This window comes from Electrophorus electricus, chromosome 21, assembly GCF_013358815.1.
Source record: "Electrophorus electricus isolate fEleEle1 chromosome 21, fEleEle1.pri, whole genome shotgun sequence".
Lineage (NCBI taxonomy): Eukaryota > Metazoa > Chordata > Actinopteri > Gymnotiformes > Gymnotidae > Electrophorus > Electrophorus electricus.
The window spans coordinates 13,708,886-13,780,974 of NC_049555.1; the positions used below are offsets into that span (position 1 = coordinate 13,708,886).

The following is a 72,089-nucleotide window of genomic DNA, read 5'->3' on the forward strand; positions in this document are numbered from 1 at the left end:
CACATCCTTTCAGAAGTGGAAAGAAAGCAACTACAAAGAGACAAAGCAACCTGCACAGTAGTCTGTTAAAAGAACTCTTAGCAGTCCTTGAGAACTCACTGTCAGCTGGGGCAATACTGGTATACCCATGTATCCGGACGACACACACGACACTCATGCTAGATTGGATACACTTAAAGCAGACCTTTTTGAAGAGGCTAATATACTGACATGAGGGAAACAGTGTTATCCAGATCCTTCATGCACGAACAACTTCCCTCACACTAGAACTGAAAGCGGCCAGCATGGAGTGTCATCTCACAGTGCCAATGAGAGGGGCAGTATTCTGTTGAGCTGCAGGCTGTGAGGTGAGTGAGCAGACCCGTCTCAGGCTTCATGTACTTGAGAGATCCACAGAGCAGAGCTGATCTTCAGGTTCTTACATTTACAGCTTCTAGCTGACCTTTTACCAAAGTGACTTACAGTTATGACTGAATACAATTCAAGCAATTGAGGGTTAAGGGTCTTTTTCAGGGGCCCAACAGTGGCACTTGGTTGGTGGTGGCGCCTGAACTGGCAACCTTCTGATTACAAGTCAAGTACCTTCACCACTGAGACACCACTGCCCTCAGTAGAAAAAAAATCACTTTTTAATCACTTGTTCAAATGAACATTTAAAATACTTTTAGCGAATTCACTGCTGTGAATTCACTGTAGGTCTTGATAGGAAAACTGAAGGTAAAGCATTGGCGTATATTTCACAGAGATTTTTTTATTATGGATCCTGCCAGGGAGATCTCACAACCAATCCTGATGAAGTCTGAAGAGTTTTAAAAGCAGGGTTATAAATAATGAGGTGGGAAAATGAGGAGGATGCGCTGCCCATTATTAGAAACAAGCTATAAACATGGATAACCCAACATAGAATGTCTTAAATATATAAAACACACACAAACATCAGATAGCTATTACATTACATTTACCTGACACTTTTATCCAAAGTAATTATGACTGAGTACAACTTGAGTAATTGAGCGTTAAGGGTCTTACTCAGAGGCCCAACAGTGGCAATTTGGCAGCTGTGGGACTTAAACCAGCAACCTCCCAATTATCTTAAAGTCAAGTACGTTAACCACTGAGCTAGTACTGATCCACTTACCCCCCTGAGCTAGTACTGATCCACTTACCCCACTGCCTCTGTACCCTCTTACCCTAAAGGCAAAGTCTTCAAGTCTAGAACTCAAACCCAAAACTGGTTCCCGGAGCTTTTAATCAGTATAATATTTTTACCAGTACCAGAAATGACATAATCCAGGGCAAGAGTCTGGATTTAAAGGCCTGGAATTGGAAACCTCAGCTCTAACGTCCAGCACTCTTGATCCTACAAAGCACAGCCCTTCCTAAACACCTCCCACTGTGTCCAACAGGGGGTGACGCCGAGTCAGCCCGAGCAGATGGCCGCCACCTCTGCTGAGAGACACAGGAAGATGACCCACATGATTTCGGCCGAAGCCTAAAGACCATTCAGTCTCTTGTCCACGTCTCCACTGAGGTATCGATGCGTCAGTAAATGACAATAATAAGGCACATGATAAGAGCTGCACGTGCCCCTGAGGTAGATGGGCAGAACGAAGCGGACCTGTTTGGTGAATACATGGCTGTAGGAAAACAAAAAGAAAAACTGAAGATTGTTTTGGTTTTTTTTAAACCTCGCTTTTTTTTTTTTACGTTGCTGTATAGAACTAGTAAATATTGTTCCCCCTTTTTTTTTCGCTTTAACAGTCCTGGAAACATTCTTTCTCTATGCATGTTTGATCATCTATTCCTAATAGTGGAAATGAAATAACAGGAAGCTTAATGTAATTTGGGAGATAGTATAAGTAGCTTTGTGAATCAAAGTGAATATAAAATCAAATCACATTTATGGGTTGAGGATTACTTTCCCAATTACTTGTGGGAAGGTTAACCTCATTAAAAGAGCTTCATTGCAAGGCATGTTTGTTTGTGTGGGTGGTAGAAAGACAGCGAGAGAGAGAGAGAGAGAGAGAGAGAGAGAGAGAGAGAGAGAGAGAGAGAGAGATTAAAAGTGGCTGTTAAATTATCTCCCTTCCACATAGGAATACATACAATTCACACACACACACACACACACACACACACACACACACACACACACACACACACACACACACACACACACACACACACACACACACACACACAGAGTGAGAGAGCAGAGGCCAGAGTTAATGACACAGCTCAAAACCCCACCGTGTCCTTGATTGGACTGGACCTGCCCTGCTGAGGACTGATGTAGGATGGACACCAGGATGACTGGGCATGGACAACACAAAGAGCTGTTCAGCGCATTAATTATGGAACGGATATGATGGACAAATGCAGACCACAGAACCTTTACACTGAACCTTTACATTCTTTTTCCTGACATGAATTATTTCTGTCTGATTTCTGACTGTAAAGTGTCCTTGATTTTGAGATCAGCACTATATAAATTTGACTAATAATAATAATAATAATAATAATAATAATATCACTTTTATAAGGATCTGTCAGGGGAAATGCTTGACGTTACACCAGAATATGTATTCTGAGAAGTTTGGTAAACATGGAAAAATGTTTACTAAAAAACCCTTACCATTGAGCTCAGACCTCTCTGCACAGGCTTTGTGTGGGAGATAAGATGAGCTTTCATTCTCCCGTGATTAGGAAGCGTGTTTAAGGGGAGCATGTCAGAATAAAATAAGATAGTGGTGGCCATCTGGTTATGTGTACAGCACACACCTCACTCTCTGGTGTTTTGGCTTCAATACACGTGGAGAATTAACCTGTTTTGCATGTAATATTAATGTTAATGTTAAGGTTAAACAGTAAAGCTGGGCACATGTGCAGGCATCGCTGTGCATATCACAAAAGTGTTTACAATCATATACCATTAGCCTTACAGCAGTATCTCACTTTAGTCAGAGTTCTACAGTAGGTCTATCTGACATTGGTCATTTCAAAAACCCACTACGCTGAATACAAACACAGATAACCTTTTACATTTATCAAATGATTTTATCCAAAGCAACTAACAATTATGAGTGAGTACAACTTGAGCAACTAAGACTTAAGGGCCTTGCTCAGGGGCCCAACAATGGGAACTTGGCTTGAACCAATAACCTTCTAATTACAAGTCAAGTACCTTAACCACTGAGCTATCACTGCTGTTATTGTAAAAACTAATATTACATCATATTTGCCCCACTCCTGGCTGCTACTATGTAAACTATTCCTGGACGAGGTAAACTACTTTCTCATGTTTAAAAAACTAGTGAAGCATAATGCAATATTAGTTTCCAGCAGTTACTATATTTGTTCATGATTTGTCCTTGTATAGCTACTAGTTAACTACTGAAGGAGCAAGTCATTTCTTCTCATGTCTCTTCATTAGTAGTGAGTTTCCAGTAGTTTCCAGTAGTTAATGTATTTGTTTATGATTTGTTATTGTATAGTTACTGGTTGCCAAACAACCATAGAGTAAGGTGTAGCACCACTTTGAATATTGCATCAGAAACACTTAATTAATTAATTCCTAATATTTAATTAATGATCATTTATTGGAATCAGGTCAAGAGATAGCTTAACAACAACAAAAATATATACAACAAATATATATATATTAGCCATTTCCCCTTTTTGTGTTAGTTTTGTTTTTGATTTTGTACAACTTTTACATTAAAATTACATTAGACTTACCTTACTTAATTAATGTGGGCATTTAAAAATAAAACTTGCAATAATGCTTTATATTATTGTTTTTGTTTTGTAGAATGTGGAAAACCAGTACTTGGAGATGTATGGTTTTTCATTGCAAGGGCTGATTTAGCGCACACACACACACACACACACACTGCCATGGTGAGAGAGAGGGAAAGAAAGTAACTCTGAGTTAACGTTCTGTTGCTTTCTGCATTACATTCTACCAATCTGGCGACTACTGCACGCTCACACTGTTGACGCCAAATGCAATCCAAAACCATTAGCATAACCCTCCAGTCACTAAAAATACATTCTCAATACAACAAGGGAATTCATTAACTTGTACGTGAGCCCTGAATGCTTGCTGTCCCTCCTCCTCTCTCTCTGAACCTCTCCCATGCTTCATCACTCATGCTTTCCTAGTTTTGGTGACATTGCATTGCACAGGTCGAATGTCAAAACTGTTTCAGTAGCTCTGCAAACCAAACTCGGAAACCAAGAGCAGACTTTACAAGGCAAGTGAGAATTCTCCGATGAAAACGCATCTCTTTTAAATACAGGATTTGACTTAATCTGGCACAACCAGATCTAAACACTATCTAAGCAAAACAAATACAGCTAAGTGTACACTTTAGCAATCAACCTCTCATGTTGTCATGTGTGACTCTGTCTTTGAGCCACTAACAAGCAAACTAATTCTTTCCTTCACACATCATCTTACTTTACATCATTATCATGTAATGATTCCTTTTTTTTGATACCTGAATGCATCTTGCTTTAAAATGAGTTTAAAATTAGTTTTGAACTAGTTTTAAATTAGCCTCTTTTCACTCCAATAGACACTATAGATTTCTCCAAAGGTCAAACAAGAAAAGAGGATTGCTGATGGAATAGCAACATCTTATGTAGCTCTCTGAGCCGGACGGGATTACATTCAGGGGACACTGATCTAGAATTGATCTTATTTTCATATTGCAGATGGGGGTTAGGGGTTCTAACAGACTAATTGCTCATGTGCACACCAGATTTTTAAAATGATTATTTTAGCTACCTAGCCAGTGGGTGATTAAGCTAATTACCATCCACACAAGCATTAATAGAGCTTGAGAGTGCATTGTTTTGCCTAAACCATTAGGCAGCTTGATTTAAAGGAAAGCTTGATTTCCTGATTTAAAGTAAAAGCTGCTTTGTTCCAGTAATGTTCTTCCAGGGTATTGTATCACTATACATGTACAAATCAGCTGACACATCTCTTCCACAGAAATCTAGATGTATCATATGACATGTTTAGTTTATAGAGCATGTCAATCTGTGCCTAAAGGGGAGAGGTAGATTTGGATATAATTTTTTTTTAAATGTACTATAATATCTGACTGATTCTGGTAAATTTTCATAATCTGAGCAGCAGTTTCTGCTCACTCCATGTCCATCTCTCAAAGTTGTATGGTCTCTGGTAATTTTATTTGTTTCGTTTTATTTGTCTCTGATGATAACAATTTCAGCAGAGGTGAAGACAATTCAGAGCATCAGACATAGGTACTTGGTAGTGCTTAAGTACCAAGTGCTTGGCCCCCTAATAAGGTCTTGTAGAGTGCTGTGAAATTTATTTATATTTTTTAACCATGAGGGCATATAAAACATGTGCAGAGTGCAGCACAGGTTGCTGTGTGTCAGAAATTTAGTGAGATGTCAGTGATTTTCTGTTCATTTTCATTTTTACAGTTTTCTTTTATCCTATTATCAGGGCTTCATCTTTTCACAAAAGCCAACATGTGTATGGTGTGTGGAAAACAGAATGACGCTTTGAACCTTCAGAGTCTCCCCTCTCTGTCATTGTCAATATGGATAAGGAAAATTTAACATGAAAGGAAATTTACACTGGAACAGAGTGCTGGTAAGAGCAAATAGGAAAAAAAAAAAAAAAAAAAAAAAAAAAAAAAAAAAAAAAATATATATATATATATATATATATATATATATATATATATATATATATATATATATATGAGTCCTTTCTCTACAAAAGGAGCTTTTAAATTAAACAAAGAAAGCTCACCCACTGCATTTACAAAGCATTCTTTTTAACATAGTACATTTATATAGCAACCTGTAACAGCAAACAATATTAAGACCATCCATTCTTAATTTCACTTTCAGAATCACATGTGGTCATTCTGGCATAGTTAAGTAAGACCTAAATACACAATTAAGGCTATCAGTTCCATGGCTCCGCCTCCAATCTGCCATCCATCTTACAGGCCTACTAATCTACGTCTCGCCTTTGACTGCATCGTATCCCATTCAATGTTATTTACTTTGGCCATTTTACGATGCTTCTGAGAAACGCAGTCTATTAGTGCTGTAACAGTAAGCCATGAAACATGAAATATGTTGTACTGTAGGGCAGTGTTTTCTGAGCTCTGTACTCTGCTGCTGCGACTGTCAGGAGACTCCTCACTTCAGATCCCTTCTCAACAGCCATTCTCAACACAACACAAGCTCCAACTGTCTGCCCCCGGCCTTAACGGATTGAGAGCCCCTCACAGTGGGAAGGAGGAACTCTTATTTACAGTGGATGTCTTCATTTTAATTGCGTGTGCTCTTTTAATATGTCTGTTGCATGGCCCTCAATTACCCATCCTTCACTTAGAGCTGGAATGACACATGCCAGTACGGAAACAAAGCACACATGGTAAACACTATGTGGTTCTCGCCTGTGTGTTTTGGTTGCTGTTTTTTGTTTTTTTTTCCAAGTCCATGTTATTTGTGGGAGTCAACAACAGAGCATATAACATATGTGTTTTCGTGCAGCACACGCAGACACATTCTCCTCTGGCATTAGGGCCACGTGACTAGATTATCTAAAGGGTCAGGGGCAGGACACACACACACACGCCCCTCTTTTAGAGAACATAAATGGCTGTCTGGTGATAGGCAGAAATACACAGCTGCTTTCCAGCAGAGACCTTCCCGGGGTGGCAATTATCAGGCAAATCTCCCTCTCGTCAACACAGAGGAGAAGTCTTTGTATGGTAATCCTCCCACCATCAAAACAGAGACTCTGGAGAAGCTCGGCTGCTGCACAAATAGACAGGATCTATGGCATTTCTGTCAACAAGCATGTTAGATCCTCTGTGTTCGGTTATCCAATAAAGGAAATGCTGGCTGACATGGAGCTTGGGAATAGCCTCCTACAGCACAGCTTAGGAGCTCAAGCTAAAGTCAGTTCAATGAGTGCTGAGTCATAGCATTACCACTCAGACAAACTTTCCGAAAGGTGTAGTCCTGTCATGTGTCTTTTGCAAACACAAGTGTAGTCCTGTCATATGCCAGTCCTCCTCAGGAAAACAGTGAAATGCTTAGAAATAGATTTGAAGTGTTTGTTTGCCCCTTTTAGGTCTAGCAGCTGAAACAAACACTTCAAACTCAAACGCTTTTGTGTTGAGCAGAGTGGGGCTATTTTGTGGATTTGCACCAGCTCAGCCACAGTTAAGGCAGCAGCTGCAGTGCGCTTCATGAACACCTCACCCTGGTAAGAATGGCTTGGGCTAAACTCAGACCTCTTCCTAATACATCTTTAATTTTAAATAAGTCTTTAATTTTAAATGAGATCTTAATTTTAGATGAGTTCTTTTAGGTTTTGACAGAAACTTGCCTAAGTTCATCTAAACTCAGTCCTTCTGAGTGTATGTGTTGGGGTTTTTGTAGTGGTTTTTAAAGATGATTTTAAATACTGGATGTCAAACATAGGTACTCAAGTTTGACAGTTCAACCAATTATGAGTCTTGTAACTGGATTGACATTGGTATTTAAGATTAGATACAATTGTTAAATTGAAATAAGTCAGGCCTAAATCAATATTTCAGCACTGGTTTAAAGATCAGACTGCAGAAGTCTGAGTATAAATGACGAGACACTGTGTAATGGCCCCGCTAGGTAAGTGCTCTATGCTGTAACAGAGTCCTTGAGCAAAACTCCTTAGAAAAGACTCCATTTGCCTACCTATATAACAACCTTTGCTTGAAATTGAGAGTTGGTCTGGATAAAAGTGAAAAAAATATCCACCAAATGTGTAAAATCTCTTTTGTGTCTGAAAGATTTAGTTTTCCACATGAAACCTGTGTCTAATGCCCTTGACATCTTCCCTGCTGGACCTAGTAATGACTACATTAGTATACGGCTGATCTGGCTTCTTATGCCAAACCGCAGGTTAAAAAAAATAAAATAAATAAATAAATAAATAGAAAGTCCCATACCCAAACAAATGTTTTCAGAATGCATCCACCCATAGCTTTTTTTGTTCCAGTACATTGTATATCAGTATTATGGAATATATTATGGAAAAGCAGTACCAAGTAAATTGGAACTCCTCCACGTAGTCTCTCCTCCAAGACTACTGCTGGTCACTGAAGAGGGATGTTCCTGAGCCAGAATATAGGCAAGACTATATGCCTGTACATTTTAAAGGTACATTTGAATAAGGTTTATGAATAATAAAAACCTTATTTATGAATAAGTAATAAATAATTATGGTAAAATATAATTCATCTGTCATTTAAAAAAAAAACATGCCTAAAGACAGCTTAAAATTCAGCATGAAAATTACTAGAAAGGTCCTGCAACGCTGCGGGCCAGAGTGCCGCAGGACAGAACGCACGGACCTCCTCGTTCATATGAGACGTTTATTAACATAAAACACACTACACAACAGGCACTCCCAAACGTCAACAGTGAACATGATTATACGTTTTAACATTTAACAAAGTACACATTAACAAAGGTGATCGCAAATAGTTACGGGTGTTAACATTAAACGACTTACGTAGCGACAAAGACCAGCAAAGGGAGCATGCACGCACAGGGGTTTAAATAGACACGGCAGCACTTGACACAACCTGCGTGGTTACAAAACAGATAAGCAATACACCTGTGGATCCCGCGCACGCGGCGGGCGTAGCACGTGACTTATGGGCACTGCGCAGTCCGTGACAGATCATCTATTTTATTATGTGTAACAAAATGTGTAAGAATATTTCGACTCTGATGATAAAATTAAACAATTCTTTAAAAAAAATTAACAATTATTGATTGTCAGTGACCTGAAAAGGTGATTTATGTGATCTCATCTGTACCTATAGTCAGTGCTCCTTGGTGTCAGTCAATCTTTGTTACCATGACTAGTCAGTTTAATGCAGTTTAACTACACACTGGCCCAAAAGAGCACAATCCTACTACATCAGGCCTAAATGTGCTGGCTCTGATTTATATATTTCAATTGTTTCACCTTTATATGCCACCAACCGTGCTGAGATATTCTGATCAGGTTCTCCTCCTTACCATTCTTCTCGCAAGCAAGCATATGTGTCTAGACGCAGTTAATCCATTAAATGCCACAGGCTTCGCTTTGGCATTTATGACCTGCGCACTGGGACTGTGATACACTGTTATTTTATTCAAATGTGCTGAATAAAAACCCATGAGACCCGAGAGCAGTGAGCAGCAGTGGTATAGCTCAGTGCTTAGGGTGCTCAACTTGTAATGGGAAGGTTGCCAGTTCAAGCCGCATCACTGCGAAGTTGCCACTGTTAGCCCCCAATTGCTCAAGTTGTATTCAGTCATAATTGTAAGTCGCTTTGGATAAAAGTGACATGTAAGAGGAAACCAGGAGAGGGGAAGGGAGAGGAGACCCATCATGTCATGTTCCACACAATGAGTGGTAAACTACAAAAATCTTTAACCAAAACATTAAATATATTTTCTTATCTTCTTATTTTTTTATCTTCTATTATTATTTATCATCTTACATAGCACTACATATTGCACCTGGGCCAGTAAAGCTGCCACATACCTCTGGGAGTTCATTTTGCTTCATTCTTCTCTTATTCTCTTAAATGTCATACTATTCTTTGTCATTCTCTACCACATTCTGCAGTGCTGTTCTGTCCTGCAACCCCAAAGAAAGAGTTTTCAGTTGCAGAGTGCTTTGCCAATGTGCCTTGATGAGGTGAACTGAAGTAATATCTGTTGATTTACACTTCCTGCCAAACAGAATCTTATTCTGCTTCCCCCATAAACACAGCCTCCAAATAATCTCGAGCATCTAGGTCATGTGAAGTAAAAAAAATTCTGAGATGTACATAGAGTAGTATTTTCTTCCTCTGTAACATCAGAGTGTCCTCATCACTACAGTAAAATACACCAGAAATGCATTAAAGAATACTTATTCACAGTATAATCAACCGCCAAAAAAGTAGATTATACGCCAGCAGACTCCACCATCACTGTGCAGACTGGTTACGTAGGGGGCAAAAGATATTGCTATATAAAAACGAGAAACGCTATCACAGCAAATCACACCCATCCATCTTCTAAACCTGCTTAGTCCAATTCAGGGTTAAAAGTGCCAGAGCCTATTCTGGCAGTACCGGGGAGCCAATCCCAGACAAGCACTAAGTCATCGCAGGGCACACGTGCACGCATACCCCCACAGCAGGACGATTTAGAGACGGCAATCAACATAACGTACGTGGGAGTGCAGGCTACACCCAGGCAGTGGAATCAGGCTGGGAGTCAAACACAGATCACTGGAGCTGTAAGGCAACAGTGCTAACCAGGACTAGCACAACACCCTGCAGGCCACTGTACTAAATCATAATATACAGCACTGTTTACACTGCTAACCAATCCTGATTATTCAAAGTTAACTATTTGTTAGGTTGGACTGGACAGAGATAGTAAGTTGTTTTCAGTTGTCTGAATCATTGTGGCTGTCTATCTGAGATCCTGAAGGAGACTTGTTCTTCTTTCTTCATCCACTAGTCATTCTCCTTCAACAGTATCAAGGACCGCTGAAGTAGACAGAGAGACACTTGAGTCGTGAGAAGGCGAATGGCCAGTGTATTCTCCACCTGAGGGATGTCTCTAAGAACTGGTCAGATGCCTCTTACCATACAGAATCTGTTCCCACACATGTTGATTCAAACTGGTGTTGACATTTTCTGATCAATTCTTCTGGGAAATCTGAGACAGAATCTAATAAGATTAAATCAGGGTACACTGTATAATGTTCAAGTACTGGGTTCCATTCTAAAATTGAGAAAATATTAATTGTCAGATAAAGTATTATCTTCGCATCAGGGAATTTTAAACCTCATGCAACAATGGCATTGCAGATTGATTTTCTTTGTTAAATTGGACTGTTATTGATGCTTTAATGCATATGAAAGTGATTTCAACTATAATGACAAATCCTGGCACTAATTATTTGAGTACTTTTAATTGCTTAACTGCCTCTTTGCATAATTTGCTTAACCAGATCCCAAAAAGATAACAGCACAGTGCTGCTCAATGACAAACCACGACAAAGCCCAGGAAACGGAGCGCCCAGCATATCCTGCATATTCTTTCTCTCTCCCTCTCTCCCTCCCCACTGTCTGCCTCACACAAATCCCCTTTCGCTGAAACCCTAAACGCAAGCCTATTTTTCTTTATAAAGAGACATCTAAGAGCTTGTGGCAATCTCCAGGAACGTCCTTACCTAGACAGAGACAGACAGACAGACAGACAGACAGACACAAACACACACACACACACACACACACAGGTCATTGTCCTTTTTAGCACAGTGCCTTTCATTCATTCATCTGTGCTGCATCTGGAAAGAGCCTAGTCTGTTTGGACAATACTGCAATTACTGAAACGTCAGTGTCAACATACTGGCAGGTCACACTAATGATTTCTGATTAGTCAGAAATGTTCATTTTCAATGTTCCACAATGATTTTTTTTTTCTCTCCTGAAAAAATATATATATATTTTTTGTTACTGAAATAGTCTAGCATTCTTTTGACATCAGTGATCAGCAGGACATATGCAGATATATACAGCAGTGACAACCACATTCAAGACATCATATTCAAGACATGTTAGATAAAAAAGATTTAAAAAAAGATCTGTAAGTTCTATGTTTGCCAGAACCATCTGACAGCAACAATTTCATTACTACCACAGAGCGGTAGGGGAGTAGAAATTCTGTGGCTGTGTTTGTGCCCAAAGGGTGGTCTAGAAATAATTATAACATGTAACTATGAAGCAGATTCAGAGGAACTACAGGAGGCACAGCATTCTCTGGGGTCCAAAGGTCATAACGCTGCACTCATCTGATGAAAATCCTTTCTTCTGGCCTCAGTGTGTGGGACACGTTAATTATGCTGCCAATGGCAGAACATGCAATAAAAAGCAATACGGTGATGACAAAATACCCCATGACTTCCACTTTGAGTTTTAAACTGTACAAGGACATGTCAATTGTGTTCCTTTCCCTACCTACCTGTAGCTGCTCGAGTCAGATTTAAAACCCTACAAAGCCAAAAATGGACCTGCTCCTTCTTACTTGATGGCAATGATCCAGCTTTGATCCTTACCTCAAGCAGTTCAAGCTTAAAGAGCGGCCTGGCTTGAACCACCATCCTTAAAGATTAATGGAAGACAAGCATCAAGTTGGTGGAATGAACCTCCATTGGCTGTCCAAATAGCAAAGCTCCTCCCTGTCTTCAAAGGGCAACTGAAGACTCACCTGTTTTGAAAAGTACTTGAATGTAACCTAACCATGCACTTAAAGGAAAATTATATCTTGTTTTTACACTAAACATCTGTTGATTGCACTTAGTAGCTCACATTTTATAATGTTTTGCATTGTATCTTTCAGTCTAGGTTTCAGCACTGAGTCTTGTTCTGGCAGTATATCAGATTAAGGGAACGTTGGTGTGTAACCTATTTGTACCAAGTAAGGATACTTTCAGTAGCACATCACAAATAAAATAAGAAATACAGTCAACATTCACTTTCCATGTCAGGACAATAAACATTGTACTTCAAATAATATTTAGAACAGTGCTGAGAGTGAACAGCACTCGAGGGCTGCAAAGGGATATAAAACACTGAATGAAAAGGAACTGTGAAGGTTGAAAATGACACGCTGGCTGTAGAACGGCCCACTTCAAACATTCATTCATCGGGGACCAATATAGCCCAGCCTTTGTGGAGGCAGCACCATCAACCTCCTGCTTTCTCTCTACACGAACACTGAGCTCTGTGTGCTAATAAACAGGCTGGCCGTATTCAGTTACATCGGGTGTAAACTGGATGTACAGACTATGTCCAACCTTTACGGTGTAATTTCTTACTTGCTATTATTTCTATTTTTGTATCACAGACACCAGGCTAGGCTTAATGTGGGGATATTACACATATGAAACATCCCACCCAACATAACAGCCAAGATGCGCTTCCTCGCAGTGGTAATGAAGGACCAATGTGCATTAAAATAAAACCATCTAGTGTTTTATTATTGCCATGCGCTTCCTGTGTCGCGCACTGATCGCGTCATCGAGCAGCGCCGCAGAGACACACGTGAAAACATCCTGGTCGGGGTTAGTTAGCACTCTGGCTAGCTAGGTAGAGTTGAAAATATAAAACTGTGCTTGTCGGTGATCGCTTTCGAGTGAAATTTGAACTGTAACCAATTAATTCGAAATCTAGATTATAAAAAAATAAAAATAATTTTCGTCGCTATTAGCTAGTTAGCATATGCCGTTAAGCAGGTCCGTTATTAAAATGCGTCTCGCGCAGGCCGCGTGCTTGGACGGTTCCGTTTCTAAGCACCTGGTAAGACAGGTGTTCAGCTGCGCGGCGTCCAGGTGTTCAGCAGCTGTCGCTCGTGGTCTGGATGCGCCGCCGCAGCCCGTGGTGATCCGTGTCCCGAGACGCGCGCAGGAGCGCGTGGAGGACGTCAAACGCGTGAGACGGAAAAACCTCGCGCGCGTGCCAACCGCGCAGGCGGGCAAGCTACTGATCAAGAGCAAAAACCCAGTGTTCAACCAGGCCGTGGGCTACACGCTGGGGAGGTTTGAGGAGCCCATGCTCACGTCAAAGGGGTGGAAAAACAACAAATCATTTGGAGACTACTTTAGCATAAACAGCACCCAGAGTGTTCCTCTTTTCATCACAGAGGGCAAGGATGGGACCAAAGAGGACAGACATGACCAAACTGGTCGCAGAGGAACGTTCGGTGCTCTCCATCTTTGCACTGAACTGGTGGAGACTTTGCAGAGTCACAATATAAGTCATCCCACAACTGTGCAGAAGCAAACGATTCCCAAACTGTTACGGGGACATAACGTCTTGTGCGCAGCAGAGACGGGCAGTGGAAAAACACTTGCATACCTCCTTCCTATTATCCACAAGTTACGTCAGGAGATGCCACCTGAAGAAATTATGGACTCTGAAAGGAAGACTCGAGCAGTGGTCCTGGTGCCGTCACGAGAGCTGGCGCAGCAGATCACTTTGGTTGCCAGGGCGATGAGCCAGCCGTTCCGCTTCGTGACAAAGGTGGTCGGAGGAGGGAGGGGGGTTGGCAGCATCAAAGCAGCGTTCTGCCACGGTCAGCCCCACATTCTGGTTGCCACCCCTGGTGCCCTTCTGAAAGCACTGTGGAGGAGTTACCTGGACCTACACGAAGTGCACTACATGGTGGTTGACGAAGCCGACACGATGTTTGACCCCAGCTTTGTGGGCATGCTGGAGGAAATCCTCCTCCAGACCCAGGTCGCAGCTAGCCTCTCGGAGACAGAGGGTCTGATCCGCAAGGCCCAACTGGTGGTGGTGGGAGCCACTTTCCCTGGAGGGGTCGGGGAGCTCCTCAGCAAAGTGACCGACCTGGGCAGCATGCTGACGGTGAAGAGCAGGATGCTTCATTACCTCATGCCGCACGTCAAGCAGACTTTCCTGAAAGTGAGGAGTGCGGAGAAGGTGCTGGAACTTCATCAGGCTCTGAAGGAGGTGGCGCCCCAGCAGAAAGGTGTGTTGGTGTTCTGCAACAAGGCGCCTACCGTCAACTGGTTGGGCTACGCCCTGGAGGAGATGGGCCTGCGTCACGTGAGACTCCAGGGGCAAATGCCTGCAGCCATGAGGGAAGGAATATTCCGGAACTTTCAGAAGGGCCTCGTGGATGTCCTCATTTGTACTGACATTGCTTCCCGAGGGCTTGACACGCAGAGGGTGGGACTGGTGGTCAACTATGACTTCCCTGAGTCCTACACGGACTATATCCACAGAGCGGGGCGTGTGGGCAGGGCAGGAGGCTCAGGTGCAGGACACGTCCTGAGTTTCGTCACCTACCGATGGGACGTGGACCTGGTGTGGAAGATCGAGACAGCAGCCAGAAGGAGAATGGCTTTACCGGGGATGGAGACACAGATCCACAAACCCAGTACAAAATCCTGCTCTTAGGAGAGCAAGTGACACTTCCACAAATCCATTACCAGCGTGACACATTATCATGCCACAGCTCTTGTTAAGGAATGCCTAATATATTAATGATAACCTCTTTGACTGAGGAGAAAAGTGATGATGTAACACAAGTTTTTAAGTTAAATAAAGAGAGTAATTGCAGTAATACAGTACAAGGTTTTGGTTTCTAATATTCATGATTTCTGATTCACATTTATGCCTTTAAAACAAAACAATCTTTGTTAATTGTCTGGTTAAATGTTTTGAAGCATTACCAGGTCAATTTGGCCTCAGGCTTATATTTAAGGTTCAGCAAGTAATGCTTTTAGATTTTGTGAATATCCCAACCTAAGTCTTGTTTCTTATGTGTTACTAAAGAACAATATGCAGAATGCAAGAACTTTCCTTACAAAAAACCTTGCTCATATTTGTCTTTTCCTTACCTGTCAGCATTTTACTGCCTAATGGCGATGCACATGAATGCCATTTGTGATCTACAGAAAAGAATGACATTTTTCTTGCTTGCATACTATTATGAACCCTCATTTCCTGTCAAACTCTATATCTGTAAGCTTTAGCCTTTCATTATTCTTAATATTTGGGTAGCAGGGTGGTAGTATTGTTCACTTATTGAATGTTTAAATCCCTGCGGTTTTAATTTAAAATGTTAAGGGGTTCAGTTCAGTAGCCAACATCTGACCAGATTTGAGGAGCAGGTTGCCGTGGTAATATGTTAATAAGCTTGCTTCTGTAGCATTATCTGTTCACTGTATTATCTGACCAGATACATGTGCATGAATCATTCCCAAGTTTTTAACCAAGATTTTAACATTCTGCTGAAGCTACACTAATATTACGTGAACAGGGCCTGTGTGTGTGTACAAGAGCAGGGGAGTGGCGAGTGTTTGGTCTGTTAATTATCAGCACTGCAGCACTATGTCAGGATAAGGGACAGTTTGAAGTGGCTGCGTGTTGTCAGGGACGAGAGCTTTATAAACAACACGAACAGATGAAGTCCGTGTAGCACTGAAGCACATGACAAAAACTGTTAAGTTAAACACCAAAGAATGTTTATGCAGATTTCATGTAGAGGCGCAGTAAGGCTCAGTGGGCTAAGATGACAGAATAATTCTCTTTTATGCATTTTCTTTTAAAGGAGCTTAAGGTGTTAGGTTTCATTTTGCTTTTATCAGGTTACACTTGATTATGCCACTTCTAATGTTTTTGGTTGGTTTTTTTTTTGGATGGCATGCCGTCATTTTTTTGTCAAGGATGGGTGGCTTTATCTTAGAAATAGATGGCAGTGTGTTGTGTGAGAAGAGGCAGGAGAAAGCCAACCTACCAGCTCTGGGGGGACGAGTTCTTCCTGTCTTTTGCACATCAGAGGGAGAAACACCCAGGCTTGGTAATGTGTCCTACAGCTTGAGCGTGGAAGAGGACAGATAAGATATGCACGAGACATCGTCTTCGCTGTCTCGCTGGAACATCTCCAAGCTGTTCTCTGACTCAGGCAAATCTCAGTGGACAATATAATATTTATGAATAATAAAAAATTGACAGTTTATCGTAAGTATTTATTTCAGGATTAGATACAGTATAGCCATCCATAAACTTGGACCTCTTTCATTTTTTTAAATAAAGGTCTAGTCCAAGAAGGTTAAAGTGCATTCTTAAAGGGGCTGTGTGTCTGTTCATGGGCATGCTTTTATTGTGATGATGCCTAAAAGACCACAGATATATAGATAATGCACATTTAACCATGGCAACAAATTAATTGGCAAATACACCACAGCCACATGGACTAGTGTAGTGTCGAAATCATTACCAAAAAAAGGCTCAAACACTGGACAGTCACGAAACATCTCACATTTACATTTACGGCATTTGGCAGTATAAAAGTGCTTTGTCATTTACATGTAGAATGTATATGAGATTACACATTCACAAACAGTTGTGAACTTGATTAAGTCATTTTCTCAAAGACGTTCAAAAAACTTTGATTTCTGATGATATTTTACATTTTTCCAGGTTGAAATCTTCAAAACCTTCTAAGTTTTGTAGCGCTTTGAAACCGTTTTTCTGTCACAAAGAGGACTACTGCAGCTCTTCTAAATTGCTTTAAATGCTTTTGAGAGTGCAGTACTCTCAGAATGCTCATTTAGATAACACATGCTGATCCATGCAGTTCTTTCAGTCTACACTTTGGGGTTTTTCTTTTCTCTCTCTGGACCCTTGCTGGCTGCACTGTTGCAGTCACTGTGCAGCCGCTGGAAACCCACAGCTCCACTCCCTATAGATTGCAAATAAATACAAAGCAATTTGAGACTTTTTGCAAGCATAAATGTTTCTTAGAGCTGCTGTAATCTCGATCTCCCTACAGCCAGTGGCACTGCTGAGCTTGCACGCCTGTGTGCCTGGTGTAGCATTTTCACTGTGTCTATAATGTGAAGAGCATGAGTAATGGAGCCAGTCATTGAGGCTGGGTGTGAATTTAAGGCTACGTTCAGACGGCTGCTCACTTTCAACTTGCCAGAGCTTGTTTCTCTGGCTTGGGCCCTCACACGTTGGTGGTGGAGGGCGTGGTGGAGAAGTTCTCCATCCTGATGCGTGCAATCTTTTTCACGGGTGGGGGGGAGTAGAAGAGGCGGCAGGTAAAGGCCTGCCGGCAGGCTTTACGGAAGTTCTCAGAGAGGAAGGCATAGAGAATGGGGTTGACGCAGGAGTTCCCATAGGCCAGGCAGTGCGACGTGATGCGGAACGCGAAGGAGGCATCGCTCAGGGGGAACACGCCAAACTCCACCCACATGGCGATGATGTGGTGGGGCATCCAGCAGAAGAGGAACGCTGCTACGACCAGAAGCACTGTCTGGGCTGTCTGTGAGATGAGAGAGATAGAGAGAGAGAAAGACAGAGACCTGCAAGAATATACAGACAATGTCTCCACTGCAAAAGAAAGACACTATGTAAACACTGTCTGAGCCAATGGATATGGAGAGTAACAGTTCCATGTTAAAGCCTAGAATAGGAATATCAAGACACAAACAAAATCACAACCAAATTGTGAACAAGAAGATTTTTGTCTAACGATGACTTTGAGCAGGTGAAACACCACAGAACCAAAAATCAATACCAGGTTGTTCTGTTTTCTTCCCCAGTGTGTTTAGGGTACAAATAGGCGTTAGACAGCTTGTGTACGTGCCCATCTTCAATCTAACAGGCTTTCCCAGGGTTTATTCCTTTATTATGATAGTATTGCGAAGGACTAATACATATATATATATATATATATATATATATATATATATATATATATATATATATATATAGAGAGAGAGAGAGAGAGAGAGAGAGAGAGAGAGAGTGAGAGAGAGTGAGAGAGGTGGTAAGGCAATACTACCTGTCTGAAATGTTTGATATTACCAGTTTCTCTAGAAATATGTTACAATGAATTCTAGTGTAATTCTTTCTGATCCTATCAAAGTCTAAACAAGTCATCAGCTTGACAAACCAAAAGAATGAGCAGTATTCACAAATTTTAAGAACTAAGTCAACAGCTGAATTTAACCAAGGTTATGGCTAACTGACAGAAAAATAAAGTCTGCTCGTGTTTGACCATTCTCAGTACCAGCAGGTGCTGGTTATCTCAGTACTGTGGATTATCACAAAAATGGGATGAACACTGGGACAACAACAGGTGCCTGTGTTCAGATATTTAGAACGATCTGATGACATAGCAAAAAGCAACCTAAAGAGGCTTAAAAAGGGATGACCATGAAAGCAAAGCAGGTGAATGCACTATGAGGAACTCATACAAGTCTAGAATGGGTCCAATTGCTGATACCATGCAGTGGATGGAAAAGAAGAACCCCACAGGATTGTACCCCACGAGGTGGTTCTAAAGCATCCCTGCCAGTTGCATGGGTATTAGAGACAGGGCAGGGTGATGCATTCATGCAATCACGCACTACCTTTCCTCTTCAAAATCAGTTGGCACTGAAACATCTGTAAATCATAATGAAGCAATTTTAAAAGTACTTTCAGATCTACACATGTGAATAGGCAAATGAAGCAATAATTTCATCTCTACCTGTGAATAAATAAAGTGCTAACATCTTCCCAATGTCAGTAATAAATTAAATCCTGTGTGCACATGTGTATTCTACAAGACTTTCTTGTATCTCTAATCTGAATAGAAATGATGTGTTTAGTTGTTTTGGTTGGGCATAAATCTATTTCAACATCTCCAGTGCTCTGTCACGTCACAGACCGGAGCGTTCCCCGTTTCCCGGGCAACCTAGTCACGTCCGGGTTTACGTCAGTCTTTGTGGTTACCTGTCTCGTCCCCTTAATCTCCAGCTGTTTTGAGTTTGTCCCTAATTGTAGTGTTATAAAAAAAACCCGTCCCTACGTATATTGTTTGTTGGTTATTGTCTTTATCTTACAGTGTTTCTATGATTGTGGTTCTGGTTCGATCTCGGTGTTTAGCCCGTTCTCGTTTGTTCTCCGTGTTTGGTTACCATTGCTGCATGTTGCTTTCCTTGTTTAGTTCTGTATCTTCGTCGTCAGTATTGTTTGTTTTATGTAGCTTGGTTCTGTGTTGTTCCCGTTTGTCTGTCTTTATGCTCACCGTTATGTTTTATTATTTATTATGTTCTCCGTTAGTCTTTCTTTAACGTTTTATTCCCTCGTTGCCCATTTCTCGCCCTCACCCAGTTATCATATTATTCTTCTGTTTGTTCTTCATTTTATTCTGTATTTTTAGTCTGTGTCGATTATTAAACGTCTTATTTGTTTATTCTTGTCAATCAGTTTGGTTCGTTATGGCGTCGTCACTTCGCACGTGTGTTCGCTCTCCACCCCCTCCCGCGTTACAGCTCAAGTTACTTTTTAATGTTTTTCTGAGAGAACGTCACGGCGCACTTAAACGGCTGAGTGTTTTCTAAGTTGTCATGCCAAAATAAACACTTCACCTGACATCAATTAGAAGTCACAGTTTGCCTCATAGACGTACATGTTTAAAATGAGACGTAGATGAAGCCGAAGACGTCTAGTACATGACAAAGTGAATCTTTAAGATTTCAAAACCAAAGGCTTTCTGGGATTCAACAGGGCTCATTTATTCATATGTCCCGTGCCTAACACAACAAAATAAATAATGCTATTCACTTCTCCAGTCTTGCTCCAGGAGCAGTTTCAGCTATAAGTTCTTGTCACTATGCACTAAAAACAATTCATCAAACAAACAGCTCTCTCTTTCAGGTTGTCACTGTGGCATTTGCAGGTTAATGTTTAAAACTGTTAAAACCTGAAAGGATTACAGAATTTAAAAAAAGGGGGGGGGGGGGGCAGATCTGCTGTGTCTGAATTATATGTAATTGTTGCTATTAATTTCTTTATGTCTGCTTTTCACAAAGTCAGCTGGCCCTTCTGGAGGCCTGACTGAACAAATGGCTGAAATACCTTTCTGTCACCTGTAGGGAGAAAATGCTCTACTGTGACCCTATGAACAAGTTTTAAAAGTAAATGTCTCTTCATTCATGTTGCACCCATCAAAGTCTCTTTATGTACCTCAGTCCTCTGTGCTTTATGTTTACATAACACCTAATATTCTGGGTACAAAAGGAGATGAGAAAAAAAGAGTTTACATGTGAATATTGTTTGCATTGGCAACATAATAAGCAGGTTGTTACTAAGGTGTTAACTTAGTCCTAGGCTAGCATGAAGGTGTTATTAAGGTGTAAGATAAGTCCAAGTCTTATTCCTAGTCTTACTCCTAGTCTTAGTCATGGGAGGCTTGGCCACTTGTAGTGGAAATCACTCCACTTTCCACCCTCGCTCCCAGTCCCCGGAGTATTCATTGGGCACACCTGTCCTCACTAATGAAGTGTCTAACGCCCACAGGTACCTGAAGACAGCATGCACATTAGCGGACTAATCCCCAGCCTAAGCAGGTGATTGTCACTGCACTGCCTTCAAGACGAAGACTACCTTGGATAACATGTATGTGTGTTTCGTGCATCAGTTATCATTTGAACTATGGATAATAAAATGCACTTCCCCGCAACCCCATCTCTTACTTTCTCCGAGCTGCCGCCATCACAGAATGTGCAGCCAGCTGAAAGCGAGGCGAGTAGCCTTGACTGGGCGCACCTGCTAGCGGTACAGATGGCGGCACTAGACTCACCGGGAAGGTGAGTTCGGGAACAGCCTTGCTGGTGAACGCATCCCCAATCCTGAAAGATTATCGCGCTTTTATTTAGGAGTTGAAAGTGGTCTTCTATCATCCGTGAAAAGGGAGACTTTGCGGGCAAACTTTGTTGCATGTGAAACGGGACAAAATCGGTGGCGGACTTCACTATGGAGTTCCGAACCCTTGCGGCGGGCTCGAAGTGGAACGAACCAGCACTGGTGGATGTATTCTTAAACAGTCTGAGGGCGGAGCTACAGGCAGAAACAGCCTGTAAACAAGAAGTGGCCTCACTGAATGAAGCGATGCAATTGGTCATTACGTATGATCGTCTACTGCAAGAAAAACGCCAGTACCTGGACCGAAGAAGGCCCTATCGGGAGGACATTCCATCAGGAGGACTAGTGGACTCCCCAGAAGAACCCATGCAATTGGGCGGGGCAGAGGTCTGCCGTAACCCTAGAGAGCGCAAGAGAAATGACTGCTGGGTGAGTTGTTCTCATTCACTATACATGTGTGAGGTCCAGGTTAATGTGACACACCAGGAACATAGATTATCTGCCTCAGCCCTTGTGGATTCAGGGGCAGCAGGGAACGTAATGGACTGGGCGTTTGCGAGGAGATTACGGATAAGAGCAATTCCTCTGCCCGCTCCTCTAAGTGTTCGATCATTGGTTGGAGGACCAGTAGGATCAGGTTAAATAACACATGTCACACCACATGTAGCCTTAAGGACAAACAAGTTACATATTGAATGCATTGCCTTTTATCTTCTCCCTTTCCCACCCACTCACACTAGGTCTACCCTGGCTAAGGGTGCACAACCCTCGCTTCGACTGGTCCGGTAACCGTATCCTTGAGTGGGTGGGTTCCTGTGAAGGTAGATGCCTCCACCCCTTGACCTTACCTCTCCGGTCAATGACCATCAAGAGCCCCAATACAAATGACATATTCCAGGTACCCCGCGAGTATAGGGACCTGGCGCAAGCATTTAGTGTTACACCCAGCTCCCTCCTCACCATGAATGGGACTGAGCCTTTACGCTCGAGGAGGGTGCTGTTCCACCTCGGTGTAAACTCTACCCTCTGTCTCAGGAGGAAGAGGGGATCATGGGACAATACATCAAGGAGGCTTTGCAGCAGGGCTACATCTGTCCCTCTACCTCCCCAGCCTCGGCAGGTGTCTTCTTCATGAAGAAAAGGGATGGGGGACTAAGACCGTGCGTCTATTTGGTTCTGCCATACGGTCTCGCCACTGCTCCCTTGATATTCCAGGCCTACATTAATCAGGTTCCAAGGGAGTCCCTGAACAGATCTGTTGTTGCTTATATCGATGAAATATTGATCTATTCCTCTTCCTGGAACCAACATGTGCATGACGTAAGGGCTGTGCTCCAGGTTCTTTTGCATAATCACTTGTTCTGCAAACTAGAGAAGTGTGAGTTCCACAAGCAGGAGGTGAGCTTCCTAGGGTACATTATCCGCGAGGGTAGCATGCGCATGCAACCTGGTAAGGTTGCAAGTGGCAAGATGGCGCCGGTGAGGTCGGCTGCTGTCACGACTGCTCCGTCCACACCTGGCACTTTTTTCGCTCTTTTAACTATCTTTTTCGTTCTTTTCGCTCTTCCCGCTACCCCTGACTTCTCCGCAGCCCTTCTCTACACACCACGGCGCGTATCTCGTACAGCAGAGATGCCCTTATTTCTCTTAATCTACATAGCACTCACCTCAAGCCGTCTGTAACCCCGGACCCAAGATGGCCGACGGAGATCCTGAGAGAAAACAGAGGACGCGGCGCGAGGAAAAGGCCTCGAGGGAAGCGAGCCGGCGTCAGGAACAGGCTGAGGGCTCAGGCAAACCAAGCTCCCTTACCTAGCATCCTGCTAGCCAACGTCCAGTCTCTGGATAACAAGCTCGATGACCTCCGGGCCAGGATAAAGTTCCAGAGGGACATTCGGGACTGCAATCTCCTCTGCTTCACTGAGTCGTGGCTGAACCCAGCGGTACCAAACCACGCTATCCAGCCGGCCGAGTTCTTCTCGGTTCACCGCATGGACAGGACGGCAGATTCGGGGAAGTCGAGAGGCGGCGGAGTGTGTGTGATGGTAAACAGCTGGTGCAACAATGCCAACGTTGTTACTCTCGCCTGCTCCTGCTCACCCAACCTGGAGCTGCTCGCCCTCAAGCTTCGTCCTTTCTACCTTCCCCGGGAGTTCACTTCGGTCATCATCAACACCGTGTACATCCCACCTCAGGCTAACATGGACACTGCACTGTGTGAACTTCATGAGGCTCTCACACAGTTTCAGGCACAGCACCGGGACACTGCACTTATTGTGGTTGGGGATTTCAACAGCGCTAACCTCAAGCGTGCGGTGCCCAACCTTTACCAGCACGTAACCTTCCCCACCAGGGGAAATAGGACACTAGACCACTGCTACACCCCATACAAGGGCAGTTACAAGGCACTAGCTCATCCACCGTTTGGTAAGTCGGACCACGCCGCCATCTTCCTCCTACCAAAATATAAACAACGGCTGAAACAGGAAGCTCCGGTTCAGAGGGAGGTCGCGCGCTGGACAGACCAATCGGTGGCCGCTCTGCAGGACGCTCTGGATGACGCGGACTGGGACATGTTCCGGCGCAGCACTGATGATGTCAGTGAGTTTACGGAGGCAGTAGTAGGATTTATTGGGAAACTGGTGGACGACACGATCCCAAGAATCACCATCAAGAAGTTTTCCAACCAGAAGCCCTGGGTGGACAGAACCATCCGCGAGGCTCTGAACTCTCGAACTGCTGCCTACAATGCGGGGATCATCAGCGGGAACATGGACGAGTACAAGTCTGCGGCATACGGAGTGCGCAGGGCGGTGAGGGAGGCGAAGCGGCGCTACGGGAAGAAACTAGAGACACAGTTCCAGCAGAGTGGCTCTAGATCCCTGTGGCAGGGACTACGGATGATCACGGACTACACAAGCCCACCCTCCGGACTGATGAGTGCGGATGAGTCTCTGGCGAACGAGCTGAATACATTCTTTGCTCGCTTCGAGGCTACATCTAGCAGTGCCAATGCTAGCAGCGCCAATGCTAACAGCGCCAATGCTAACAGCGCCAATGCTAACGGCGCTAGTGCTAATGGCACTATCGGCGCAGCCAATGGCACATGCGCGGGGCCCACCATAGAACAGTGCCCTCTCATCATCACGGAGAGTGACATGAGGAGAGTGTTTAAAAGGGTGAATACCAGGAAGGCGGTGGGACCAGACGGTATCTGCGGGAGGGTCCTCAAAGCCTGCGCAGATCAGCTAGCCCCGGTATTCACCGACATCTTCGATCTCTTCCTGACGCTCGGTATTGTCCCGTCCAGCTTCAAGCGGTCCACCATCGTCCCCGTCCCGAAAAAACCTCGACCCTCCTCCGACCTCAATGACTACCGCCCTGTCGCCCTCACATCAGTCGTGATGAAGTGCTTTGAAAAGCTAGTCAGAGACTTCATCACATCTTCACTGCCAGCCTCCATGGACCCACTGCAGTTTGCATATCGCCACAACCGCTCCACTGACGATGCGATTGCACATCTGCTCCACACTACACTGACTCACCTGGACGAAGGGAGGGGAAATTATGTTAAAATGCTATTTGTCGACTACAGTTCAGCATTTAACACTATCATCCCCTCCCTACTCACTACTAAGTTGGGAGATCTAGGACTGCATACATCCCTGTGCGACTGGATCTCCAACTTCCTAACAGACAGACCACAATCAGTACGGGTGGGCAACTGCTCCTCAACCACCCTCACCCTCAGCACTGGAGCTCCTCAGGGTTGTGTCCTAAGCCTCCTGCTCTACTCACTGTACACCTACGACTGCACAGCCACTTCCAGCTCTAACATCATTGTCAAGTTTGCTGACGACACCGTTGTCGTGGGTCTGATCTCGGACAACGACGAGAGGGCCTACCTGGAGGAGATTAAACACCTGGAAAACTGGTGCCAGGAAAATAATCTCCTCCTAAACGTCAGTAAGACAAAGGAGCTGATCGTGGATTGCAGCAAGAAGCAGGAGCGGCACTACCAACCTGTGAGGATCAGTGGAACCATGGTGGAGAGAGTAGATAGTTTCAGGTACCTTGGTGTTCACATCTCACAGGACCTGTCCTGGTCCCGCCATACCAGCTCCCTGGCAAAGAAGGCTCGTCAGCGTCTTTACCACCTCAGACGCCTACGGGACTTCAGACTGCCCTCCAAGGTACTGCGGAACTTCTACACCTGCACTATCGAGAGCATCATCACGGGGAACATCACAGTCTGGTTTGGGATTAGCACCAAGCAGGACAGACAAGCACTCCAAAGGGTAGTGCGTTCAGCAGAGCGCATCACTCACTTGGAACTTCCTGACCTGCAGACCATCTACTACAAGCGGTGCCAGACCAAGGCCAGGAAAATTGTGAAGGACCCCACCCATCCCAACAATAGACTCTTCTCTCTGTTGAGGTCAGGGAGGCGCTTCCGCTCCCTGAAGACCAAGACAGAGAGGCTGAAGAGGAGCTTCTTCCCACAGGCCATTCGGGCCCTGAATCAGGGAAACTGATAAACTGTGGGGACCACCACCACCACCATGTAACATGACTGTATATCTGTACATCTGTATATATAGATTTAGATTTATACTCAATTACCCTGTTACACAACAACTGTAGATATGGAATTATACAAAATGGATCTGTACATTCTGTAGATTGTGTACATATATACCCAACCATATACATTGTGTATATAATCATAATATACATATATTGTACATACATTGTTAATATATTTTTGTACATACATAATATATATATTTATCTGCATATATATGTTTTTCTCTATGCACCCCTGTTTCTCTTCCTCAGTTTGGACAGAGCGCTCTCCACCATTTCACTGCGTGTTATGCTGTGTATGACTATGTATGTGACGAATAAACCGAACTTGAAGGTGGCGGCCGTAAGGGAATGGCCAAAACCTCAAAGGCACAGGGAGCTTCGATGTTTTCTGGGGTTTGCGAACTTCTATCGCCAGTTTATAAAGTCTTTCAGCAGCCTAGCCCAACCCCTCACTGACTTGCTGAAGGGTCAAGCCAGGAGGTTGAGATGGCACCCCAAGGCTGAGGGTGTGTTCAAGGGACTTAAGACCACTTTTTCCACCCACCCCCGGCTGACCCTGAGAAGCCTTTTGTGGTGGAAGTGGATGCTTCAGACCTGGGTGCTGGTGCTGTCCTGTCCAAGCACCAAGCAAAGGCGGGATGGCTCAGACCCTTCGCTTATTATTCCAAGAAACTAAGCCCAGCAGAATGGAACTATGGGGTAGGAGACAGGGAGTTACTGGTCATGAAACTCACTCTGGAAGAGTGGAGACACTGGTTAGAGGGGGAAAAACACTCCTTTACAGTGATGACTGACCACAAAAATTTGGAATATCTACAGACAGCTAAGAGACTGAATGCAAGACAAGCCCACTGGTTGCTCTTCTTTTCAAGATTTCGGTTCCGAGTTACCTATAGACCGGGGGCATGGAACGTCAGAGCGGACGCTCTCTCAAGACAGCATAACATGGAGACCCAACCTACCAATCTGGGACCGGTTCTCTCCCCTTCATGTTTCCTGGCCACACTGCAGTGAGAGATCGATCGGGAGATTGCAGCTGTGAACCCTCACCCACACTGTCCCCCTAATCACCTCTACGCTCCTCCCCGACACCGTAGTGCCCTCATGACATGGGCTCACTCCTCAGTGGGAACAGGACATCTGGGGGTCTACCCGTACAGCCCAACTCCTGAGATCTCAGTATTGGTGGCCCGCCATGCATAGGGAGATTGTAAAACATGTGGCATCATGTGCAGAGTGTGTCCGCAGCAAGATACCGCGGTAAGATGATGCCCTTACCCACTCCTCTATGTCCTTGGTCACACATTGCTATAGACTTTGTTACAGATCTACCCATCTCAGAAGAGAACACAGTGATATTGATGATTACGGACAGATTCTCAAAGATGGTGAGATTTATCCCATTAAAAAGACTACCTACAGCCTGGGAGATGGCTGACCAACTCTTCCGCCATGTATTTCCGCAGTTTGGACTGCCGGTGGACATTGTTTCGGACCATGGCCCGCAGTTCATGTCCAGAGCCTGGAGGGAGCTACTGGGAAAGCTGAACATCATGTTCAGTCTTACATCCGGGTACCACCCCCAGGCCAATGAACAGGTGGAGAGAATAAATCAAGAACTAGGTAAGTTCTTGTGTTTCTATAGTTATCAACACCCAGAGACCTTTCTCCTGGGGGAAAAAATATGCTCAAAATTCACTATGCCATTCTGGCACGAGGATGACGCCATTTGAGTGTGTTTTAGGGTATCAGCCAGCGCTTTATCCATGGAACGCGCCCATGTCCGACCAGCCGGATGTGGAGGAATGGTGCCGATGCGGTGAGCGATTGTGGGAGGAGGCACATCAGAACCTAAGCAAGGCCATCGCCAACTATAGGAGGAAGGCAGAAACTCTGCGATATGTGTCGGGACAACAGGTGTGGGTCTCCGTGAAAGATGGCCGAGCGGGCCCCTTGGGTAAGCTGGAGGCGAAGTATGAGGGCCCATACACCATACTGGGGCGGATTAATGATGTCACGTATCGTGTGGGTTTGCCCGGACACAGTAAAGCGTCACAGGCTTTCCATGTGTCGGCCCTGAAGCTGCTGGTGGAGGGTCCCCTCACAGAAGAGGGTCGCCCCCCAGATCCTCCACCTTCACCCATCGACATTGCGGGAGGGCCGGCGTACAGGGTTAGGGCTCTGCTGGATTCGCGTCGGAGGGACAAAGGACTTCAATACCTAATTGACTGGGAAGGTTTTGATCTGGAGGAACAATGCTGAGTACCGTACTCCCAGGTATTGGACCCCAACCTCACCACCTCCTTCCATCGGGAACACCCGGATAAGCCTGCTCCTTGACGACCTCATCAACCATGTGTCAGTAGGCGGGCAGGGTCTTCGAGCGTGGTCTGTCATGGGAGGCCGGTCCACTCATAGTGGGAATCACTCCACTTTCCACCCTCGCTCCCAATCCCTGGAGTAATAATTGAGCGCACCTGTCCTCACTAATGAAGTGTCTATTTAAAACCCACAGGTACCCGAAGACAGCACTGCACATTAGCGGACTAATCCCCAGCCTAAGCAGGTGATGGTCACTGCGCTGCCTTCAGGACAAGGACTACCTTGGATAATATATATATGTGTTTCGTGCATCAGCTATTATCTATGGATAATAAAATGCACTTCCCCCCAACCCTGTCTCTTACTTTCTCCGAGCCGCCACCGTCCTCACAGGGTTAGTCCTAGGCTAGCGTGAAGGTGTTATTAAGGTGTAAGATTAGTCCTAGTCTAAGTCCGAGTCTTAGTCCTAGGATGTGTAGAATCCTCAGGTACCTAGTCTGTAGTTTTGCTGCTGCACCATAAGTCCTGTTTAGTTTCTTGAACACTAGGTACAGCTCATCCATACAAAAATTAGGAAAGCAAATCTTCAGAAATTCACCCAAGAAAAGAAATGTGTGGGAGATTCCATAAAGCCCTGTGCTGTACTCTGAACATATGAATGTGGCTTTACTTAGCAAACCTTTTTTGGGCTTGATTTCAAAAAAGGTCACATGTTTTAAAGCAGATTAGAAAGGATACCTTCACTCATAAATTGAACATATAATAGCTGCAGAACCATTCTTAAGATGCAATATATATGCTATATATATATATATATATATATATATATATACTTTTGCTTTTTCCAAACCCACCATGCACTCAAACATGACATACATGGAGTTGCATACATTTTCTTTGGGCCTTGGTGGATCTGGCAAAACTAGTGAAAGCAGGATAATAACGAGAAAAACATTGAATATTAAATGTTTAGCACTAATTGCGACTGTGCGCTGATGTCGGAGCTGTAGCAGGTCAGACAAGTTGATTCAATAAAGAGTGTGAAGTCATTCATGAGATGCTAGCATCTGTATGTTTGACTCATAAATAATAAAACAGTAAACCAATGGAAAATCTTTCAAGATCAGGGGGCCGTGTTAGAGCTGTCCATCACTTAACAAATGCATGTTGGGACTGTCTTTCTTTACCACAGTTTTAAGTTTAATGTGTCTTTGTTTTCTTTTCTGGATCATCCACATTTTCCTCCCCCTGGTGTATTCAACCAATACAGTAGTTAATTTCTGCAATAGCCCGTGTGTCTTCTCACCTTGTCTTCTTTTGTTTAACCTTGTTTTACATTCCTGTAAAGAGTCCTGTATGGCAGGTGTCAGTAAGTTCACTTGAGACACTATAATGTGGCAGTCAGTTACTGCAATCTTATGACAGATCCTGAAGTCTAGCTCTGGGTCTTGGATTAGTGCTTGTTGATTTTCTTTGGACCAGCATGTCAGTCTGTCTGAACACTAGACAAGTTTATTAATGTCAAATAGAATTGATTTATGGACTGCCGATCCACTGCTCTGCCATATTCTCTGTTTGAGGTGTGTACTTGTAAACTGTAGGTACTGGAGAAAGGGCAAAATAGGATGGACAGGCTGAAAATGTGCTTAGATGCTAAAAGTATTTATTCTGTTTGAAGTTTTAAACTATTTACACATGGCCAACATGCACATGAAAATTCATATATTGGACTAGTTCTTGGTGATATGAGATTAATATATTGGATTAGTGGTTGGTGATGTATAATTAATATATTGGACTAGTGGTTGGTGATGTATAATTAATATATTGGACTAGTGCTTGGTGATATATGATTAATATATTGGACTAATGCTTGGTGATATATGATTAATATATTGGACTAATGCTTGGTGATATATGATTAATATATGGGACTAGTGCTTGGTGATATATGATTAATATATTGGACTAGTGCTTGGTGATATATGATTAATATATTGGACTAATGCTTGGCGATATATGATTAATATATTGGACTAGTGCTTGGTGATATATGATTAATATATTGGACTAGTGCTTGGCGATATATGATTAATATATTGGACTAATGCTTGGTGATATATGATTAATATATTGGACTAATGCTTGGTGATTGGTTCTTGGGTGTCATTGTTTTGAGTAAACAGTACATTCTGTCAGTCTCAGAAAAGTTGTGAGAGGCAAAAGCAAATCTCTGTTATGACTTGCTATCTGCATATAGCCAAAAGTGATTATAGAAAGAATTGGGAATAGTGTGAGGCCACGCAGAGTTAACACTGATTAATTTAGTTTTGCTTGTTGTAGCGCTCAGTTGAACACACTGTTCTCCAAATTAGTGCTCTCAGTAGTTTGACCACAGTTATCATGGGAAAAAAAAATGTGTTACACCATGAACCCATGCAAAGAAAGGCCTCAGCAGGCCTGTGGTATGATGAGATCTGGAATGTTCCAATCGTCATGTGTCATTAGGCAGCAGTCCAACCACAGAAAATGTGTGGCCATAAAAGTGCAATTCAGTCCACCTCAACTGTGTGAAGGATGATTTTCCAATCCTGCTGTTACATTCCCTATGTTATTACATCACCGAAGCATTTCTGAAGCTTGCAGGATTGCACCTCTCATTTTCCGGGAGAATGCAGCCGTCACAGCCCAGAGAACCCTAAAGTACCTTTGCAAGCCTTTAAAGACATAAGCAATGACTTTCTTTGCTTTCTTCTACCATGGTGATGCAGAGAAAATCACTGACCCTTGCAATTTGGACAGGATGTCTTTATCAAACAAAGCATTGTTTACTACTACTTTTTTGTCTCTCACAGGTGTATGGGAAAGAGCCATTCTGGTGTATCAGGCTTTTCAGTGGTGCCCCATTCTACTGCTCAGTAGACACTGTGGCACAGATGCATAAAAGTAGACATCTTGATTTTCACCGATCAGGTTTGGCCTTTCATTTCAGACACATCCAAAAATGACTCACAAGAAGTCTTCAGCCAAACACAGGCTGGTGTTGTGGCGCAGAAAAGTGGTGTCAGGAATACGCTGCTCTCTGCAGGTCGGAAGTGCACCCACCGTGTCCACTTCCAGGTAAGAAGTGCACTTTTTCACAAAGGATCTGTAAGAATTTTAGTCTGGCATATGACCTTTGCCCTTAGACATCCAACAACATTCAATGTCTCTTTCACTAATGCACAATAAGTTTTGTGGTTTGTTTTCTTTCGGGGACTTGAGATAAGCAGCAGGCAAAAGCAACAAAAGAAGCAGCATTCCAATATTTGGGATAAAATCATCTTAGTTTTAGCTCCGCTCATACCACATGCGACGCAACAAGCAAGCTCACAATAAAGTCCAGGCCACACTGGGAGCTTTTATGAAGCCTTCATCTTTCCTTAGTCATGTTACAGGACACACACATGCTTCACTAAACCATTTTTATGTCCATATACACTTGCTAGAAGTGCAATTTCCCATAATATGTAGATTTTCCGCTATGCTTATGTGGTCTTGGGACACATACCCTGCTCGACAAACACTGTCATCTCGCTTTGCTTCTGACAAGCCTTAATTAAACCTGTAACATTATTACTAAGCATATTTAGATATGCAAGAGATGAAAGGTCTCGTTTACTGAAAATTGCTTAACTAGAGCAAACAAAACAGCACGGCGGGCAGCTGTAAGAGGAATGTTTCACGAGCCATGCAGATATGGTTGTGGTAAACTTTCCTGTGCTGGCCGTTGTACTGTAAGCTGCTAATAGCTTAAACAAATCTGCCACTTAATGTACAAACACAGAGGACAATGCTTTGAACCCCATTTAAACGCCAGAGGCACAGTTAGTGCACTTGTTATCTGTTATCATAGACACTATTCAAATCATATTTGTGCAGCCTTGCATGCATACCGCAAGCAGCACATTTCTTCCCATCTTTTTTTTTGTGAGTTTGAGTTCTTTCTAGCAAAGAGAGCAATTCTGACTTTATAATCAGAATGCAAATATGTCTTTTTTCCTCTGTAAATGCATGTTATATGTTACGCATGCATATGTTAACTAATATGTTAAATGATTTTTGCATAAACCGTGAAAGTAGCGTCATCACTCGGCTACCAGCGAGCTGTTCTGCAGATGTTTGTGTAGCTACTGAGGGAAGAAAGTGCCAATGTCAGTGTTGTTCAACCATGAAATCAACTGACACCTGGCACCACCACTTAAAACACAGACCACAGGCAAATAAGACCAACACAAATGCTTTGGTGGCGGTCAGGGTTACTCTGCCATATAGCCTGTGGAGTCCCTTAGCCACAAAAACCTTGGAAGAGAAACAAACACTGCACGTTTCTAGCATAGGAAGACAAAACAATGTATTTCTGAGACAACACAGTGTCTCACAACGTATTATGTGGCTTCCACCAACATCTGCAACATAATCAGATTATCAGTCGCAGTTTGCTTCCCAAACAAATTAACAGAAGTACAAAGGCATTCTATTATGTCCTCCATCTTCTTGCAATTAAAATGGTGAAGTACAAGCCTGTTTATGTCCTCAGTCTTATTTTGTTTCTTTAATCAAGTCACTGATTAGCTGTGTATATCTGAGAAGAGCAGACTTTGGAAGGCCACTAGTTTTAATCAGCAGTGCCGAAGCTGCCAATATCTCTCATAATCTGCTGCTCCCTCGAGCTGCCGGTGAGTGATTTAATTAAATTAAAAATAAATTAAGACAAATTCAATTAACCTTTAAAAAAAATATTCTTACTTGGTTTAGATTGTATTAAATTCTCCACAAAACCCTACACACAAATTCCCACAAAGTTGAAAAAAAAGTTTGTATGAGGAGCAACAAGAGTGCTGTAGTGCCCCCCCCCCCCCCCCCCCACAGACACACCTCCACCCCCGTTAGGGAATAGAGGAAGCCCTATTACGCCTGGACAGACTCTCGTCCAAGCCGTCAGTGCCATTCCTTCGGACAGTAAGACTAAAATAATTCACTTCACAGGCCTTGGGGGGATGTTGTATGCAGTGCTTTCTGGCAATAAATGATAAAGACCGATACGATTTCAGTCTCATCAACCACAAACAGTGGTGGAGACTTTTGTTGTTAATGACAAAAGGTGTTTTGCTTGCGAGCTCTCAGGCTTGTCTCGATCAAGGCCGACACGTTGATTCATCCTCACCTGCTGTCAGAGATTCTGTTTAGTACCACACCTCTGCAGGATCTAATAGCAGCACACTGATATCAGGAAACAAAACACTGAGCCCGATCACTGTAACTAAAGATGGCATTTCTCGTGCGCCTGTCTTTCATTGCAGCGCTAAATCTTCCACACAAGTACTCCTTTACCATCCAGGAAGACAGAGTGTGCTGCAGTAAGCTGTAAGTAAGCGCTAATGACGCTAAAGCACATTCATGATTATATAGAAACTACAGCGCTCAACGCTGTTGTTGGATCTGTGCCGCTTTGATAGTTCTACTGCAATCAGGTCGAGAGCTGCTGAAACAAATCTGTAAGAGCAGATGGGAACTGGAGACCAATTCATAATTCCCACGACAACAAGGGGAAGGAAGGTTCAGATACAGGACTTCCCCATTAAACCATGTGATTTAATAGCAATATCGGTACAAAGGTCTAAAAGGAGACTGTTTCAGGAAACAAGCAGGGAAAAATATAGGATCAGGTGCCCAGAGGCAAAACTGGACACCCAATATTCAGACCAAACAGACTATTGTATTCAGTTCATGCACCAGCATAGAAAGTGTTATGCCTCTGATAGTAATCTCTATATTTTATTTTTGTTATACTGTTTATATATTTATACTGATTAGAATTAGAATAGTCATTGTTTATAATAAATTTCACTCTCCTTGGACTAGATAAGTAGCAACTTACAGACCCTTGAAATTCTGAATATGTTTATGTCTACAGAGCTCTGGCTAAGAGTGTTTTATAATATTTACTGTTTGTCACTGTTAAACAGAGCAACTGATTCCAAGCCATTTAAAAAAAAAAAAAAAAAAAAAAAAAAAAAAAAAGTTCTCAGCAAGCAAGATTTAAAATGTTAAAATGTAAATAAATAAATAAACAGAAGCAAGAGGACTGATGGTGCATCAGTGCTGTGACAGGAAGCACACACATGCCAGAAATCTCAGTCTATTCTAAACTATCCTGCAAATCTGTCATAAAAAAAACTCTTAACAGATGTCCAGTAACTGGTGAGTAAGCAATTGTGCAATTGCAATCGTGGGCAATAAATGTGTCTTTATAAGCCATAATTATTGTACAGGACAAAAGCTAAAATAGAAACAAACACAATTTAATTTTCTGATGATGTTATTATGACAAGACTAAAAAACAATAACAAACAACAATGAAGAAGAGTTATCCAAATAACTGCCATCAATTTGGCTTCAAATGTCATAAATAAAAGAGATTATTGTTGACTTCAAAATAGCAAAACAGACAAAACAGTGATTCCCACTTTCTGGGCCAATATAGAAATGGTAATCTGTTTTAGAGGGAAATGAGACCATATATATCAGATGTGTAAGTGATATAGACAGTTCAGTTGTTGTGTTCGGTTCTTCTAAGGTGAGTTTCCCAAAATAGATTTGAACATTTACTGTGGTGACTGGGATTATTTCACAGTCCAGTGTTTTGGGAAACTGGCCCTGATATATTTTGATTCTTCCATAAATAATGTTTCTAAAATTCCAGCCATGCTTATGACTACAAGACAGTTGACCATCAGGTGTAAGTGAACTTTGTCTTAAGATGTGTATGCTATCTTCTTTTTATCCATTTCTGCTTGCAGTGTGGCCAGCAATGCACCTTGTGTTAGGTCTGTGGTCCAAACATGCCTAGCAATATATTAGGTTGAACTCTAATCCATTCTGGGTGTTAGTACTCATGTCTTTTCCTGTTTGTTTGCAGTATTGCTTCAGATGCTGCCAGCATGAGACTCATCTGCTCTAGTCCTTCTAGTTTCCTGGACCATGTCTGTTTGACTGTTTTGTAGTTCATGAGGTAAAAAAGTGTTTACAAGGAATTATTACCTCTCCACCAGGACCGTATAGAAAACAATCTTCTTTGGGATAAGGTCAAGAGAAGTCTTCCCATGGAATGTGGTAGTAACGGGTTCAAACTGGTGTGGGTGTTGAATATCAGTTTACATATATTGACTAATGTATGGTTTAGACGTAATGGTGGCAAATGAAAATATTAATATGTGAATACATAATCTTTTCTGACAAATGTATAAAAATGTGGGTTCTTTGTGTGATTGTTAGACATTCTCCGGAGGGTGCCTCAATAATGCTTGTTAACGTAACCCTGCAATAAAGGACAGGACCAGGTAGTCTCTTCTACTAATTCAGAAGGGTGCATCTTTGTTTTATATTAGAATGTTTAAGACTAAAACTTTAAACATTCTAACAGTTAAACTGTTCCTGATTGGGGACTTGGGAACGATATTCATTTGCATATGCCACTCAATCTCTCGGTACAATGGGTTCTTGCTTCTGTTTAACCCACCAGCACGGTCCAGAGACTGCCTTTCACTTACAGTTCCATCAGCACTTTCCTCAAAGTTGGATATTCCTACTTTAAGAGTCTTCATTCAGGTCCTCTTTCTTGGCACAGCTGTTGGATTTCTGCAGTGTAACCATGGATGCTATGGAGTGCATGCCATAAAGAAAAAGAAATGGTCTGAACTGACCTAAAGAAAACCTCTGAACTATATTAGGTTTTTTGCATTTCACCACCTTCTATCTAATGCAGGTACTGCTAGATGTCTTGTAGGTGGTAAATTTAATTACAGCTGATCTAATATGGAACATTCTTTTTAAACCATAAATGATTACAGCAGACCGCTTCTTTAATCTATTAATATTGATTATATTTAACTGATATTGATTATATTTAACTGATTATGTTTCCTGGATATCGTGTATATGTTGCTAGGGCTGTGTAGAGTGTAATTAATATAATATATATTGCCTAGATGTATGCATTTAATCAATCTGTCTTATCTTCTGACATGTGGTGGTTTTCCCAGTGGAAAATGTGTAGATTTGGTTATTTCAACATGGCTTGAATATTGAGATACTAATGCAGCTGAAAGTTGTCATTGACCATGCAGAGAACTGAACAGTCTGAGAAATTCTGTAGCTTTTTAAGTCACAATGAGAGTAGAAAAAATAAATAATAACAATAAATAATAATAAACATTTCTGAAGTGTTGCCCATTTTCTTTAAAGGATGCCTTTGTTTTGTTTTGTTTTTTTTCTTTAATAAATTGATTAAGTTTGATTTCACAATAAATTCACCATTATCTCCCACAGAGTTATTCTCTTTATAATATCCAGCGTGGGAGGGTTGTTTATCATACTGGCAATGTGACAGTAAAACTAGCAGGCAGGACACAAAATCCACTCCAGAACACCAACCCATGAAAAGTCTAATCATCCACTCCTCTTTCTCCAGGCTCAGAGGATAGTGGCAGGGAATTTCGCAACCCGGTGACTCGCGGTGGCAGCTCTGTAGTGAAGGTACTCGACTAGCAATCAGAAGGCTGCAGAGTTCTGACTGTTGGGCCCCTGAGCAAGGCCCTTAACCCCCAATCGGTTGAACTGCATTCAGTCATAGTTGTGAGTCACTTTGGATAAAGGTGTCAGCTAAATGCTGGTAGGGCAGTGTTGGATGGTGGTGTTAGTCCATACGGCACGGTGATGTAACTTATAACATACATTTTGTCTGCTGAGAGTTGAGGGGCATCTACAACTGAGGAGCGTGGCTGACAGTTGAGTGGCATCTACATAATTAACTGACAAAGAGTCTCTAACTGTACTTGATATGGATTGATTAGTAATATGGCAATCATTAATATAACAATCAGAATTTGAATCATTTTATTTTGGCTACGCGTCCAAGCAATTTATCTTTGTGTACAGTATGCACACCCATGTATGACACATCATATATATCACAAGCCAGACAAATCCACATAGTATTTAGAAGTATTTCAAGAGAAAATAAGTAAATATTTACTTATGTGCAGGGTCTGAGTAGAGTACAAAATGAACTATTATTAATATATACTACAGAAAATATTAAAAACATAGATTTATCACTAAAATTATGACAGACACAGTTGCATGCTGTTGTTATATTTGGCTCTTGCAGTGTAATGTTACCAGCTGATTACTGTATAAAATGTGCTGAAATGAACTCATTTACTGACATGTTACTCTACCACTGAAACATAACGTCAGAGAAGGCCTCCTACACTCAACAGGTAAGAACAACAGGTAAGAACCTTATAATATGGTCATGTTTACTGCTATAATGATTTAATGGGAAACAATGAATATATATAAATCACCACATGAATGTACATGCTAATGTAGTTTGATGTGTAGTCTGTGATTAAAATGTTTCTTTCTTGTGCAAATTATTTCCATGAAGTGGTGTTCTCTTGTGATCTGTAATAAAATTGGGCTTAATCACCTGGCATTTTCTGTTTGTCATTACTGGCTAACTATGATGAATCACCAATGGAACTGACTCTACTTTCAAAATGAAGAAAATATTAATGAATTAATTATTAAAAAAAACAACAACAGATATTTCCTTAATTAATAAATACATGTTTTTGCCTGTGATTATTTCTGTTTGAATCTGAACACTTTGATTTCATTTCAGCACCCTGTGGCATAACCAATCAAAACTCCTCTAAAGATGTTTCTTTCTGAAGATAATTCATATTTATTTCAAAGAGCATGCTTCTCTTCTCATTTTCTGCATTTACAAATCCATCATCCAAAATATATCCTTTGGAAGCTCATGTGCTACCATTTTCCTCACTTCCCACTGTACAACTAAAATAATAAAAACAAATAGTAAGTGAGACTAAAAACAAACAAAAACAAAAAACATTTGTAATTATCCATAATGTGTTATGTTATCTGTTAATACACACTGTGATTTCACAGTTAAACTCATATAAGATTCTAAGGTTCAAAAAGTTGAGAACCTCACAGCCAGAATGGTGTTTACAGTATATGCAAATTACTGACTAGTGGTGAGCACACATGGAAAGCTTCCTCCCACAGCCATATGATACAGTGAAAGTGACTTGATACTTCATGTTATTTGTGAGCAAGCACAAACTTGTGATAATGAAGTCTGCTTCAAACAGTGAATATGCAAGAAGACTTTTTATGCCTTGAGTGTTTTTTAATTATCGGGTATTAAGCGGGATTGCTGATGTGTGTGAGCTCTCGTCTGCTGCACTGCTGGAGACTCTATAACCTGCATCAGCAGAAACGCAAACAGTGGGATTGGAAGACAAGTTTGAAGAAGTGCATGTCGCTTCTACAAGTTCACTGTGTCACCTGGACTGACTTCACATGGTACAGATGTGAAGGCAGAAACGTTGTCATATGTCACCGATCCTGTTCTCTGCAGTATAAACAGATAACTACCACATCCACTGTGGTTATCTTATTCACACAGGCTTCCTCTTGTCCCTGGATAAAAATCTTATAGGATTTTTATCTTATAGGAAGTAAGAGGGTACCACTAGCACAAAGCTGACTGATAAATATAGTAGACTCAACCTCACCTACATATAGCGGACTCAACTACAGCTACATATAGTAGAATCAACTACTGCTACATATAGTAGACGCTACTCTTGCAATGATCAAGGTTTTATGGGGCACCACAGTCTTTGTGGCGCTGTACTGGTAAGTGCACCTGGAGCTTTTCAACTAAAGCCCATTGATCTGTTCAACTGCACTAATTACTGCACTAATTACACACAAATATATTTTTTGGGGGAAAGGGGGGGGGGCAGAGAGAGTAAATAAACAAGCATAAAAGCAAACAAACAAACAAAAACATTCAGTCCACAACATACTGTCACAGAATGTAGCATCTTCTGACATGATTCAATGCTAGTCGTTTGTTGCTATAGATACAGCCCCCAGCACCATCATTATGTTCTGAAAACTGCCTTTCTCTAGCACATTAGAAGTCAATTTAACCTCATTAGAATAATTACAGTTCATTCCCAATCAGGTGCTTCTGAGTGATATATGGAAATAATACCATCCCTACAGGTTAAGATTATCTAACTCTCACCAACTGGTAAAAGGCTTTTTAAAATCCCTTCTCTTTGCTTGTTACTAACAAGGTGACCCTGTTGCCATTGGTAACAGAAGGCAATCTTAAATGTTCTCTATTAAGACATATTGGCCAAAGTGAAGGGTTGAGGCCACAGATGAAATTGTCCTAAATGGATTAAGAGATACAGAGCTCAATAAAAATTTGCTGCTCCGTAAATTTTAAACACGTGGCATGATAGACCGAATGCATATCTGCACTCATGTGCAGTCAACACTTCCAGTGCACTTGGCCAGTGCCTAATATATCTGTGCTGTGAATGCTAAAATGCTCATTAGAGTTGCAGCAAGCTGCTAGGTGAACTCTACTCCAAGTTTGAAGAGCCTGACACTATTTACACAATTCTAAAGTTTATAATGAGTGATGCGTATGAAGGCAGCTCAAAAAATACATCAGTTAACTGGCACATTTCAGAGCCAATCAGGAACCTATGCCTCAGCAATAAAAGAGCAGCAACTGCCAGTCTAAACATCTGCCCTAACGCAGGGTTGCACTTAACGTGCTCTGTGTTGGCAGACCGCTAGTCCTAAGGTGCTGAGGATATGGTCCTCTTTGTAAGGCTGTTCGTGCTTTTAAATAGCCAGTATTATCCTTGCTGTTAATCAATGTCTTAAATCTATGTAGAGTACAAGAAAAAACTGCTTTGAAATCAGAAGTGTTATTCTTACCTTTCTCTTTGAGTGCTCAGACTTCTTGGATATATTCTTGATTTTTTTATGTAGATGGTATAACACCTACAAGAAGACAGAAATTTAAAGTTGGACATTTTAAGGTCCTTATTGAGATACAAACTTTCACACTGCAATGATGGATTGACTTTTGTAAACTGAGTTTTGTAGTTGGGTTAGACCAATACTCTGGCAATAGTTTGGTATTTAATCCTCTACCAATCAGATTGTACATGGGTAAAATTAAATTTGAGATGCTCTTTAAAGCTAAAACATTTCACTACAATAATAGGTTAAAGAAATAGGCTAATACACCATTTTGTAAGTAAAGCTTTTCTCTGGTATGGATGCATTTTATTTCTGAAAAATCTTTTAAAACCATTGGAATAGACTTTAAAGAGTCATGTGTATAGGTTCACCAAAGCTGGGGCTATCTAATACATACATTGTTGCCCATCTCGCTATTGTTGATTATCATTATTAGTGCAGTATAGTGTTTTTGTCTCCATAATGCTGACTGATTGTGTGGAGTTTGAAAACACAAAAGAAGAAAAATCATACTGGGTATTTCATTTACCAAAAACACTATAGAATTGCAAGAATGTTTGTGCCTGTATTTCATTAGCTTAATGATTAATTAGATTGAGTTAATTATTAATTGTGTTTAGTTGGTGTTTGAAGCATGAAGGTTATAACTGCTGGCCTTGGTAATCCTTCAGTGATCCTTTGAAAAAAAAACTATACCATCATATTCCACTACAGCTTTTTAACTGTCCTGTTTCCTGTTTAAAAATGTGCAGAACCCTTATGACTCATGAGCGAAAATTAACACAAATGGAATGCCTTATGAGTGAACAATTGAAGCATCCGTGAGCACTTGCCTTAACTGGCACAGGTAGGGCTAAAGTTTGAACACTCATGAATGCAGGGATAATCTCTGAATCTCTGAAGATACAAGACAGACAGTTTAAGTTGAGGTAACACAATCTGACCACTGAAAGCCAGTTGTGTAGGAATTCTTCAATGTTATAAAGTTTCATTTGTTCTTTGTGTATAGTGTATAGTGTGTTTATTGTTGGATGACTTCAGTGCTTGATGGAGGCACAGTTAAAGTGATTTGTATGTAGGCTGATGGGCTCACTGAAGGTCCGGGGCAGTTGGGGCACTTATACTTCACTGATCTAGACTTAACTTAGCTGCATTATAGGATGGAGAGTCAGTATATACATAAGTTTATTCTCGTAGCAACTGTTCTAGTCCAATCAATTGCTTTAATAAACTGCCTTTGTCTAAATACTAACTATATTCAGCCTTGCTAAGATGTATCATTAAATTAATCTCTGTTGAAGCATATCTGATTCCATGTGAATCATTGCAAAAAATCTGTAGATGTATATAGAGGCCCCCCTCTACACTGGAATACAGTCTCAGCACGTGAGCTTTTTGATTGCTGAAATTGCAGTTACACTCTAAACGACTTATAATGTAAAGAATGCGCGTTGCGTGCTACTCTGACACTTGAAAAATGTATTAATATATCTATACATTTTCAAATACATCGGGACTACCTGCGGATGTTCCCACCAAACGCTCATATGTGCAGTGCTGTCTTGGTCTCACAGTGTGCGGTCAATAATCAGAAGTCAGGATTATCATAAAAAGGTGTCACCTATTTGTCATTGGCGCAAATGTACAGGCGCAATGCGCGCAATCCACCAAATTTGGAGAAATACGGTTTTTCAAACATAATAATAGTGATGATTATGTACTTAACACATCTTAGTCCAGAATCAAGTTTAGTCCTATACATTTTGGCGTTTGAAAAGTATTGAACGTGCAATGAGAACACAGTGGAAAGTGGACACGGTGCACAGTAAACTACATGATCAAATACGACGTTTGGTATCTTTTCGGCAACACTGTGCTGCCAGTTTTGACTCTCTGATAAACTATGCAAATCTGCAAACCACACTTCCACCAGAGATAGCAGTGACTTCTACGTTGACTCGGCAAGATGCGAAGCCTTACCTTAGCATAAGAGCACGTAATCAAAACCAGCGGTAAAAGGTACCCAATGATCAGAATGGTCACTTTATATGTGTGTCTGGCGACTCGTTCCGTCCAAATCTCCCAGCAAAATGAACTATTGGGGGCGTGAGGGTGATTCGTCAGAATCTGATGCTGCGCAACCGGGACGGCGAAAATAAACGAAAGCATCCAAATTATACAAACTCCGAGGAGCGCGTTCCTGCGGTTGCGTATACACGGGGACTTTTTGGAGAGAACCACGGCAATGTACCTATCCACAGACATGGCGACCAGCGTGAAAATGCTCACCAGCATGCTGACCATGAGAAAATAGTGCACGAATTTACAGAGGAACGCGCCGAAAATCCACTCAGGAAGGGAGTATATAGTTGCCTGAAATGGGACACAGAAGAGGAGAAAGGATAAGTCTGCAATGCTGAGATTGAGGATGAAAATGTTGGTGGTGCTTCTTGAGCGTCTCGTCTTAATTCTGCCAATAACGACGATCACCAAAGAGTTTCCAACAACACCCAGGAAAAAGATGCACCCGAATACCACAGGGACGATCGCGAACTCTGCGCCAAGAGGTTCTTCTGCTGTCTGATTCGTGTCCAGTTGATCCTCGGACCAAAACATCGTTTCATTTCTGGAGAAGCCCATTTTTCCTGGCATCATTTATTCCACACGAAAAAAACAAGACATCAGTCCAATTAGGTCCCGAATAAAGTAATTCAAAATATGAATTTGCAATTTCCCTTTCTCATAGTCAAACCTTGAATTCCATCGCGATGGGAACGATGATCGAAGAGTAAAGTGTAGATTGACTGATGGTAAAAACATGGTATAAACGTGCATTTGGTGATTTCTTGCTGTTCATCGTGGCAAATCGATCTATGACTGTGACCAAAGACTTGTCCGCAGGTTCCCTAGTCGTGAAGTATAGCTATACCGCCTCTTAACGCACGGCTTCTCAGGAGCGGGAGACTTTCTGTGAGGCATAACGTGCTTTTCTCTTCTGTCTTCAGCACCGCTCCAGACACATTACCCGTAAGTAAGGGGGGTAATGTAGGTTAAGTGCAGGAACAATCAAACGGATCTTCAGACGTATCTCCATGGTTTTTGGTTTTCTCATTCGCGTTAAGGTGAAGCGACGACCGGCTGTTGTAGAGCAGTTGTTTTTACGTGCTAATGTTGAACTTTGACAGCGTTAGACACATTACATCCATAAAACGACAAAGGACCTTTAAGCTTTTCTCACATTATCTTACTGAGTGCAAGGTACAAAGAAACTGGAGCCACTGCCCATTAGCCGCATAAAATCAGCAGTGAGCCACTAGTCGCGTAAGTCATCATTTCCCACGCGTTCAAAGCCTAGCAATAAGAAACTGGGGTCGTGTGTCGCGGCTGGATGACCCAGACCCCACGGTACCATTCAAGTATCACACCTAGGCAGTGTACACAATAACAGGAACACCGTTTCATGTTACGCAACCAATATAAAGTAGCCTTGCCAAGTTAATAAAGCTACTGAAATCCTGCCAGTATCTTAGACTTGGCCAGAGGACGAGACAAGACAAAAATGCATTTATTTAACATTCAAAACCACTGTGCACTTCAGTAATAACAAAAAGCACCAGCAACAACAACACACGGTTTACAAAACTGACAAAAAATAAGTGTGTAATATAATATGATAAGGACACTTTAATTGTATTACAGACCCATTACGTTGAAGAATTTAAGAATCATCTGTGGCGCTAACATTTAATGTCTGAAAGTACTTATTTTCTATAAACCATTGAAAAGAACATAAAGTAAATTATTTATTTGAAGAAATGTTGGACATCACGTTTGGAATGTCCTCAGTAACAGGCTACATTTGCCTAGGTTATTCATCCGTTTTATTAAGCTTTATATTGCTTGCTTATTAATTTAATCAAATCTACAGTGTGCTTTACCACAAATAAATCTCACTTCTCCTTCTACTGAAAACCTTCTAATGTAATATATATATATATATATATATATATATATATATATATATATATATATATATATATATATATATATATATATATATATATATATATATATTCTACTATTAGCATCAGTGCCTCATGATGGCTTATTTCTTATTTCTCAATCAACCTTTCCAAATGATTTGCACCTGTTTTCTACCAGTCTGATGTTTGTTTTTAATATTACATGAGCCAACACAAGCTGCTTGAATCATTTGATGAATTGTTTTTATTAAAGATTTGCTCAGGGGCACTGTGGCCACAGATCACTAATAATGCGATAAGAACATGAGGAACTTGGAGCATTTGGTTAGAAGGTAAATGAGAAATTCATTAAGTTCATAGCATTCATTAAAAACATAAAATGATAAAAACTATAATTGCTTAGTTCTGCAGTCACACACTAGAGACTGCTTTACCCAGGCAGTTCATAGCAATAACAAGACTGCTGTAAATCAATTTGAGGTGGATGCTTTTTTCATGATATCCTTACCCCTATCAGAAGATAACTTTGCTGTTGTTTGTTTTAGGACAGGACCTTTTAAACTTTAATTTGGGCAAAAAAGTATTTTGAGAATCATACAGATATTTGAAAATCATATGCTCACAATAGGCACAAAGTGTGGGTTATAACAGTGTCACGGAATGCTTGCCTCCCACGTGTCATGTGGTTTGGCCCGCCACGTGTAGTGGGAGGATGTGTTTGTGGCCACACCTGCACACACCTGCACCTTGTTTGTTTATATGTATTGAAACCCGTGTCGAAGTGTGCAGGATTGTTGGTCATTGTGGCTGCAATGTGTAAACGTCTTGATGTAATGTTCCTTTCGTCATTTAGTAAAGGTATATTTGTGTTTGTCGCTTGTGTTTATTGTTGCCCGTTTCATGTTTGTATTTATCGTTTGTAATGCTTGTGAGTGCCATTATTGTTTTATGTTTATATGAGAATAAATGTACGTCCCAGTCACTGGAGTCTGTGCATCCTGCCCCTCGCCCTGCGGCACTCGGGACGCCACGCGTTACAAACAGAAACATCCATAGCTTCCAGTAGGCCAGTTTCTTTCCCAAAGCAGACCTATGTTCGATTGTACTATAAAATGTCAGATATTATTTCAGTCAAATGAGCTTCATCGTTCACAAACAGTGAACTCCGAGGGATTAGAGATGCTATATCATCTAATCTTAAGTAGAAATACAGAACCTCCCACATGCCACCATTTAACTGACCGACACCCTCCCAACCAAGACCTCATTAGTTTCTTATATCACTGCAGTGTCAGGCGCTGTCACGCGATACTCCTGCTGCTTTTAGGTGTTTCACTGCTGACATTGGGATAATAGGCACAATGCATTAGTACACAGTTCTTATTTTTAATTAATTGTGAGAGGAGCCTAGCTGAGGGCCTTGCAGGTATGATAACAGCAATACTATCAAGCAAACGTGTTGATTCATGCTCTAAAGTAAAATACCCTTTTCCTTTTGCTGCCACTAATGATATTTAATTTTAATGACATAAATTAAATTGGGAATTTGATAGTCATGACTTGTTGAAGCAGATATACAGGTGAAAGCATCATGACTTCCTTCAACTGTTTGAATATTGTGTAACAAAAGGCCTCAGCAATGAAGCAAAGCAATACTGTGTAACGGCTCGAGTGCCGCAGGATGAGGAACAGGACGCACAGACTCCATCCACGGTGGTTATATTATTAGTAGTAGTAGTTGCATTTATATAGAACCTTTCTCAAACTCAAGGTCGCTTTACAAATATGGACAGACGTTTATTAACACACAACGAGGACCCGAACCATGACCGACAACGTCACACACCAACAAGGGTTTAAATGTACACGAACATAACGAGACTCAAGCAGGTGCAGGTGTGGGAACGTGGGCGTGGTTACGAGTCATGGTCAACGAGAAACTCCCACAGCACGCCGTGGGCCGTACCACGTGATCAGCGGAAATGGGCACGTTCCGTGACATATTCAGACATGTAGAGATTTGTCGGATTTGGACTGAAATACAAACGTTGACCAAACACCCTTCTTAACTTGTGTAAAACGTGATGAATTTCCATATTCCTCACAACTTCCCAGACCACCTCCAGTCCCTTGTGTGTATGCAGTTTGCGGCCTGTCGTCAGGAGGTAGCCCACAGCTGTTCAGCCTGGCCTGCACCACATGTTTCCCATCCTACTGCTAGGGGTCCACCTGGCGGGAACACAGTTGGACTCTATCCTAGTTCCCAACACACTAGGTTAGAGCAACAAGACGCTTCAGGAAACACTGCCATGGAGCATGCTTTAAGTTCTTCCTATTAGAGAACCAGGTGAGTCCTACAAATAGGGTACAGATGAAGTGTCAGCAGCATTCTGTGATATGTATCATATGTTTTTCATGTCCCAGAGCCCCTTGTTATTTCTCAGCTTCTCTGTTAACCTATAGGGCTCTGCTGACCTGTTCAGTGAAAGCATCTGTCTCCCATTAGGTTATCTGAGACTACGAACGCTGTAGTTAGAACCCATTTATACCTGGACATTTCTTTAACCCCATAAAACTACAGGTGTAAATACTCCAAAGATTCCTTTAATACAGAAGACTTTGGATGAATCATCTGTTCGGGCCATTCATCACGTTTAAAATGAAAACCAAAAACCTATCATTCAAAAGGCCACCATAAGGATGAAAAAGCCACCAGACAAAAAGTCTGATCCAGATAAGCACAGGCCTGTACTAAATATAGATTTTTAAGTGAATTGCCTTTGGCTAAGACTCAGCTTAACTCACATCTGGAAAACCGGAGCACTGCTAAGAGACAAGAACCCAATAATAACAATCCATTTTGCAAATGTACATGTCAGGCCTTTAATGTAGAGCTCGTCACAGCTAGCTTTTACCTCCAAATGTTGTTCTGGCTTTTTTATTACTGTTGGCTGGCAACATAAAAAAGCACAATAGTATAGTAATCAAACCAGAAAAAGCTAATTGTAATACTATAGTAATTAAACCAGAACCTCAAATCATTCATTCATCTTTTAAATCATTAATCCAATTCAGGGTCACAGGAGGCTGGATGCTCTCCTGGCACAGGGAACAAGGCAGGAACCAGCCCTGGACAGAGTGCAAGTCCAGCACAGTGCACACAGACATACGAGTCAGTTTTTAGCAACATCAACACACTACTATGCACACCTAAGAAATATGGGAGCAGACCAGAGCACATGGAGAAAACCCAGGCAGGCACAGAGAGGATGTGCAAACTGCACAGAGGCAGTGGCCAGACCAGGCCTCAAACCTGTGTTACTGTTAACACAATACAAAACAAGACCTGGATCAAGTGGCAGATCGCAGTACCTCTGACTCACAATGATCATGTCTCCTGCACACCGAGGGACAACCTTAGAAACATTTGAATGTTTTTTAAGGTGTCCTGGGAGTCTTGTTATCTTGATGCTCCTTCCCTAATTCGCCCTTTGCATTTAATGCAAGGCATAGATTCTGTGCCCTTTCACTTTGTTATCGTTGCTTGTGTCTTTGGTATAGCCTGATTCCCTCTTTTCATCGTGTTTTGTTTCTTATTGTTTATTATGTATTCTCGTGTTTTACATATTGGTTCTCTGACCCTGGACCGTTAAGATTACATTTCTGTATTTGCCCATAATAAAACTCGCACCTGTTTCTGCTCCCTGTCTCCATGGTTTCCCTGTCTCGTGTCTTTTTGCTTTACATCCTAATTGTGGTTTCGTTCCATAGTTTCGTTTTCTCCGCCCCTCATGCACCTGTGTCTTGTTTAGTGCTCATTAGACCATGTCTTTAATCCCTGCGTTTGTGCGGTCGTGGCGCTGGTTATTGTGAATTCATGTCATTGTAATGTTTGTGCTTTATATTTGTCAGTGCAAGCCTCTGTGTGTTAATTCCAGCCTTCGTTTGTAATTCTTCCCTCATGTTATAAGTTGCCTGTTTGTATTCATTAGTGTTAGTTCTTATCGTTGCTTGTGTGTTTAGTATAGCCTGATTCCCCCTTTTCATCGTATTGTGTTTCTGATTGTTTATTCCCATGTTTTATGTATTGGTTCTCTGACCCTGGACCGTTACGATTACAGTTCTGGATTTGCCAGAACCGCTCGCCGTTACCGGTATAAAGCACACTGTCACTGCGCTCTGGAGCATTGAGCCTTCTGGCGTGATGAATCAGGTGACTTGATGGACGAATGCAAGTTTGTCAGAGCACTTCCTACTGGGATGTGTAGTTCCATTAGTAAAGTCTGGTGGAGGAGGGATAATGGTTTTCAGGGTTTGGACTACGCACCCTATGTTCCAGCAAGGCATGATGTTAATGCCACAGCTAACAAACACATTTTAGACTGCCTGCACAGAGCCATGACATCAACCCTACCGAACATGTTTGTGATGAATTGGAACGTTGATAGCAAGCCAGGCCTTCTCCTCCAACACTTCACAAATACTCTTTTGTTTGAACGGACACAAAATCATTCTTATGGAAAGCTTTACCAGGCCAGTGAAGGCCATTAAAGTCACAGAAGATGGGGAAACTTCATATTAATGTAAATACTTCTGGAATGTGATGTTGAACAAGTTAATACAAGTGTGCCTGTCAGGTATTATCATATTTCTGGAAATATAGTGCACTGTGAAACCCTCCTGGGTGAGGCCAGGGGAAGACCCTGCAAGTGGGTTATGATAATAAAGGATTGATTATGATATTTAATACATTTGGGATTCTGTCTTCAGCTGGCATGCACTTTAGGGACCAAGGGAGGCAGGCTGTGCGGACAATTTTGAAGATGTCTCACAGAGACAACAAGATTGTGACATCCGTTTCCAGGCAAGAGTATTGCCTGGAAACATGAGGCTGTGATTATGAAATTAGCGCTGTTCATTTGGAAAAAGGAGATGCTGTTCTCATAAAATAATCATAACCATAGATTGCAATGTGTGGGAGCCATAGACAGTCAGTATAAACAGAATCAGTAGAAACAGAACAGTTTAGAACACTGGGAGAGAGGGGCCAACTCTGGTGATAACAGGCAGGCTATTTCAGAAAACAGAAGGTTAAAAACACTGATCTATGATAAAGATGGGCTGGCTGATGTACTAAAACTCTTGACAGCAAAGGCTGTTTGATACTTTCAGCAATCTAAAGGCTAAACACATGCATTTATAATGCATTATTTTTTAATAAACTATTTTAAATGATCAAGCATTAATTATTTTGTTCCAAACCAGAAAATCACGAAATCACTGGATATATTTGCTGCCATTATTAGGAAACTCGTTACTTAATTATGAATGACTAATCTAATGACTAGACTGCAAAAAGCAAAAGTCTGAAATGAGACACCTCTAACAAGGTTGTATAAATGGCCTTGAATGTGTAAAAGGCATGTTCGTATTGAACTTTTAAAGCTGACCTTTTTGCTTATCAGGGTTGCCAATCTCTTCAGAAATGCAAAAAGGCAGACAAAGAACTAAAGAAAGTGTTTGTAATGAAGTGGCGCACCTGACTCTGCTACTCATGTGATCTGCAGGGGACAGACAAAATATTCACCCACTATTTTTTGTTTTATAGGAGCACAGTGAGGAACTGTAGAAAATTTAAGAGATCTTGCCATATCATCGCAATTTTGTATAAACATCAAAGTTGAAACAATTAACACATTTTCCAAAATTTGTTAAAAAACAAATGCAACAACAACAATAACATCAACATTTGATTGCATATTTGACTGCAAGAATTTACCCAAAATAGCTAATACGTGTTACAATTACCTTTGGCATCAAGTATATTTGTGTGTCTCCATGAGTAGGTCAATATTAGCATTGTACATCGTGACACTGGAATTCCTGATCTTTCTTCTTGGCTAAATTGTTCAAGCTCTATCAAGTTTGTCTGGGACCATTTTTGAACAATCATTTTAAAGTCATTGTGCAGATGCTAAATTGGACTAACTGTGCCACTAACTGCATGGCGCTGTTTAATTTTAACTGTAGTGTGCTTATGTTGTTGTCCTGTTCAGAGACGGGTCATCTGGCAGGCCATTTGCACCAGGCTTCAGTCCATTTATTTTGTTGTTGTCATTGTTGTTTTGTACTTTGTACCATCTGCTTTCCTTTCTACCGTGAAAAAGCCACCGAGAAACATCCTGCAAAGCATCCAGCGGATACTGCCGTACCCTAGGGATGTCGTCCTTGGTGTGATGTGCCGTGGTGCTGAACACAGGCTTATTTCAGAGGTACAAACGATTGGCATCTTTCACTCTCCTGCTTGGGTGAACTCCAGCTGAGATCCGAGCGCTACTGATCTGTACGAGCCAGATTTAGGTAGGGTGCATGCTGTTGTTTAATTGCAGTTTCTCCTTCCTCTGTTGCAGAAGACTATAACTCATTCTGTGTTGCCCAGAGACTTTTGCTGGATTCATTTACTATAGGCTTCTCCTCTTCAGAGACTCACTGTCCCAGATTTTGTCTATTTTTTTAAAGACAGAGTCAGATGTGTTTTAATGCCTTTGGCCCACATCTAAAGGGATTGCTCCCTGGTTTTCCTGCTGTTGTGCAGTGTTCCCCAGTTCAACCGTCAAGGCCCCCTAGATTGTCCATAGTACTGCCTGAGCTCTCAGCACACCAGAACAAACTGATCGTGGTTCAGTTGTGTTGTGGGCTGGTGGGGCCCAAACATGGATTGGTCCGGGGGTGCCTGAGGACCTTGTTGAGATACTTGTCGAGATACGTGTTTTGTAGCCTGGAAAATGTTGTATCTGGAAACCTGTGAGAAACAAATGTATTTACTCTTAAATTATGTGAAACAGCTCTAATGAAATTATTATGTGATTTGGAGTCGTTTCAGAGCTAATTCAGACTTGTCAAAGCAGGGGTAAGAACACATATGCAATTAATTGAATTTTAACATTTTATAATTAATGTTTCTAATGCATCATGGTTCTATGTTGTAACACAGTGAAATGTTAAAAGTGATGGTGGACACTTTTATACACACAATATAATTACATTTGCATGAGTGTATATGCACATGTAAGGTAATGTGACGGAATCAGCACAGAGGGAGCGAGAGGCAAGACTGAAATAAGGTTCTCTTTATTTTCCTTCAGAAAACTGCTGCAGTGCAGTGACAAAGGTAAACTAAACAGGTGTTTGGCTTGGATCAGCGCAGTTGCGCTCTGGCAAAGCGCGCGGCTCTTTGGTCGGCTAATGCGCAGCCCTGGCTTCAGGAACCTGTGGACTTAAATAGTGAGAGAGGAACATAAGGACCAGGTAAATCAGGTAAATATGCAGGTTAATATGCAGCTCTGAGCAGGATTGGGCAGGTCTCTCCTGCTGGATGACCAGCAGAAAGATGAGAGATGTAAACGTAATACTGTAATATTTCTCTCAGTAATGGAAATTTCACAAAAGGCCTTATGTTTAAATTGAAACTATACATTTAACAACATTTGGATGACAAAAATAAAAACTTGTTTAATTAATAATCCAACAGAAAAATATCTTTGGTCAAAGTAATAAAACCTTTTGTTGCCAGTGATATTTTATTTGTATTATAAACCCATGAGATCCCTCAAAAAAATGCCGATCCTGTTTGAGCTGGACGTCGCTTGTGTTCCCTGAAAAGATGTTCAATAACTCATGATTTACCCATTTTTCTATATAAACTCTGATCCCCTAAACGCTGCCTCACGGTGACGTCTGGGATCTCTGTCCTCAGGTGTATGTTATTCAGTTGTGTGTTATTGTAAAAATAGTCTGAGGGCTGTGAAATGAATTGGATTCTGCTCATTCTGTCAGGAACATTCACTTGTGGCTTCGCTGGAGTCTGGCCATGGACGTCAACATTCAGAAAAAGAAAAAGAAATAACTATGGGAAAGAAATCAGTTTTACCCCTCCCTGTAAAGTGGTTTATTGGGACATGGTAAAAACACAATCAGCAAAATATTAGAGAAATAATCACTTTAAACAACCATTTGCAAATAATTTGTCCTACATAGACATATGTCTATGTACATAAATGAAGCACATGACAACTATATGCCTTATTTTAGGATGCGATGAAGGAAAGACGTTCTCAATGAGTCATACAAGTGGTTTGAGATGCACAAAGAATGTTTTGTTATTTCCCAGTGTGCTGTTCTTCTTGTTCTGTGTATAAATAGCTCTGAACACGATCACAGAAAGAACTTAAGCACCTTCCTACTGTACGTTACCTGCGTCATGCCATCTTACTAGCCTCCTTTTCATCTTTGCTTCAACAAGTGACTATTCCATGTTATAGGCACATCAGGCTGTTGTCATGGAAATAGCTTGTGCTGATTTCCCTGTTGTTCAGAGAATGGAGCCCAAGGTATGGGATTACTGATGCCCGTCATTTTCCCTTTTTTTGTGGGGTTTGGGGGGGGGGGGGGGGGTAATGATATGTTATTGTCAGTACCTTTCCTGAGAAAGGTTTATTGGAGACTTTTGTTGTTCTTGTTTGGACTTGCTCATGATCTGGAGATGTAACATTTATGAAAGGCCTGGGGCCAAATGTTAAGCATTTTTTGTTTAGGAATTAATAAAAATTCTGTAGTGCAAATTTGTTTTGAGTTGCATTATCTGTGACAAAACTGATTGCACTTGTTACCACAAATGGCAAAGTTAAAACATTTGCATGAAAAGCATTAATATGTACCTACCGTTGCATCAAAACACATAAATATTTAAATCCTAATTTATAGTGCAGAAGAGACATTTTTAATCTTTTTTATTCACAGTGTCTTATGGAGAACCAGCGCCCCCATCTGCCAGAAACAAGCCACTGTAAAGCAATCAACTTGAGAGTGGTTTAGGCTATGAAGAGTGGGCAGCGGTGTGGAGAGAATAGGGGCATTGGAGCTGGTCTCTAGTTTATCTGACCTTTGCACCACCCAGGTGTGAAGCTCAGTGACTCGTGCATACATGACAGGGGTGGTGGAACGAGGCCTTAATCCTCATGACCTGACCCCCAACAGGGTCCGCGTGCTGTCCTTGTGGCACACAAACTCCCAGAAAAGAGAGATGAGAGACACCTCAGATGTTTGTGTCAGGAGTTGGGATGGTGGGAACGAATCCCACTTAGATAGAAAGAGACAGAGAGACAGAAAGAGAAAATTATCCTATAAGAGGTGGTGCCATCCACACTTGTTCAAGGTGTGACATCAGTGACAGCAGTACCGCCTGCTCTGCTTATTGGGCAGCAGAAGTATGGTGGCCTGTTGAAGCTGAACAGACTAGGGAGAAGGGACAGAGAGACTGCTCCGGTCAAAGAATCACTCCATTTTAATCCCACTCCCAAAAAGTGTGTGTTTTTGTCAAAACAATGTTATTTCAAAACAGGTCAGATTATCCCAGTGCATCAAACCAGATGAGGAAAACTCCATTTACAAAAAGGCTGTAAGATTAAGACATATTACATGTTCACGGTTGGGTGGACAGATAGGAAGGACTGTACATTCTGTAGAGTCCAGTGTCTCATCAGGGTAAATCCGACTCTGTCCAGAGCTCACCCATTTTAAACCAGGGGCAAGCACATGGCCAGCTACAGGCAGACCCGCAGGGGAAGCAGGGGTGTTGAGGGAGGCACCCTGAGCAGCCCATGTCATGGTTTATGTTTCTGTGATTGAATTTGGGTTGAGTGAACCAAACCCTGCAACCCTGAAAACATAAAGTATTGCATGGCAGACATAAAGTATTGCATGGCAGTATATGGTTTTATTATTAGGGGGTTTGCTTATTTCTTTTTAAAAGGTGAAGATTCTCCAGTGATGGTGGTTTCTTTATTAAAGTCTGTGTTGTTGACTTTCAGCATCATGTGTTGCTCTAAACCTGCCAGTGCTGATGTTGTAGAGTCTCACCTGTCTCACACGCAGGTTCTGAACGTTCTGTCCGCTCATGTCTTTAACGCGCTCTCCAGGAATCAGGAGATGGTTAAGGCTGCAAACACATGACTCAACATGAAGTAGGCCAGGTTTGGTTCTCTATGGGTGGGGTCCGATTCACTGTTTTTGGCCCGTCTGCCAATATATCCTGCGTTCCCACAGGATAAATGCACTGTAAACTTTCCAAAGCAGTGAGCAGCAGTCACAGTCCAGTTCTCGTTAATCAGGAGCCACTGCAGGAGCTGTAGCTGGTGCTGCCATTCAAGACAGAAAAGACATATTAGTCAGGACCAGGTTTAAGAAATCCTACTGAATCCGCTGTCAGAAAGGATACTGTGCTTTATTTGCAGTGCTGACAGCAGTATTGCGTATTAGGCTAGTGCAGCAGTGTTATTGCAGAGAGTTAGAAGGTACAGGTGAGTCATCGTAAAGCCCCATACCTGTCAAGAGACTGTTCTGGGCCAAGTGTGGGGTGCAGCTTCCTGTCTAGCTTCACCACGGAGGGGCTGACGGGAACACTGCAGTCTAGAATAAAGGAGACGGGGAGAGAGAGACATCATCAGTTCATTCCAGACAGCAGTGCCTCAGAGCACATGATGCAGTACACTTACCTCGGCCTCAGGGAGTATCGGCGAGGCAGCGAATCTCACTAAAGAAAAAAGCTCACAGAGCTATATGCAATAAAAAGGAAATTCTACAATATTTATAACCATTTCAATTTGGCTCAAATTATTTGATAGTGTAATAAAGCATATTGTTCTGCATAGAAGTGCGGTATGGGGTCCACTCGGTTGTCATAGCTGCACAACATGGGACAAGCATCCAATAGGAGCCCGGCATGTAGAGTTCTGACGAATGATTTTAAAAACCCAAATGGAAACGCTCACCAGTGCATGCAGTGCAGAATTAGGCCACTATCAATAAACATACAAAAATAGATCCCTACATTTTTGGATGCATTTAAAGACCAGTACCCAATAAATACTGCATTTAAAGACCAATACCCAAGAAACACTGCATTTTAAGGCACAGACCCAAGACTGAACCTTAACAAGAGTCCTCTTAGTCAGCTTGTTCTGAGACTCACTAACCCTGAAACTACTACCACAGACCATCCTCTCTCCAGCACAGTTTTACCACCAAATCTAGACTAAATCAGATTATAAAGAACTATTTGGAACATTGGGATTATGAAACTAAAACTCACAGTAAATTCGAGTGTTATTGGACCATAAACAGAGTGTATGAATTGGCAAAGTGTTTCCTTACTGTCAAAGATACAAAGCAGAGATGGATCCTACCCAAGGGCAGACACAGGAAGACCTCGTTGACCAAAGTGGAAAGAACGTGTGATCACTGCTTCACAGGTGAGGTTGAAGCAGAGATGCACTTTCTCCTTTACCGTTAAAAATATTAAAACATATGTGATAATTTAACTTTAAATCACACCTAATCTCAAGTTTCAGTAATGTGACCTGAATATAAAATGAAAAATGACAAATCCTTCTTGGAGCAGGGCACACATCAGCCCTCGCTGTAAAATATGCAGCAATAGGTCATCACCTGAGAGGCAGTCAGTTATAACCTCCCCTCTCCTCATTCCTGCTTCACACACACACACACACACACACACACACACAGACACACACACACACACGCACACACACACACACACACTCCTACACACACAGTCCTCTTTGCTAAATGTTTACATATTAAATATCTTGTTAATGTCTTGTTGCCTTGTTAAAGTTGTATTAAAAACTGTTATGTTATTATATATGTGTTTTTTAATTATTATTACTATTATTGGTGGTGGTGGTGTGCAGTTGTTGTAATTATTATTTATTGTTGTTGCTGTTGTTGTGTGAAATGTAAACATTTTCACTGCTTTGGCAATATTTTATTTTGTACAGTCATGCCAATAAAGCCATCTTCACTTGACATGAGAGAGAGAAACAGAGAAAGTAAGAGAGAGAGAAGGAGGTAGAGAGAGAGAAGGACAGAGAGGGAGGAGACACTCAAATTCGCAGTTGACAGTGAATCAGTTTGAGATGGTATAGCAAAGTATTACATAGCAAAATAAAACATACCATTGCTACAACTATTGACTCAACTTGACAGTTATATAAATGATTCTTGTAAGCATTTTGTTAATGTCTTAATATTTTGTACTTACAGTACCACAAGAATAATTCATAAAGTCAGACAATTCATTTTTACAGTGCTCTTCTTCAGAACGCAGTCTGAACACAGAAGACTTTACAACTACAAACTGTGTCCGTGAAAGAGCGGCAGGAGTGGCTGTAAGGAGATGGAAGCCCACAGAAGAGTCAGCACGGCTGGTCAGCTGTAGCAAGCCTGCTCATTCTCACCACCTGCTCCTGCGATTGGTAGCTTTTAGGTCCCCTATCACACCACAACCTTGAGGAAAAAAACAAAAACCAGGAAGACTTGGCAAGGATATGTAATTAGGAAACTATCAATTGTACAATATGTTATGGCAAGTAATGACCGCAAACTTGTCGCAGCTCAGCCAAGTGAAGTGTGCAACACTTACACAGGTGCCAATAATTTTATCTGATACAACACATGACATTTTATACACCTAAAAGTTTTGATTCATTAAGTGAGTAATACTTAGATCTTGACACCTGTTTGAATATGCCTTATTACCCTTCTCAGCAGCATCAAGCTCAGAACCACTGAACAATAGGCGGTGTGGACAGAAATGTGAACTTCAAATGTGTCTGTGATGTGCTTTGGTTACTGACTATCACTTACTTTGATTATTATTTAATGACGTTTATTTAATGAAAATTGTTCCCTAAAAATGCCTTCAGAAAAGGCATCATGATTATTTACTACAATACTAAAATACACTAAAATATTATAGTGACGGGTTGTATATTATTATGGAGTTTTATAAACAAGCATTCATTAGCATGGAATTGACTATTATCTAATGACTATAATTTAATGAAAATTGCTTCATAAACCTCCGAAAAGGCATCATGGTTATTTAGTACAATTCTAAAAATAAACATCATAGTGACAGGTTGTACACTATTACGAAGTTTTGTAGATTCATTCATTAGCATGGCCTATGGTAAAATACGTCTGTTACTTTTACACTTATGTAATAGCAATAAGTAAATATAATGGAGGCGAATAAAACTAAATCCTTATCCCTGGGAGTTTCTTCAGATAGGAATATATGAATTACCTTCTCACCCAAGACTCAATGAAGGCGAACCCGATGTCTTCCAGTGACGAAGAAGTGGGTTAAAGATTAATGTCAGTCAATCCTTTAGAAAAAGCTAATTAAGTGATTGGAATTTACTTTTATTTGGAATGTAATTTTCTGTGTGTTTTTTAATGAATGTCCTTCACTCATGCATGGCCTGTTAAAGACCTTACATACAATACATATCCAGATATGTATAACTTTGTATAGACAAACAAACTGTCCATGAGTGAAATCTACAACCCCACTAAAATACTATTGTATACATTCTTTTAAAATAACCACACATTACACTATTCTCTGGTTCCTAAACGTGTGGCAGTGGCACATTCTTGGCCTTGGCAGGTGTCTCTGCAGGCATGCCTTCACATTTAGCTGACGCTTTTATCCAAAGTGACTTACAATTATGACTGAATACAACATGAGCAACTGAGGGTTAAGGGCCTTGCTCAGGGGCCCAACAGTGGGGTCCCGTAACTTAATGGTGATGGCCCTAGAACTGGGACCTTCCAATTCTGAGTCCCCGTTTTTTTCTATACACAAAACATTTACAGTGTAGTTAACACCTATGCTAATGCTAACATATCATTAAGCTTATCCTCAATCTTAAAAATAGTTTATGGATCTTTTAAAAAAATGGTTTAAAAGGTTAAAATGTATTTTATTGATGAGAACATTAAACATTAAAAGTTGCACAAATATTAAAATATACCTATTTATACTTATTTAGTAATAATATTTAGAATGAATTTCCAAATACTTTCCATTTTGTACTAATTTGAGTGATGGGTGTGACTGCTGCAGTGTGAAGTAAGCGTGCACATGCAGCAGTGAGTGTGCACATGCAGCAGTGAGCGTGTACATGCAGCAGTGAGCGTGCACATGCAGCAGTGAGCGTGCACATGCAGCAGTGAGCGTGCACATGCAGCAGTGAGCGTGCACATGCAGCAGTGAGCGTGCACATGCAGCAGTGAGCGTGTACATGCAGCAGTGTTTGGAAACTTTGCAGAGTACCGTATTGAACTGCACAGTTAAAAATCATTAAAAGGCCAGGGTTAAATTATTATGAGAGAAAATTTGTTGTGTGTGTGAAATTTCTTAGGCCTCATGTGAGATTTGTAAAACTGAAAGAAGGATGGATAACTTCACATTTAGATCTAGATTATAGGAGTTCTTAAGCAATATACCTATACTGTCCTTGCAGCTTTAACATTGCATAGAGGCATAACCTTTGACCTTTGTCTATGTGGGGTTAAATTAAAATTTAGTCTGTCTTCAACAATTCAGGATTTACCATCATGATTCTGAGGGAACATAACCTCAGGAGTTTCAGCTCAGATCATCTAGATTATGAGCATAAGCAAGGAGAGTTTTCCAAAACAAAGTAATAAATAAATAAATACATAAATAAAATCTGTTTCTAACAGAAAACATCTGTGATCTCTAATTGTATGTTTTGTTTTTGTGACGGCCCGAGTGTCGCAGGGCGTGGAACAGGATGCGCAGACTCCCTTGAGGCTGTGAAACATTTATTAACATGAAACACAAATGACAACAGTGGCACTCACACAAAAGAACAACGGTGAACATGAACACACATAAACAGTTTTACACAACATGAACCTTAACCCAGATTACCTTGACGATGGCTAACATACACCGACACTAACATTAACATTAACATGAACATTAACATTGACAATGACCAATGCTGAGGCACGCACTGATGTAATCTTTATATAAAGTGTCTACACATGTTGATATGTCTCTTTAATTCTTGAATGAAGAAAAAAATCAATTCATGCAGTTTGCCATGTGTAACGAATACGGATGTAGTATGTATGGGAATTCAGCAGATGTGGAGAAGGAAACACAAACAGGTGAGAGTCACTTCAAGGTTTTTGCTGAGTGCAAAGAGTCCCACTGTAAAATGTACATCTTATGAGATTGGCAGTTGGGGCCTAGTGCAGTATCTAGCTGCAATCGGCACACTTACGAAATACGACTTACAAATACAACTTACTGAATCAACTCTCTGAGCTGCTCATTTAAATGACATTTACCATGGGTGAGTTAAACTGGACTTGAACAGAATAAGATTGAAGGTGATTACACTGAATGTTTTTAAATGCCTTTGACACAAACTGGAAGGTTATTGAAGTGTACTAACTTACCGCTGGTGAGTGTATTTGTCAGAAGGTCAATATGAGAAATATGTGTACACTTCATACTTCATAGACAAACCACAAAATTTGTTCCAAGGTATTATGTAATGTATTATCCACAGATCTTTCCTTCAAAGAACAAGAATAAAAAAAAACATTTTTAGATATTATGCCGATATTTGCTTATAGTGTGTAAAATATGTCTGGAATCAGATATAAATACTTTTGAAACATTGTTTGGTTTTTTTTCTGTGCCAGCAGAATGTTCCATTTCAAGGCCAGTGTACATAGGCCACATCCTATGAACACTCTCCTAACATATGCTACCACCCCTTCCACATGGCCGTTATCATACACGCTGGAGATTAGGGATCAACCGTATGGACTGGAGGAAGGTATATAAGCTGTCCAGACTCAGGCACATCACTGCTGAAAATATGGCTTGCCTTTGTCAGCGCAGCCTCTGGTGAGATACACTGAAACTGTTCTGATCGCTGTGCTGTCCAAACAGAAGGTGGTAAATGTTTATATAGTGTGTATGTGAAGGTGCGGCAGGTGTGTTGAGTGGGTTGAACACTGTTCTCTGTCCCTCAGGCTGTGGGACCCCTGCCGTCCCTCCCGTGGTCACTGGCTACTCCAGGATAGTCAACGGTGAGGAGGCGGTGCCACATTCCTGGCCCTGGCAGGTGTCTCTGCAGGTATAAGATACTTCCTTCACTCATGGGTGGAATGTTAAACACCAGCCTTATACACATTACATATCCAGAAACCTTGTATAGACAAAAACCTGTCTACAAGCTTACTAAAATTCTGTTGTATACATTCCTTTAAAAATGTCCACACATGTTACAGGACTTCTCTGGTTTCCACTTCTGTGGTGGTTCCCTCGTAAATCAGTGATGGGTTGTGACTGCTGCCCACTGCAATGTGAGGTGAGTCTCTCTCCATCTTAGAGATGAAACTCGGAAGGTTCCTGTGCACAAACTGCTAAAGAAACCACTGTCCTGTGATTCTACTGTTCTGTACTGAGTGTACTCACAGACACAAACTGCAACAGCCACAAAGTAATTTTAACAAAACCAAAGATTTTTTTATGCTTTATAGTGCAGTAAAGCAGTGTTGGTAATAAACAGAAAATATGTATTTTTAGAAGAAAGCGGAAATCTTCTTTTAAGGATTGTATTTATTACAGAACTTCCCATCGCGTGATTTTTGGAGAACATGATCCTTCGTCCAATGCCGAGATCTTCCAGACCATGAGTATTGCTAAGGTGTGCACTCAATTTAAAAATCACAATAATGAAGTGATTAAATTATATGTGAGAAATGACATGTGGCTGAATATTTCATTGAGCATATGTGTCCCTCGGGCGCAGGTTTTCAAACACCCCCACTACAACAGCTTTACAATCAATAACGACATCCTTCTGATCAAGCTGGCCTCCCCTGCTCAGCTGAGTCCTCGTGTGTCCCCTGTGTGTGTGGCTGAGACCAGTGACAGTTTCCCTAGTGGCATGAAGTGTATGACCACTGGATGGGGTTTGACCAGACACAATGGTACCGTCCTACATTTTGGCGCTTCCTTAAACTCACTTGATGTTATCGTTTCATTAAACATATATACAATGTTGTTGTTCTTCCCAAATCACACTTAATAGATTCCTAGCTATGTTCACTTAGTTGGGAAATGATCTGTGATCTTAGTTGTGAAGGCATCTGTGAGTTACTTTCGGCTTTTCGTGCTTTTTTTCCCCTCCTAACTGTGTTTTAGCTCCTGATACTCCTGCCCGTCTCCAGCAGGCTTCTCTGCCACTGCTGATCAATGAGGAGTGCAAACGCCACTGGGGCTCCCAGATCTCAGACGTGATGATCTGTGCTAGGGCCGCTGGGGCCTCCTCCTGCATGGTACCCCATCAGACGCAATAAAAGACTAAACAAACTTACACTCGTCTTTAAAGTCCTGCCAGGGACCATAATAATACAAGCAGCATTGTGTTACATTCTCGCTGAATTCTTACTGATGCACTGAACAAGGAGCTGCTGACCAATAAACTCATGGAAGTGTCAGATTGGATGCAAGCTTTTTGTGTGTGTGTGTGTGTGTGTGTGTGTGTGTGTGTGTGTGTGTGTGTGTGTGTGTGTGTGTGTGTGTGCGTGTGAGTGTGCATGTGAGTGTGAGTGTGTGTGTGTGTGCGTGCGTGTGTGTGTGTGTGTGTGCGTGTGAGTGTGCGTGTGCGTGTGTGTGTGTGTGTGTGTGTGTGTGTGTGTGTGTGTGTGTGTGCGTGTGAGTGTGTGTGTGTGTGCATGTGAGTGTGTGTGTCAGGGTGACTCCGGTGGTCCCCTGGTGTGTCAGAAGGCTGGAGCTTGGACCCTGGTCGGTATTGTCTCCTGGGGCAGCAACACCTGCACCACCTCAGTGCCTGGAGTGTATGCCCGCGTCACCAAGCTCCGCGCCTGGTTGGACCAGACTATTGCTGCTAACTGAAGCATCTACATCAATAAACATGTTTTGATATCTTAATCTTATCTTTCAGATCTTATTATGGGTGATGTGACTGGGCTGGGCTCTATGTGAAACTAATAGCTTGGCACTGGATATTTCACATCTTATCCTGTGTATAAATACATTTGTATAACCAGTATATATACAAATATATCTGTATAACCAAGAAAACACTTAGGATCACAGATTTTGAAGATGTAACCAATGGGCATCTTTTGTTATGAGCAAGGTGTGAGAGCATAATGTGTTGTACATAATTTGTTGACCCTTTTTTGATCCTGTACAATTTGGCTGGTACTTCCCTGACAAACACATCTGGATTTCTGCACAGGTTGTACAAGTTGTGTGATTCCATCATGAATTAATTATATCTATGTTATATATATATTTGCATAATTCTGGAATTTAAGGTAAAGAAATGAAGACTAAAGACTATGTGATCATGAAAACTAGAAGCAAAACATCCATAAAACTATATTTTTCTTCCTCAACTAGGAAACCTAATTAGTACATTATGATTTGTATCGTATGTCTCAAATAAATAAATAAAATAAATTATTAAAAAGATTATTTTTGGAAAATCATAATCATAATATAAAGTAACTATTTTAAAGATTACACAGACCAAAGGAAAATACAGTGCAAACAGGTTAAATAGTTACCTTGTTTGTTGAGTTTGTAGATAAAACTATACATGATAATCTCTCTTAATTTTGACTTTACTATTTTCTTTTACTTATTACTATTACTTACATTTGCTTTTACTTGTTTCCTTTGCTATATGAACTAGCATGATGTTTATGATCTATCAATCTTCTTTGTATCACTTTTTCTACTACATAATAACTTCTGATGAAGCTTGATTCAACTGTTTTAGGAGTGGTCAACTGTGACAAGGGTGAGAAAGGTTCAGCAAAATGTTACATCACACATAAACTTGTGAAATAGTCACATACTTTAAAGAGGTGTGAGTGTGTGTGTGTGTGTGTGTGTGTGTGTGTGTGTGTGTGTGTGTGTGTGTGTGTGTGTGAGTGTGTGTGTGTGTGTGTGTGTGTGTGTGTGTGTGGGTGGGTGTGTGGGTGGGTGGGTGGGTGTGTGTGTGTGTGTGTGTGTGTGTGTGTGTGTGTGTGTGTGTGTGTGTGTGTGTACCCTTTTGGAATAGAGTGTCATAAATGATTGTTGCAACAAAAAAATGTGACTGTGTGTGGGTGTTTTTTTTGTTTTTTTTTTTGGTAGGAAAAATTATTTCTTTCTTTCTTTGTTTATGAAGAAACTGTTGTTGCTGTCTATGTGTGAATCTCCCCTTTCAGATATGAGTAATGTAACCCCCCTACCCACCAAAAGTCCTGGTGTCTTCTCAACTATTACCACAAAATAAGCCACACTAAAAGCCAAATCAAACAAATCAAAACACACAGCCATGTGCTTTGCCCATTATGAATTTATGACACAGTAGGAGAATTTTAAGCCTGTAGAAAAGCAGTAACTGGCAATAAGAGGCACTCTGGGATATGTCACCTGTCTCTGAGTAGTTACAGACCTGAGGGCACTACCTGTTTCAACTTTGAAACAAAAAAGGATTAAATAAATAAAATGAAATAAATATATCAGTAAAAACAAAACTGTACATAACAAATTGTGCTATGAGGCATAGAGGCATTTTCCATTTTGTCCATATTATTATCATGTATTAACATTCTATAGGTATTAAATTCAAAACTTTAACAAATTCAAAATTCAAGAAAATAAATATAAATAACATCATAATATGTGCACAAACAAACAAAGACAACAATTCCCGAGTATTACTGAGGTATGAGCCTATGTTTGCACTGCTGATAAACTGAGCAGAGAAGTTTTGTTTTTATGTGTGCATATATAAACAAACATCTTTTACCGGTTTGACCCTGCAGCCAGGGGCACGCTGGGGTCAGTGCTAGGCACGGCCGGGCTTGCAGGTGTGGTCCGTGCTGCGACAGTAACAGAAGGCCTTGAAGAAGCGGCAGTAACAGGTGTCGCAGGAGTCACAGCAGGGAAGCTGGTGACCCAGGCAGGACTGCTGGTGCGGGATGCACCGTCCCGGAGGGCGAGAACCTCTCCTCTGGAGCTGTACCACATCAGTCACATCCTGCAAGTACTGAAAGACGTGTCACACTATAAGCAGGTTAACGATGCTTAAAACAAGACAGCTCCCAAACACTTTAAGTGGTTCAGGTTCATCACAAATATCGTTTTCTATGCCCTGTTCGAATGTGTGCATTCGTATTCATGTTCTGAACAGAGGCGTTTGTGATGATTATTACAGATGTCTTTTAAATGTTTTCAACACTAGAAAAATAGCATATTTCTGGAAGCAGAAAAAAGTCAGTGTGTCTGACCTTGACAAATCATTCAAAGCTAATTATAACACATTTAAATATTTATATAAATTCAAAGTATTTCTGACTTTATTTACAGACATATTTATGTACAGAGAAATATAATTTATGATTTACAGAATTCTCTTTGATGAAAAAGGGAAAACTTAACACAGGTAAATTCTTGAACTGTTGTGGTAGAAAGGGCTCTGATCATAACAGTGCTGTGGCCATCTGGATGTCCGCACAACAGAACATGACAACAATCCACTAACTCCATCAGCTCTCATTAACACATGCACACAAAAAAGACCACAGAAAATGAACGCAGCTTCCCAGAAACTTGGAAATTTCAGAAATGTGTTTTATATATATATATATATATATATATATATATATATATATATATATATATATATATATATATATATACCTCATCATAGGAACCAGGATCCAGCATCAATTGTTCCTCCACTGAATCAATTCTGGGTTGTACAAAGTCCACTCTAGGAACTGAGTCCTGCACAGCTACATAACGACAATCAGAATATCATCATCCTTAGTAATTCTTTATCCTAGAACATCATTTTATTAGTTCTTTATATATTTAAATATTATATTAGTTTTTTTAACAAGGGTGATCCAAATAATAAAAATAATCACTAATATTACAAAATGGTAACATTTTACATTTGAGTTCCCTTAAATAACATTATTAATGACATTAGTTAACACTGACAAACAAGACGTTCAGCATTAATAAGCCATTACTAACAAGCCATTACTAATTACTAATTACATAAGTAATATCTAAAGTAAATAACACCATTACTGTTTTTTGCAGACCACAGACTCCAGACATCACAGTGAATCCACCTTACAGTGGCATCAGGGTGAAATCCACCATGGTTTGCACAAGAGCAGATTTTTAATGTTTTATAATTTAGGAATTACCTTTTATGATTAGGGCCATTCTTAGTGTCCTAAAACACTTTTGCATAAATTCTTATGGACACTAAAGTCATTGTCAAAAGGACTTCTCATAAACTCTGAAAACAGTTACAGAAATACAAATATTCCATAAAAAGACATAAATATCACTTACTGATGTCTGAGTAAAAAGAGTTGTCTGTTCTTCTCATACTTGGTTGTGATTCCTCCATACGGTTGGTGCGAACAAGACCTGATGCCACCTGCACCATGTTGAGACTCAACCAACAGAAAATGACAAGACTCAACATGGCCAGTGACCCAAAAATGGTTCCTCAACTCTTTCAGCAAATGGACTGTTGACTGCATAAAAGCAAACAAAATGAAGACAATAAATGTTAGGCAGCTTTAGTTATTGTTTGTTCTTTAAGTCCATTCCATCTAAAAAAACAACTACAGACTGTGGTTCAAAATGTCATTATCTTTACATGTATGAAGTCTTTACGTGTATGAAGTTCATGTCTAACTGAAGTGCACGGTTGTTTGCTGCTGTGTGTGGTAATCTCTCTTACCTGCAGTTATCCTTAAACCTGATAAAGGATGTGAATTCTGGTCTGGTTTATATGGTTCCCTGGAGGCAGGAGGAGACTCTCGTGATCATGATCAGTGGTGGGGGTGTGGTCTCTCATATCAGGCTTTTCTCACTGTTTTTCAACCTCCCTTTCTTTCTCTTTACTTTCTTCCACCTCAAGACGCACACACAAATGACCTATAGTAAAATGATAGTGCATATACCTATAGAATAACATTGATTGAATATCCAAAGATTCAAAGACTTTTTATCTATTGGCAAAGTACCAAAAGTATTTATAAATTATTTTACATTTCTTGACACCTCTTTCTCAACAGATTTAATATCCATTAATCAAAAAATAAGCTTTTTAGTTATCTTTAATTATCTATATTTAGTTACCTTTATGACAGCAGTGAGGTGTTTTAATGAGGAAATATGAAATAAAAAACTACTGAATATGTGTCCAGGGTTCTGAACAAGTATGATGTTGTCTGTTATTAGCCCTCATAGACTGTCTGTGTGTGTGTGTGTGTGTGTGTGTGTGTGTGTGTGTGTGTGTGTGTGTGTGTGTGTGTGTGTGTGTGTGTGTGTGTGTGAACAGATATGAGACAGGCAGGGTACAAAGAGACCATTTCATTTCATCCTTCCATTTGATGTTCATTAGTGGTGGGTAAACAGTGCAGCACTACAGTTAATAGTTTCTCCATAAGATAGTGTCTCTGCCAGGTCTCTTTAATGTATGACGCAATAAAGTGCCCATGCTTCCACTACGAGAATTAACAGATAATGGGTCTGCATATCAACTTTAATCAGTCCTGCTCCATAAGATTTATTTTTATCAAAAATTCAAGGGATTGAAAAGAAATATGTGGAAATGGACATTGATGCGCAATATTTTTGTTTGACTGTGAACATTGAGTAAAATAACATTGAAAGGTTTAAAGGAATTACATTTCTATGAATTTTATATTAATTTCTTATAAGGTCAGAGGCCGCAGGTGAAAAAAGCAACTTGTCTATATCAACTGAGAATGTAGATGTATAGTACAATTGTATCAGTATTGTATCAGAAGCCTGGAAGCTTGAGGGTCCTGTCTAGTATCTTAACTGTTCACAGGACTGCATTCTTCTGGACAAAGATGTGTGTGTGTGTGTGTGTATATAAATATATATATATATATATATATATATATATATATACACACACACACACATCTTTATATCTATATATATATATATATATATATATATATATATATATATATATATATATATATATATATATATATATATATATATATATATATATATATATATATATATATAGCAATATATATATATAGCAACTATGGTTCCCATGGTAATCAGGGCTGTAACCCCCAAACTGGGAGAATTGTTCCAGCAGAACCCAGGAACAACATGTGAGATCTCCATACAGAAGAGTGCAGTCCTGGGAACAGCTAAGATACTAAACAGGACTCTCAGGCACAGGCACAGGCGCAGGCAGACACACACTCTCACACACACACACACACACGTGTGTGTGTGTGTGTGTGTGTGTGTGTGTGTGTACAGTTATATATTGTAAAAATACAGTTTTGGATATCCTTAATATTTTTCAAAGTGCATGTAACAAAAGTATGCAGATTTCAGCTGTATTTTATTCAAAGAAATGCACATACACTGCATGTATGTGCAGTGTATGTACTGCATGATTTTGTCTTTTTTACTGTGCAGCTTATTGGGTATGACGGGTAAGCATCACACACTGCACACATCTATTTTTAACCAATGCAAGCTTTTACTGGATATAAATGAAGGTGATTTTAATTCATTTCCTGTTTACTAGAATAATGAGTACTCTGAGTTTGTTTTGACTGAATGGGATGTCACCTAATATCATTTCTTGACATAGAATTCTTAGTAGATGATGGTAGATGTGACTTCAAACAGGACATCTCAACAAACAAAAAATAAATAACAGGTTTAATGTTCTTTTAAATAGGCTGGAACAGAACAGACACATAACAAAGAAAGGCCTAAAATAAAATAATTATATTACCTACATTTATGGGTCTAAATAGTCTTTACTCTGTAGATCAATTTCTACTGTCGCCTTAAAAATATATCAGTAAAATACTGGGGAAAACAAATTTCTTCTTGCCTACTTTAAAAATGTTCAGTTTACAGCATAATTTAATGAGAGGAACTGAATGGAGTTCCTAATAAACGGGTTAACTTGACTACATGACTTTGAACAAGAGTAGGACAGAGAAATTAAGTTAAGAAACAGCTAACCATGGCTAGATTGGGTGCTGTTTTAGGGAAGACTAGGGACAGATGGTTTTCCCTTTGTATCTTATAGAAAAGTATGCATATCATTAAAAATGTTTGATTATAAGAAACATTTAGATATTTTTAATGACTGTATTAATCAAGGAGAACTTTATATAGTGTAAGGTAATGTCTCTATAACTTTGATCCACAAAACTTTATGCCTTTTTGATAATTGGCATCCAAAAACTTTGTTAAATTGTGATTATAGATTACATTATCAGGCTTTACCTCTATCAGCAAGACATAATTTCAACTACACAATCAGGTGCCATGAGGGGATGTCATATCTCACACAATATTCACCTTATCTTAGATATGTTGGATTAGTCAGATTTCATAGAGCAGGACAGACTTGTTCTGTTGTTTATCATATTCATTTATGAGGCTCTTAAGCGTTTTGTATTCGGGAAGCAGTTTATTCACATCACACAAACACTTTATAAAATGTTTATTAGCAAAAGGTAAAGCTCAGAGATTTGCAATTAGCAGAGATGTAAGACAAGGATATTCTGGTTTACCATACTTCTTTTTAATTGCTGCAGTACTTCTAAACATATTTATGATTTGTTGTTCTGACACAGAAGGTATTAAGATTGGTGATATGAGTTTTATCACTGAATTGGCAGATGACCCTTATTTATTTTTGAAGAATAGTACTTGGGTGCCTTTTATTTTAAAAGATCTCCAGTTGTTTTTGAAAGCACCTGGTGAAGTTATAAATCAAAAATCTAAATCAAATTTGAATGTAGCATTAAAGTTTTAAAAAGTCAGTTAAAAACTTGGGATTCCGTATGTGTAAATCAGCTTCTGATGGGCTAAACCAAAATATTTCACCCAAAATCCAGAAAGTTCAAAATGTTTTGGCTCTTAGCTACAACGCGACCTCAGTAAGTCAGAAGAGATTTCTAAATTAGTCTACCCAGCATTATCAATGTATGCTCATATAAACAAACTCAAGGCCCAATCGGCTTTAATATAGAATAAAGGACCACATCTATACCATAATTCTATCAAGAGAGGTATTTGCAATCACAGTCATCTTAGACATATTTTAACTGTAGGCCTAGACTCTAGCACTCACCTCAGCCTAAAAGTTATTTGGAGAATCTCTTTTGTTTATAATAAGATTAAAGAAGTACACTTGAAAGTTTTCCATAGATTTTATCCATATAATGAATTACTGAACAAATTTCATAATGTTTCAGTTAACTGTTCTTTCTGTTTACATCAACGGGAGTCTTTGGAACATTTTTTTAATGTCATTTTGTTTCATGTTTGTGGAGAGATCTTGCTCTTTATTTTTCAGTTTTCAACAAGCTCCTTGACATTAATGACGTTACTGTGTTGCTTTTATTTTGTAATACAGGCTGCATACATTTCGATGTACAATTATTATCACTCTTAGGGAAATATTACATTCATAAATGAAAAAAAAAATGTAAACCCCAGATAACAGATTTTTTGTGCATATATTGCATGCATGTAGGAGTCTCTTGTACATCTAGAATTCCATCTATCTTCTAATAAGTTCGTTTGATATGTCTAACTGAAGTGCGCGGTTGTTTGCTGCTGTGTGGTAATCTTTTACCTGCAGTGCTCCTTAAACCTGATAAAGGATGTGAGTTCTGCGTTTGTTTCTTATTTATTCCCTTACTGTTGGACTCGTTATTCTGTGATCCAAGCATGCCTTCCTTCCATGCACATGTGTTAGGGTTAGGGTTAGGGTAGGGTTATGGTTAGTGGTAGCGTTAGCGTTAGGATTAGTGTTAGGCTTAATGTTAGTGTTAGTTTTTAGGGTAGGGTTAGGATTAGTGTTAGGGTTAGGGTTAGAGTTAGTTTTACTGTTAAGGGTAGGGTTAGTGTTGTGCATGGGCTGCACACTCACGTCACTGTGATCATATGGTGAGTCACATGAGCGTCTCTGCGGCCGGGTACCAGCTAGGTTAGCCAGCTTCCTGTTGGGCTACGAGACATCAGACATAGACGTTTACGGTTCACACAGGAATAAAGCCTGTAGATACTTAAAGATGCCCTTCTCCGAGCTGTACTTTAACGTGGATAATGGCTATCTGGAAGGGCTGGTTCGAGGTTTCAAGGCTGGTATCCTCACCCAGGGGGACTATCTCAACCTCGTACAGTGTGAGACGCTGGAAGGTGAGCAAGGTCTGCTAACTGGGCCAGCTACATAACCCAGTTAGCGGATGAATTGTCTGCTAACTGAGCCTGCTAGTTAGATAACCCTAGTTAGTCGCATAGCTACATTTTCTACAGTTTTGGAAGAAAAACTCTGGAGTGCGACGTGCTCTCTTGTGTCTTAGCTAGCTAGGTACCGGCTGTTTGAAGTAGCCAGCTAGCTAGCTAAGCTAGTTTTCTAACGTTATCTTAGCTGGCTAATGCGTCCCTTTACAATCACCCCTGTTACCGACATTCATTTCCATGTACCTATCTTCTGCTTGTTTAGAAAAATATATGTGTGCGTTGTGTCAAAACTGTAAACCAGCCAACCTAACGTAGGTCAGCTAGGTTAGGTTAGCTAGTCGGTCGATAGCTAGCGTTAGCAAGCCTAGCTTAGCTCCCCAATCCTTTCCTGTTATGATAGTTAGCTGGCTAGCAAGTTGTATTCCGTTTTAACTGTACGGACTTAACTAAATAATTATATTAACTATTTATTTGCCAGGTATATTCAAACAAGCCAATTATTTTTTCTTCAATTTTCCACTCGTTTTCAATGTCAGTCGCGCACAAGTTTGAGAGTCAAATTATCCTCACCGTCATGTTGATTTAAGGTTACTAACTGTGTTTATGCGACATAAAATCTCCAGTGTCTCTTTTATATAGCAGTAACTAAAACATATTGGGTCCATGCTTTATGAGAAATATTAAAATGTATAATGCCATGCAGGCGAAGTCTAGATGAGGTGAACAGAATGGAGGCAGATAGTGTTGGTGGTTGTCTTTACCATTGTTTACTGTCTTCCTGTTTTATTACGAATCGATGGAATTTTATGGTTTTCATTTTGAGGAACTGGAAATAGTTATGTCTCAGCTTTGGGGGAAAAACAGACTAGTCGGCTAACTATTTCCTCTAACATTGTCAAGTTTAGCAGCCAGAGCTGCTTGTTTAGCCTTGTCTCGATACAAGAGGTATAAACTGAGCGCGAGTGGTGCTTGAATTTTCAACACCTGCTTTGTGGAACAACCAATTGTGTTGAGATGCTGGCCTTCCATGTCTCTCTAGATCTGAAGCTGCACCTGCAGAGTACAGACTATGGAAGTTTCCTAGCGAATGAGGCATCTCCCCTCACTGTGTCCGTCATTGATGACAAACTGAAGGAGAAGATGGTGGTAGAGTTCCGCCACATGAGGAACCAGTCATATGAGCCTCTGGCCAGCTTCATGGATTTCATCACGTGAGCATTTCACAAAATTAGCTTTGAACTTAAACAAACCACTTAAAAAATAAATTCCTTCAAAAGGCTATGCTTTATTTTGAATATATGCTTAGTCCATTACTGTAGCAATCAATGAGAACCTTTATAACATATTGACAGACCTATTAAAAGCAGTGTTCCTCATTTGGTACTACAGGTACAGCTACATGATTGACAACGTCATTCTCCTCATCACGGGCACTCTGCACCAGCGGGCGATATCTGAACTGGTACCCAAATGCCATCCGTTGGGCAGCTTTGAGCAGATGGAGGCGGTCAACATTGCTCAGACCCCGGCTGAACTGTACAACGCCATTCTGGTGGATACACCCCTGGGTGAGAAATTACCTACATGGGCTAGCCTTGTGGCCCACATTAACATCCTTTACATTCATGGACCATGGTTGTGTCCTTGTGCGAGTTAAATTCATATTAGATGTGGATTTTGTCTCTGTTTTGAGTGGTTTAGAGTTTTGTAGTTTGTTGAATAAAACTGTTCTGT

The 72,089-nt window shown here is 40.9% G+C and overlaps 5 protein-coding genes across 7 annotated transcripts in view; 3 read left to right on the forward strand and 2 right to left on the reverse strand.

Moving 5' to 3' along the window:
* The first annotated feature begins 13,130 nt into the window (after window positions 1-13,130).
* ddx28 (DEAD (Asp-Glu-Ala-Asp) box polypeptide 28) lies at window positions 13,131-15,207 on the forward strand. Its single transcript, XM_027025945.2, has one exon. It carries the CDS (start codon window positions 13,329-13,331, stop codon window positions 15,027-15,029), a length of 1,701 nt encoding a protein of 566 aa, XP_026881746.2. The 5' UTR covers window positions 13,131-13,328; the 3' UTR covers window positions 15,030-15,207.
* A 1,375-nt stretch (window positions 15,208-16,582) lies between these two features.
* galr1b (galanin receptor 1b) lies at window positions 16,583-43,446 on the reverse strand. Its single transcript, XM_035521095.1, has 3 exons — window positions 42,099-43,446; window positions 40,071-40,136; window positions 16,583-17,904 (listed from the first exon to the last, which is right to left on the reverse strand). Exons 1-3 carry the CDS (start codon window positions 42,771-42,773, stop codon window positions 17,587-17,589), a joined length of 1,059 nt encoding a protein of 352 aa, XP_035376988.1. The 5' UTR covers window positions 42,774-43,446; the 3' UTR covers window positions 16,583-17,586.
* Window positions 43,447-59,354: 15,908 nt separating this feature from the next.
* LOC113582722 (chymotrypsin A-like) lies at window positions 59,355-61,948 on the forward strand. Its single transcript, XM_035520697.1, is given in 8 exon segments — window positions 59,355-59,358; window positions 59,874-59,921; window positions 60,050-60,153; window positions 60,308-60,387; window positions 60,648-60,726; window positions 60,832-61,012; window positions 61,227-61,360; window positions 61,779-61,948. Coding segments are annotated over 8 exon segments (792 nt in total). The 3' UTR covers window positions 61,941-61,948.
* Window positions 61,949-63,396: 1,448 nt separating this feature from the next.
* On the reverse strand, window positions 63,397-65,829 carry agrp (agouti related neuropeptide). Of its 2 annotated transcripts, none has more exons than XM_027018678.2 (4): window positions 65,818-65,829; window positions 65,421-65,608; window positions 64,749-64,843; window positions 63,397-64,065 (listed from the first exon to the last, which is right to left on the reverse strand). In XM_027018678.2, the coding sequence occupies exons 2-4, from the start codon at window positions 65,554-65,556 to the stop codon at window positions 63,895-63,897; spliced, it is 402 nt and encodes a 133-aa protein (XP_026874479.1). In that variant the 5' UTR covers window positions 65,557-65,608; window positions 65,818-65,829; the 3' UTR covers window positions 63,397-63,894. The 2 variants fall into 2 exon arrangements, with proteins under 2 accessions (XP_026874479.1, XP_026874478.1); XM_027018677.2 differs by having other exon boundaries at window positions 63,397-64,095.
* A 4,231-nt stretch (window positions 65,830-70,060) lies between these two features.
* Window positions 70,061-72,089, forward strand: part of atp6v0d1 (ATPase H+ transporting V0 subunit d1) — a 5,664-nt gene continuing 3,635 nt past the window's right edge. For both annotated transcript variants that reach the window (XM_027018673.2, XM_027018672.2), the window contains exons 1-3: window positions 70,061-70,310; window positions 71,395-71,566; window positions 71,745-71,923. In XM_027018673.2, the coding sequence (XP_026874474.1) occupies window positions 70,184-70,310; window positions 71,395-71,566; window positions 71,745-71,923 (478 nt within the window). In that variant the 5' untranslated portion in view covers window positions 70,061-70,183. The remainder of the gene's footprint in view (window positions 70,311-71,394; window positions 71,567-71,744; window positions 71,924-72,089) is intronic.

Bases quoted from the DNA above. Each gene is read 5' to 3' on its own strand.
- ddx28 (XM_027025945.2), top strand. From the start codon at position 13,329: ATGCCGTTAAGCAGGTCCGTTATTAAAATGCGTCTCGCGCAGGCCGCG.
- galr1b (XM_035521095.1), bottom strand. From the start codon at position 42,773: ATGATGCCAGGAAAAATGGGCTTCTCCAGAAATGAAACGATGTTTTGG. The intron at 40,137-42,098 runs GTAAGGCTTCGC...GTCTTCTTGTAG, and splicing joins TTACGTGCTCTTATGCTAAG to GTGTTATACCATCTACATAA. The intron at 17,905-40,070 runs GTAAGAATAACA...CTCATCTCACAG, and splicing joins CTGAGCACTCAAAGAGAAAG to ACAGCCCAGACAGTGCTTCT.
- agrp (XM_027018677.2), bottom strand. From the start codon at position 65,556: ATGTTGAGTCTTGTCATTTTCTGTTGGTTGAGTCTCAACATGGTGCAG. The intron at 64,844-65,420 runs GTAAGTGATATT...GTCGTTATGTAG, and splicing joins CTCTTTTTACTCAGACATCA to CTGTGCAGGACTCAGTTCCT. The intron at 64,096-64,748 runs GTATATATATAT...CACGTCTTTCAG, and splicing joins ATCCTGGTTCCTATGATGAG to TACTTGCAGGATGTGACTGA.